The following is a 72,089-nucleotide window of genomic DNA, read 5'->3' on the forward strand; positions in this document are numbered from 1 at the left end:
GGTCAGTTAAGAAACAATTAATCTGAATCAGTTAATCATGAAAATACAGGTATAATATGAGACCCAGTGCACAGAAATGGCAGGGTAAGGAAATTGTTGCAAGGAACTGCACTTAGGTCCAAAATCACTGTATCAGACAGGAGGCAAGTGAGCCACAGCACTCACACTGAGATCAAGAATAACCACACAATACTTTTTTTCTGATAGAAAAAAAAAAACAAAACAAAAGTCAAACTGTAGAAAGGAAATTCTTGCCTGGATTCAGTCATCTTTCCAAGTATTGCCTTCCATAAAATTTCCACTGAGGGTAATTATTTGAGTCTTCAAAAAGTCTGTGTGTCTCTGCATACTCTAGTATAGCACACGCTCAGCTGACACGATATGAATGGCAGATCTGATACACAGCAATAAGTATGTGTCAGCTCAGATGTGACAGCAAGTTCAGAATTATCCAACAGCACTCACTAGAATAGTCTTTATAAAAGTAAGGTCACAACTTGCTATAGCAGACCTCTGTGCATTGGGGATATTAACAAAAGCTTATTGCTAAATTGCACTTTTGATACAGAGGCCTTGACATTTGTCTGTGGCTGTAAAACATGCATATCACCTTTAACAAGATGCTAATCTTAGATAAAACTTGCTGTAGACTAAGTGACAGAAAAGACATAGCAAACAATTTCACATCTGGGAATGCAGAGGTTATTTGTTTCACCTAAAAAAAAAACAAACCAAACCAAACCATATGATTTTATGCATGTAGTGAATGTCAGCTGTGATTATCAAGATTACTACTGTAGGCAGGTATCTGTAGGCAGGTATCCATAGGCTAATTTTAGAAAACAGATAAAACAGCATATTACCTGCATCTAGTATTGATTGCATGAGAAACTCTGGGCATATAAGAGGCTTTGAAGAAGGGATTCAAGAAGAATATGTTTACTTTTCTTAAATATTTCAAAAGGTATCAAATCAGCTTAGCTGTTTGTCAGAGGGCTCATTTTCATTTTATTGACCAAATCAAATTGAACTTCAGTCATCTTAGATATAGTGTTGGAGTAGTCATCTATCGGGAATCTGTCTGTGCTGTGCTTGCTGGCACAAATGTTAATATCTTTTGTGGAGAAACACAGACATAGAACTGAAGACTTGCAGGTGCAATTACAGTTTATGTGTAAGGAGAAAACACAGGGGAAATTTAATTCTCTTCAGAGGAAATATTCTCTTCAGAAGGGATTGCATTCTCTTTTATTTCTCAAGAACTTCTTTCCTCCTGCTGCTTTTATTTTGAATCTTTCCTGGCTCTCTGCTGCAGTTTATGCTTTATATATTGGCAGCAGGAGTACTGCATGCTTCCAAATTCTCACTACTGCAAATGTTGTCCTTGTTCATTCAAGAATTAATCTTGCATCTGGAATACAGTTATACTCCTTTTCCTAGCCCAGGTAACCACTGTGAACTGAACTATTCAGCTTTTTATTATTGGCATGTACAAAAGTAAGATTATGACCTGATCTGAATATTAGGACATGTACAGCTATATATAGTCCTTGTGTTCAAAGTCTCTCCTGGAAGAGCATGACATGACTGGAAGATGAGGGTTGGTCTCCAGAAATAATTGATTTGGGTGCTGTTAATGGGGTCTGTTCATACTGAAGCTAATTGCCCCATTGCTTTGTTCCAGTCCCTCTCTGGGACATCATCTCTGGGTTCACAGAAAATCTTTTCTACTGCAGGCTGAGATGAGTGGGGATTTTGTACATTTATACATGTCTGTACAAACTGCAGTACAAGAGTGAGGCAAACTGGAGGGGTTTTTTTGCTTTCTCAATTTTTTTTTAGCCTGTAGAATTACTTTAAAACTTTTTCAAGTATTAAATGGGTAAATCTGAAAAAAATTTATTTGTCGTTTTGATGCCACATTGCCAAAATATATGTTACCTATGGCTATAAAATCATGCTGGTTTAATGTTTTTTTGTTTCTTCTGGGCTTTTTTCTGTTTGAGCTGCCTAAGAAGATGATCTTATAATTTGTAATCTATACTACTTGCACATGTAGTCCTTCTGGTGCAACTTAGCAAGTGAAATTGGTCACTGCTGTCTGAGTTGGTGGAGGCATCACCAGGTATATTAGCCAGCAACTAGTTCTGTAGTATGTGTTGTTCACAGGATCTCATATTTAAGCTAAACTTGAATTTATTTTTTTTTTCCAGAATATTTAGGCAGTGAAAAATCTAGTGAAAAGCAAAAAACTGTAAGAAGAAAAGTAGTAAGAGAAAGTATTCAGAATGTGTCAAATGACTGGAGAATGTACATGAATATAGGAGTTAGCAAAAATTAAGTCTAGTTGACAAAAGTGTCAGTGTACGTAGATGAGGTTTAATTAGAATCAGGGAGTAATTAGATGTAAGAATAGAATAACTTAAGCATAAAGAATCTTATTCACTCCGAATGCAAAGGTGTCAAGCAGATCATGAGTATCATTGGTGTTGGCAGCCAGTTGTGGGGTGACAAGTCTGAGTCATCCAAGAATGAGGTGTCCTGCACCCCATCCTGTATCACACAATGCTCGGAGTCACTAGGGAAGAGACTGGTAGAAAGGTAGAAGAAAGGCCATGTCTGTAAGATTTAGGTCTGCAATTTTCATGTCTAGTCTTCTGAGATTTACTGTATAGGAAGCTCCAGAATCATTTTAATGGAAACAGATTGTTCTAAGCATGTATGTGTGAAATGAAGAAAAAAAATGATTATTTATTAGCAATAATCAGTTTGACAGTATGTAAAATGAGACAGAAAAAAAAGTAGTTTGAAAGAGTTTTTTCGGCTGTGGCATTTGTTCAGATTCAACAAAGTAAACAATCTTTTAAACAGCAAGATGGCACAAAGAACATGGAAGATAAATATCACATATTTAGAAATCAACAGGTTATCAGGGTATGAGGACAGGCAGAGGAAAACCCAATTGCTAGTTATGGTAATGATTTGATTTTACACAAATAGTCTCATAAAAAGCAGGAATGATTTCTTCGTCATAATTATAGCATGACATAAGTAACCTTAATCTTCATATGCCTCTCCAAGGGACTGCAGTCCATGAAGAGATGTACCAGCCAGTCAGCCTTGTCATTTCAGTGTTTGGGTACAAGGGAAGATGGAGCAAAGCGAAAGGGATATTTTTCCATTTTCTGTGATGAAAGAGGAAAATGCTACTTTATATTTATTAAATAAATGCTCAGCAGCTTGAGGAATATGAAGTTGATGCAGCTGAGGGAGGCAGAGGGAAACTGAGGGTGTTTGGAGGTTACCGCTACAAGAAATAGTTTCACATTCTCAGGGATGAGCAGAACAGGAACTATTTGTTCATGCAGGTGGGTAGGACAGGGAATTAATAAGTTAACTTTGGCTCTGCCCACACTCTCTACAGCTCAGGGATCTTAATTGTGCCTTTCATAAGGAAGGAGCTATCCTGGAAGTTCTTGCACATAATCTCTTCAGTAATCCACCCAAAAAATCCTTAGCTTTAGTTGCCATAATACTTCAGAAGTGATGGAAACTACAGACTTTTCATGAGTGTAAATGCAATGCTCCCAATTCCAATAGTCACAAATTCACAGGACTATTTAAAAATGTATGAGGTAGTGAATGTCAACATTTACATGTATCTGAATTTGTAGTCTTCCAGGTATGCTACAGCTGCACTTTCAAATTTATGGCACAATTATAATGGTAACATTTACTTTAATAAAGGCTTAAAACCTGGTACCTTCTTGTGGGGCCAAACACTGAAGTTTTGGGAAACAAAAAAATCCCAAACCCTCAGAACAAACACCATAGGATTCCTAAGAAAGCTGAGATGTCTGACAAATCCCTGTTCAAAAGGGCTGGGTCTGTATTTTCATTTCCTTGCATTTTCATGTTCCTTGTACAGACAAAAGCCCTATACCAAGGTTAAAACAAAGGCTGTGGTAATCTTGAAAGATAATAGTTAAATCTGCCTCTTTGAAAACCCTTTACAGATTGTATACAGCAGCCAGTGCACCAGTGCTCCTCAGAAACAAGAACTGAACAATGTTACCTTGACCTTACTCGTCATGGAGGGCAATGGGATTGTTACGGAAACAGGACTGTCAACTGCAATGAATCCACCTGTATATTCAGAAACTCTCCTTTGGATGCAGGGAGCAAGAGTGCCCTTTCTCCTGGGAAAAATACACCTTTGTATGCAGGGAGATGATATATCTCTCTGTATATCTCATTTGTTTCTCCGGAATGCGTAGATACATTTGAAGCAAAATGCTTGCAATTTAAACGTGTGTTCTAAAGTAAAATGCATTATTGGTGTATTAAATCTAAATCATACAAAGTGACACTGAACACTCAAAGTAATTTGTCTGACTGCTGTCATCAAACATTGCTTCTGAAGATAGATGATAAAACTCCTCAAGTTTTTCTGTTTCCTAGGTAAACAGATGAAGGAAATGTATCTGTGTTCCTCTATTCTTACCCTAGGGCATTTTGATTAATATTGACATCATCAAGGTCTGTGCCAGCAGACCAAAAGAAAAATAACATATTCTGGTGACTAATCCAATCCTGACAGCAGCAAGCAGCCTGAATTCAACATAGAAAAATATTTTTAGTGGATTTCTCATGAGTCTAGGACTGAAGCCAGCACTTGGCAAGTGTCATCACTCACCAGACAATCAGCTGGAACTTTGAAAGCTTTTGAAGATATGAAACAATATATTCTTACTCTTTAGCACCTCACCTTGCACAATCAGTTTAAAGATAGTTCTATTTTTAAATTCAACTTTCTTGGGCAAACCACTTATTTAGACATATTTGCCAGTCTGCACTGTTGAGAACACGAAGTTGTATAAACAAAACCAAGCAACACCAGCTGTGGTAACAGTTATAGAATCAAAATCACATGACTTTCACTAGATTTCAGTATGTTCCATTTCCTTCCCTTTTCCTTACTTTCCCTTTTTTTTTTTTCAACTCCTCATCAATCTAGTTAGGTTGGAAGTTTTTAACAAGAGCAGATAATGAAGTGCTAGGCAGATAGTCAGCCTTGCAACTGAAAATTATGTTGGTAAGAAATAACATGTGCTGGTGGGACTCCACTTTTGCTGGGAATAGAGAAGTCGAGTGCAGCTAGTTGCTTTAGGACTTTCTTACACAGTAGAGAAAGACAGGCCAGCACCCCACATTACCTTCTACAAGTGCTCTGTGTCATGGCTGCAGTCATTCAGAGGAGAGTGAGGTCAAGTTCTTCCTCTTCATACAGGTAGGGAACCAGAGAAGATAGGAAAAGGGCTAAGTTTGGCTTTTTCAAAGTATCATTTCAAATGGAAATGACCTGGATTGAGCAGATAATACCGTGTGCTTTCCTTCCTGAAGCAAAAAGAGAAGCCACAAAGACAGTGAAATGTCATTGAATACACTTCCCCAGGCTGATCCTGGATTTAGGAAGTTCTTCCTCTGGGTAGAGAAGCAAGGCTCAATCCAGTCACCTAAATATCAACCGTAAAGTGTGAAGGAAAGGAAACAACTGAGGAGTGCAGAAGGCTTTTAGGTGACATGACTGAAAGGGGACAATACAATAGTTCCCTTCAGTACAATCCCACAGCTTGCCATGGTAGGGTATCTAGATGGAACAAAACAGAAGTTTATATTCATTGGTAAATAGGATGTGAGTGCCCTGGCCTGGCCACATATACCACTCTTGAGGTAGGAGAAAAAAAAAATAGATGCTTTAAAAGACTTCAATTTTGTAATATGCTTACACAGTCATTCATACAGCACAGACATTTAAAACATTACTTGCAGATGTTCAATTAGTTTTCTGAAAGCTATGCTTGGTATCATTTTACTTGAGTATGCAGCCTGTATTTGTCTGCATAATAGACCTTAAATATCCAAATTCAATAAGAATTCAATGTAAATATTTAAATCTAATTATTACTAGCAGGCAAGCACACAGATAAATATTACCAGACAACAATGTCAGTCAAAATTACACATAATTCAGTGCACTTGGAAGATAATCAGAGTTCATATTAGCTTGTGAGTTCTTTATGCAATAAAATGGATACCAAAATTAGCTTGTATTACCATGGTGTAGGCAGGTTATCACCATCCCCTAGCTAAGATCCCATGTGTGACCATGGATGGGTAACATCCGACAGCTTTCCTTCTCTCATTTGAAAGAATTAGGAACCAAGCTCTACTGCTACTCAGATAAATGGTTCTATATGCTTGACTGGCATTTGCTTTTCTGCTAGAGATATTTATGTAAAGTCACTTTAAAATCAGGCCAAGAGAAGTAATGAGAGTCAGTTGAGAGCAACCAAACATTGTGTAGTTTGACAATACATTTTTGTTTTCTTTTTCTTATCTCTCCTGGATTTCTTCCTTCTGTCTCACCCCAAAGGTTGCTTCTCTGAAACATCATGAATAGTGGTTGAACTTATGGTTATGCTGATCTCATTAAGAGCCTTTGTGCCACAGCTAAAGCATGTGAGCCAGTTTCTGCTGCCAATGAAAATATTTGTGAGACAACGAGAATGATCCCCTGTGTTATTGCAGTGGATGGTCATTTTGAATATATAAGTAATTTCATGGAACTTGGGAAGAATATAAGGGAATTTTTTTTTGATGCTTGCCAATATTTTATGCTTGTGTGATGGGTTCAATTTCTAACCTTTAACCTCAGTGGATTGATTTCATAAAGCTTTGGGAATTAAGAACTGATCAACAGTTTAGGAACAAAATTTTATAAGTAAAAAACAGGCATACATTTCCAGAAACATATACTTTCAGTTTTTAGCCAACAGCTACAACTCCAAAACAAAGCTTTGCTCCAGCTCCCTCCTGCAAAACACTACTTCTGATTGTCTGCCCAGGAAAAAGTAACTGTGCCAGTGCACTGCCTGGAGGTGATGCTCTCCAGCCAGGAGAGCATGCCCACCTTAGCTGTTAGAAGACTTGACTTTGTCTAAATCACAGCACATTTAAGCCAGAAGCACAAGCTACAAAGGAAAATCAGCAAGGAATTGCTTGATGTTGTCCCTCTGGATACCTTCCAGGTTTGTGAGGTTGGCTGCTTGTGCTGGTCAGGGCTCTGGCCTTAAGGGCTTGGGTGCAGGTACTTTTTTGTTTGGTTGTTATTTGTTAATGATGAGGAAGATGGTGGGTGACTAAGATGGTTTCGGACTGACTTGGGATCACAGGGATTTTAGTAGGATGTTTTCTTAAAAAAAACTATTTAATGATCCTATATTTCAGGGATGTCCAAAACTAATAGTTATGGCTTGGTTTTAACCAGTTGGATTTAACAAATATTACCTAAAGAACAAGGCTAAAGGACAGGCAAACTTATTAGGCAGGTTTCTTTGTGGACTTAATGGACACAGACCTCAGAAATGAAGAGCTGAAATGCCAAGAATTCCCAAATGTAAATTCTAAGTTAAATTAAATCTGAGTATAAATGGGTCATACTTCTGTTTTGTTAGTTTCATCTATATTTAAGTACAAACCCATTATTTTGTATTTCAATACTTTACATCCCAATATTTTTAGGGATTTTTTTTTTGTACTACTGAAAAAAGTAATATTCAATGAGTGAAACACTATCAACTTTGGATAAAAGATGTCTACCCAATCCCACTATTGCAAAGACTTTTCAAATAACTATTTTTATATAACATCACATATGGTATTTAATACATAAAGTCTCAGATATTGACTTGATTCCTGAATCTCAGTGAGTACTTCATAGCAGTCAACCTAACAGAAAGTCTTCTTCAGTCATTCCAAAGAAAATTTTTAACCCGAAATGCTGCTCTGTGTTTGGGATTATATTAGAACTGGGACAGACAACAATCTCTTGTCAATCTCACTCACTCTTTGGAACAAAGCAATTGTCTTCAATATTTTCCTTGAGAAACAGTATTAGACAAAAGAGAATTCATATTGAAAAGCTATGAAAAAAATGAAAATGGGAAACTATGACTGGTCACCTTGACTGGAAAAACACTGTTCCATGGGATGTATGACACAGACACAAAGAGAATTGTTATTTTATGAAGATGTGTACTGTGAAGGCTGAGGGCATAAAATATATATGCTGGAGAAGACAAAAAAGCACATAAGTGTGAGCGAATATGCTCATCACTTCAGCAGAAGGGCTTAGGCTGTGATTGCTCCATTTTAAAATTCCAAAGGGGAGAGGAATAGAGCAATTTAGGCACAGTGGGCATGTTAAGAAAAATCAATACATTTGCAAATCAGAGCACTTGCACTGCTCCTAAAATGCCACCTTCAGAATGTGACAAATGATAAAGATTTTTGTCTTTATAATACCATAGACTTAAAGCTTTTAAAATTATCTGTTTTGTATTACCTTAACCAGCATTGTGATCGACTGAGCTCCATACAAGCAGCACAGAGAAGGGAGTTCATGCAGGACTTTTTGTTCTGAAAATACATATGTCTGTCATTTGACTTAAAAAACAGGTTCTGTTATCTACAGCAGTAGTGGCAGGAGGGCTTTTATTCAACTTTCAGAATGACAGAATAGACAATATTGTGAAAAAATCATATTTCTCTCTACTTATCTGAACCAATGTATTTTAGCAGGATAAGAGGTTACTATTTATATTTTTTTTTTTAAAATCATTTTCTGTCTCCTTCTGCATAACATCTTTTCCTTTGGGAGACTCTCGTGTACTCCATGCAAAGTACAGATCCATGTAGAGGAATGGTAGTTTTGAGGCCTAGAAGATGGGAGATCTGGCTTCTGTTCTGATCCCTGATCTTCTCTGCCTCACTTTTAATTTTGTGGTAATAGAGTACATTGACTGAACAACAGTGCACTGTGTGTGCAAGAATACTTAATAATTTGCTAAATTATATCATGTAAGTTTTTCACTGGGCTGAAGTGTAGAACAATTCACAGGAGCCATTATCCTCTCCTAAAGTCAATAGGATGTAACTCTTAGTGCATTTCTGAGCCAAGCTTGAAAAGGAGGCGACAGCTGCCAAAAGTTTCCCTAAACCGTAAGGTTGTCTGAAAACACACAGAGGTCTGAAAAGAACGTACCATGGTGCACCATGAGCCCTTGCACTTGCAGAAGCAGTTGGAGGAGAGGGGTAGGGGCAAAGCCTCCCACCAGACAGCACGACTTTGCACCCAGTGCTGAACTCGTGGCACTGCAGAAGGCAGGGACACACCTGCACCACCATCCTGACACCCTCCCCATGCAGCCTGTGTCAGGGAGCTGAGGAGAAGCCACCACAATGCCCTGGACAGCACCCATTTCTTGCTTCTTCTTAAGTGCAGAACTAACAGGAAGGCCAAATCTCTCAGAGCTCTGTTTGCCTTCCTTTCTTATCCTCTTTTCTGGACAAATCAGCTCCTGATTTCCCGTCTGGTTCTTGCACCATTTTAAGCTGCATGTTCTCTGGCTCCTCTGTGGGCTAGTAAATTTGATTAATGTAAGGAATGCAGATATATTCAGGAATGACTGAAGTAAAAGGATTAGGACTTCAAGTGGAAATCATATTTCACAGACTGCAATGAAATCTTAGTGGTATTGTTTTTATGCAAATTACAGATAAATTTCTGAAATAAATTCATTACCATCAGAACCCATCCTTCTAAAAATTAGCATTTTATATATGAAAGAGGGAATATTAAGATTAAAGACAATGGCAAACTGAAATGACCTTACCATTGCTAGAGAAAGACAAGCAGGTTTTCAAAGAAAACTGAATCTTTCAGTCACAGATGTGAACAACGTCCCTGAATTGAAGCAGAGAACTGAATTGCATTTAACACCTTAGCAAAAATTTGACTTAGGATAGATTAATGTTCAGCCACCAGAGATCAGAAACGGGATTGGAACCTCAATAATATATATCTAATTTCACTTCAGGAGAATTACAAAAGCCTGCCAAAGGGCAATTGCTTGTATGTTGAACTTGGATACTATTTTTATCCAGACAATAATCGCCAGTGCTGCAGATAGACTAGAGTAGTGTTTTTTTCCCAATGTTTATCATATGGAATTAAGCATCTGGTAGAAGGGAAAAAGATCCCATCCAGCTGAAACAACACTTGCAGCTTAGTTTTCATCTTTAAATAGTACTGTTCTTGTAAGTGTCAACAAAGATCTGACACACTTGAGCCTGTACACCCTGGATTATCATTGCTTCATAAGGTGTTGCCTATAACATCAATTCAGTTTAAACGTAAATTACATCCTATCCAAACTGGGCTATTTTTTATATTTAATGGTGATAAAGTTCTTGTCCCTTTGATCTATATGATTACGCAAATAAGAATAGGGAAGATGAAAATTAGGCTTGTGTCTCTTAAGTGAAATACTTCAATATTCTTAAATACTTTAATAATATTAAATTATAATCAATCCATTATTTAAATTATAATCTAATGACTTCGAAGATTACAGTAAACATGATCTCAGCAGGAAATGGAAGATAATGTGAAAGACATTACACAAAGTACTAGTTAATAGTGGAGCTGCTTGACTTAATTGTTTTCACTCAAAGGCATTCTGTCTTGAACCTTGCAAAGCTGGTGGCAAAAATGTCCTACACCTCTTCACGGTGTAGAATTTTAAAGTAACAGTTTCAGGAGAAGCAAACATCTTGTCATGGCACTTGGATAGAGTCAGGGTTGCTCAGCTTGGGGCCAAAAGGTTCAATAGGTGCCTCTTCCCACCCATGGAGAATGAAATGAATTGATTTTTTGTTTACAGTTGATCTTAAGGCAACAAGACAATGCAAATATGTTGCAGGTGCACAATTCCAGCATGGAAAAGGGAGAGAATAAACAGGAGAAATAATCTCTGCAATTATAATCCTCTGATCCTTATTTACTTTTGAACAGTTTGCTGTTGTAAGAAAGACAAAAAGAATAATTTTAATCACTTTATTTCTTGTTCAAAATACATATGAAACAATTAGAATAAAATTATTTCAAATGAGTTTTTTTATTTTTTCTTGTCTTTTTTTAATATAAAATTATCACAAACTGTACACTTCATAACATCTTTTGAGGTTTCATTGTTACATATTTTTTTTCAGAACTGACAAATAGATTCACACTTTCCAGAGAATACATTGTAAAAATACTGAAATGTGTTACAGCTCTCAAAGGCTAGTGCAAAAAAACCCATTTACTATTAGTAGTACAATTTATGTTGTCAAGTTTCACAAATGGCCATTTAGCGCATACAAAAAGCCAGTAACACAAGTTCAAAAAGTTTTGTTTTCTCGTCTCTATAATGCAGAAGCCAAGGATATTGACTTGAACAATGTCTAGGTATCAAATCACAGACTTCATTTAAAAAGTCACATCATGAACACTGAATAAAGGGTACTAAAACAGTCAGGAATTTAATATTAGATCTTGGTCAGCCAACACCACATAGCAAGAAGAGACAAAAGCTTAGAAGAACTCTGCAGTTCTTTGTAAGCTACATAGACTTGGCAATATTTCTGATCTAATCATAAAGATTATTTTAAAGGTAGGGAGTTCTATTAGAGTTTGGGCCACTTAGGGCCTGATGCAGAGCCTTTCATTGTCACAGCAAATACGCTTATTCTGACAGACATTATGTCGGATGCTTTCTCTTAATATTTCAAAGTATGAAGTGTTTAAATATTGAGTGGGAGTTTTTTTAGCTGTCAATATTTCCTATGGCCAGGAACTCCATTTTAACTTCCTACCTTTTGAAGCATACACTCTGGAGAATGCCTTCCCCACAAACAAGCATATACTAGAGAAACATAATGTTCTGTGACGAAGAAAAGATGTGGCTAATTTCTATTCTACTTTCCCTGCTTCAGTTTTCATGAGGAGCACACTGAAGTCAGTCAGCTTGAATGCAGCATGGACTGCAAGCTCATGAAAAGCAAGGAGAAGCTTTTTTGGACTCCTCTTGCAGTGGCTAGAGGAGCATCTGGAGGGCTCAGAGGAACCAGTGCTGCAGTCCTGTTGCCTAGGGTGGTGAGGACTGGGCAGAGCAGGACAATGAATAGATCCAATTTGGCTTTGTCCATCCCATCCTGGCTAGCAGGGCTAGTCTAGTGTGGAGGGTGCTGAGATGTGCTTTTAGCATAGTCTGGCTGTGAGACTTCCTGCATCATTCCAATCCCAGCCAGCAAAGCACCTGAGTGGCTGCTCTGCTCAGTGTGCACACCCAAGACACTGTGACTGCACAGGGACTTGATTAGCAGGTCATAGTTGAAAAATATTTCACATGGTTTGCTGAATAAAGGCCCTTTTGATTTCCACCAGAAAGTCAGAAGTGCATCTCCAGTTCAGGACACCAACAATGCCTATTCTAGGGTAGAAAACTAGCCATATCCCATCCTTAGACACGTGCATTTAAGTCCAGAATATCTTACTGAAACTAGTCACCTAAACACAGAAGAATAGAAAGAATGTAGACCCACACTTGGAAGAAAGAGAAACAAGGAAAATATTAAATATATATCTATATTTTTTCCTTCTCTGGAGAAATAGTTTTCTATTTATTTAACAAAAGTAAATTTTGTTCAATATTTTTCCATAGAAATATAGACTGAAAAGAAGTGCTTTATTTCTAATGTGCAACAGGACTATCTAAAAGTTACATAAGAACTAGTCTGTACAGACACCCTCTGAGCTTCAAAAAGAAGATGGCATTATGTGGAAACCTGTAGGCCACCATTAAAAAGGAAAAGTCCTGTAAATATTTGTTACCTCCATGCCTGACGACATAAACTAGACGTTTTTATTTTCCACATCAGGCAGCTGAGGCTCAAATTCCTTACCAGTATTAGTAAAATCAGCATTTGCAATAATAGTTCATACCTTAGAGATGCACTGAAGACTTCTAATATAGTCTGATTTGTCAGAAAGTGACAAAAATTCATGGTGGATGTAAGAGAAATCATTCTATTTGCCTTGAGACTCCTTATGGGGTTCATCTCATAAGATACTATGATACATCATCACATGCAACCTAATGCAAAGTGAACTGAAATCAACAGCAGTGATCCTGCTGGATTTCAGTGTTGGGCTGGACAAGTACATAATGCTGTGCTTTGAAATGAAATGACATACTAAAAAGACCTACAGAATGATTTTGATGGATATATTTAATGGTCTATTGTCATGATATTAAAAAAAAAATCATTTTAATTAACACAAGAACAATTTCCCTATAAAGTAGCAAGCGAAAGACCTAAAAGAAAGATCCTTTTGAAACCAGGCTATAAATTTTGTATGTTGGAAATAAGGTCATGAATAGATTTTGGTAGGCTTTTGTAGCAATGCAAAATATATAAATGTGTATTGTTAATACTACACCATAAGAGGTTGAATTGAATCCCTTTTATGTGCTATAGTAGTTTAATAAATACTAAAACTACATTAAATACATTTATCATTTTGTGTTTTTCTTGAGATAGCCCAAAATTGAAGGTGGAGTATTCTAATTCTATTAAGAAAAAGTCACATAAAAAGCAAAATATCTATGTGTCAGCATCTTTATGTTTTGCTGCCACAGATATTTTTGCTAAAAGGCTTTTAAATTTTTTTGCATCAATATTATGTTCAGTGCATGAGTAGATTGGTACTTTAGTACCACATTTTGCCCTGCTAGAGATTAAATTATAAAGTTCTGTCTTAAGAAAAAGTCCATTTTTAACAACAGTGCATAAAACAAGGCAAGAAAAATCTAGAAGATGTGTTGGTATAGTTTGAATGAAATCTCTTTTCTCAGCACAGATTGCTCATCATCAAGCCCTCTTCAACTTCATGGGCTGCCCTGTGTTTGGAGGGCATGCAGAATCAGACTCAGGATTTTAGGGGTTAATCCTCAGAACTTCTCTGAAACCTGGCTATGACCTACAATTGTTTGTCTGCTACTGGCAAGTAGCTAAAGTGCAATAGTGCCAGGCTCCCTTTCAGAGTAATACAGAAAAAGTCCAGCTGTGAAGATTCACTTGCTGGCTAAGATAAAGCTATATTTTTTTGTTAGGGGTTTTGATTTTCTAGACCAAAGTTACCTTTGTGGACTAAGAACTGAAAAGGTTGTAGGTTTAAATAAATGAATCAGGTTCTTGTGCTATAAGGATAATTAAGATCATTAAACACTTAGAGTACATAAAGGCTGAAAGGAATAAATGTAACAGTGTGAAGTGCTCTTTGGAGAGTCCACAAAATTTCCTATTTAATTTTCTGGGTAGCCAAATCTCCATTTACATAAAGAAGAAAGATACACACACACCCATTTGACAAAAATAATTACAGCTGGCAATTTTCTGTCTTGTTCAGCTATGCAGTCATTTCCCTCATAACTATTATTACACAATTAAGCCTCAGAAATCTGTGGTGAGGGAAGTAATGGTCCTCTATTGGTCACTGTGATTTTCAATAAGAGGCAGCCAGTCCCAGGACAAAACATTCACAGTACACCCAGTACTATATGACAATTTGGGACAAAGGAATAAGAATTCATTATTCAGCTGAACCTCCATGAATAGGAAGAACAGGAGGAGATGGGATTTGTCTGAGACATCAGTTCCAGGACTCTGTTCATACACAAAGGCCTGTGGGGTATTAGGTGGGAAATATACCATAATTATGACTCCAGTTTTTTGAGTCACCAGAGAATTAGCACCTGCAATGGCCCAATGACTCGTCCACCATTGTGTGGTATTAGTTTAGGCTTGACTTGAAAACAAAGCCAGTACCTTGTGTACAACAGCAGCATTTTCAGAGGTGTTTTCTATTGGTAATTCAAGTACTGATTGTCAGAAGCTTTGATAATGTGAAGAGGTGACATTATATAAAAATGATTTTTCATCTATTGGAGATTTTCCAACCTATGCCAGGTGCAAATAAAAAAGGAGGCCATTACAACATCTAGAGAGGATGTGTTTAGTGCATGCTAGCAACATCCCTTTTTTGCCTCAATTATGCTGAAAGAAAAAGATCAGGGAGGAAGGATGTGCCATGAGCAACTACTAGTGTTCTTTGCACAGTGATCATGATCTGTGGTGTAGGGGGCTGTTTTTATTTTAATAACTGACTCATGTTCTACAGCATGGCTCCCACTAGCCTTGTGAGGTTGCAAATGGCCATACAAGATACAAAGTAGGAGAATTACATTAAAAATCCCCCTTTTTTGAAATGTTTGCTACACATATATATTTGTCTTTGAAAAGACTCCCTATTCAACCCCTTTTTATATTTTCCACTTTTCAACAGGGTTTGGTTTTTTTTTTACCTAAAGGGCTCTTTACATACTCAATAGGCTTTTCCCCTTCTCTCTTCTCTGCTGTTCATGACTCAGTTGTCACAAAAGGTTTTAAACATCTTCCTGTTCAGTCCTCTTCACTTGTGAAGCTATTATCAGTCTCAACTCATAGCATATTGAAAAAAGCAACCCCACTGTTTATCTCTCTCCTCTGGCAGACTGTATTTATGGAAATGTATCTGCTTCACGAGAACAGGGAACAGCTTGCAATCTCTTGTCCCCTGAAATTAACCTAGAAACTGTCCCAAAAAACCAGATTCCTTTCTGGCAATGCTAATCTTAAGTGCCTAAAATGCCTGTCTGTTATGTTGACAAGCATTTGTCAGAACATTTCTGATATTCAAAATCACACAGGGGCAGGCAACTAGGAATTCTACACCTGCCAGAAAATATTGCTTTATAATTGGAAAACCAGCCTTTCCTTTTTAGCCTAAGAGGTCTCAAGATATCAGATCTTAAATCTATACCACTATTCTACACCAGAAAGCAACTTTAAGCATATTCTAGAGCTTTATTGATTTTACAGAAAGTTTTGATTTCCTGTTTTTTTTTTTTTTTTCATGAGTAGATGCACGGATAGATTTGCTTTACTTTGGGGGTTTGAATTTCTAAGGTGTGAAAAGATTCTGAACTACTTAAAAGGAATGTCTCAAAAACATGTCTCAAATATGCTTGTATTTTGCAAGAGAGAAAAACTGTATAAAGGCTATGTTGCTGCCATGAAAACATGCTTCTGGCACTCTTGTTATGCTCTGTGTAATAAATGACTATGTGAACCCTGAAGTTGTCATGAGATAGCTGTGGCCTTGTCCTTTCCTTGGTCTGTCTTCAGTTCTCTTTTTCTGCCAGTCTTCCTGACTTCACCTATCCAGGGGAGACGTAGGATTTCACAATTCTCCTTTCTTTTTGCTGTCTGTCTCATAACTGTGCCAGCCCAGGAGTCTGAATGGATTTGCAACTTTTCTTTCAGGGAGTCTGTGAATACTCCACTTCATTAAAAATAGAATGCTATTTAAATATTTAAGCTTAAATATGTAAACTTAAATATTTAAAATAAATGGATTTGAAAATGACAATCTATATGCATATCTGTCCTACCTCAAGCTTTCCTATCCATTAGAGGCAGAGTAACCAAGCTTATTTTCTCTGTAAACTACAGCAATAACTTGCAGTCTCAGTCTGCTCAGTCATAAATCATTCCTTTCTCAATCAGATCTCTTGGTCTTTCCTATGCTTTTTTCCCTATGCCTGCTTGGGATTTCAACATTTTAGCTGAGATACATTTTTCAGAGTGGCTCTATCATCAGTAGATTCTCCCAAAACACTAAAATGGACATTAACATTTTCTAAAGTTCACTTTCTTTTGAGAGGCTGTCCCCTTGTCAAAAATTTGCTGCCTGTTCTGTTTTTCTCTAAAGTCTACTTTGTGAACTCAATTCAAGACCAATAGCCAAGGCAACATATTGTATTCATAAATTATTACAGAGTAGCTCTACTTTCATCACAGCACTTATGTGACTTCCTGGGGATCCAACCTCCAGAGCACACTGTCTTATGTTTCATCATGCCTTTCCCACAGGAGAGAGCTTTGGTGTTCTGGTAACCTACATAACCTGTATTTATACGTATTAGTTATATTTTGACCATGTTGATACGGCAACACAGGCTTAGACATACAGAGTGCTGTGGGAAATGTCCTCCCTTGGAACAGTAAGGCACCAACACTTGTCCTTAGTATCAGCAAAGTGAATAGTCCTCATGATGACACAGTGCCAAACTTTAATTGATTTTTCCTGTTCTGCAAATTTAACATGCTTTCTGCCCTTCCAGAGGACTGAGTCACACGTGACATAAGAGTTACAGTCTATACTTGTGAGGAAAAAATTTACATAGCAATACCAGAGGCATTCTCCTCTCTGCACCAGTAAAGAGGTTTCCCAGCAACAGCAGCACTGTAGAGGTACTATCAGATAAAACATAAAATCACAGCCCTGAGCACCTGCTATCATCAAGCATCCCCTAGCACTCAGCACAAGATTGAAGGTGTTAGTTCCATTTCCCTGACCAGATTCCCCTGTGATATTTTAAATCCCACCTGCAACTTCACTTTCTCTTAGGTTTCTAGCTCTTGGTTTCCTGCATGCTGTTAAAATTTGCCAGTTTCCAGCTGGGGTTAAGGAAAAGGGGAATTGTGCAGGAGATGTTTATTCATCTGGATGAGTAAACAAAAGATACTTTTTGGAATGACGTTATTATTTGCCTTGGAAATGGCAAATGGCTGTGATCAGCACCTCAATTATCTCCTATGCCTAATGCCGATGCTTTTTCAGTGACACACTTCTTTTGCCCTGTTTTACAGTACAGAAAGAAAGGACAAATGATATGACTATTGTAATTATTATGTTTCGAAAGGAAGGTTTCCATTTCAGAGCATTGGCAGTTGCATCAAATAGCTTTGTGCCTACTGCCACATTTTCCTTTGTCTTTCTTAGCTCTGGGGTCTGCTCTGTGCCATGATTTAGCTGTTTTCTGACACCAGGGAGCTCAGTTTAGACTGGCAAGATCAGAAGCTAGATGAAAGTGAATCTCAAGCAAAGGGTTAAACTAAATCTCTATTGGTGTGAATATGAGAGAAAATTTCCCATCAAAATATGCATTAATACTCCTGTCATATATACTACATTTTACACATATTTTGGATAGTCTAACACATACTACATGAGCTTAGTCCAGAAGTCACCTCACTGTCTGAGTAACACATAAGTCATATTTTAACACCTACAGAACTTTCAAGCATATTGATTTGTAGAAATGATGTCATATGAACTTTTCAGGTCAAAGAACTATCACTCAGTACAGATTTGTCAAGTATTTATTATGAAATTGAAATTGAAACGTATTTCTGATTAGGTGTGGGTGTTCTGTTGTAAGAGAAGTGCTAAATAATAGTGATTGTACATTTAGCAAGTGCAAATACTTGTAAGTGCAAACCTAGGTTTTTGCATGCTCCAATAAGGTGATTTTCAAATTTTGCAGGCACGTTTATGGATCTCTGAAAAACTTTACATTTTCAGCAGGAGAAGAACTCTATTGCTGAGTTCTAAAATACACTCCTTTTAAATGTTTATTCACTTAAAAAATACAGTCAAATGATTTCAGATGTATAAAGCTTGTTAAATTAATGGAGTATAATAAAAAGTTAGTACATATAAAAGTTTATAAAAAGACATAGCAAAATAATCTTAGAACTAGACTATCATGTGTATGTTGTGCATCATCATGTTAAATATTTTTAAAAGGAGATTACATTGAAGCCAATTAAAAAAAACAAAGAAGGAGGAGAAAAGGATGGATCAAATGCCTTTGTTTTTGAAACCCAAAGTTTTCTTAATATTGCTCCAAAAATGCATCTATAGAAAGAAATTAGGTAAGTAATTGCTTATCCCCTTGGAAAAAATCAACTTAATGGAAACATTCCCTGTTTGCTCAACATTTCCTTCAAAAATATTGAATGCGGTTGTGATTCTTCAAGAAAAATGTATAGTTTTGTCACTTAAACACAAGAAGTCCGAAGTATTCCATATACTGAAGAAGAAATTTTGCGGCGGAACTTTCTGACCACTTTATCTGTCTCTGACCAATATACATATCCCTGAGATATGTATATTGCTCTTTAAGGGCTTGCTCAAAGCAAAACATCAGGCAAGGTTGCTGATGTATGAATGTCTGATGCTCACAAAGGACTGTGCAGAAAGGAGGTTATTTCCTTGACAGCTCTTTGAAAATGAGTGATGCAGATATCCTTCACCTCTTGGTCAAGACCCCAGACGTTTCATATCGCGAATTTTTTAAGGCCAGGGCTCAGTTTTAAGCACTGCAGATAAAAGGGTCAGTTTTCTACTCCTTGAACAGAAGCTCAGTATAGACAAAAGATGGTGGGGATAGGGGCAGTTGCTTGCTGGGAGGGTGAGGAGAAGGGCCATATCAGCAGAAGTGTGCAATGCTGTCACCTAAAGCTGAGGTCATGGAGTGCAATAAGTGACATCTTATTGAGCATAAAAAAGCTATACCGTGCAAAATACAATTCTTATTAAGTATTCTTGCTGTTTCCAGTAAACTGCTTCAATAAAAATAATTCAGGCTTTTAGGAAAGTAAGCTTTTCAAACTGTTGTAAAATTACTACAATATATTTTACACCAAACATTTGCCAGATTTGATTTTTCTCCATTTAGGCTAATGTATGAGATACGGCAGAAATGTGGATAAGCAACAACAAAACCAAAAAAGAATTCAGGGTGGGAGCAGGAAATTTACAACTTCTCCAAATTAAAATATTTTAAATTTCTTAATAAAGATATACATAAAGCAATACATTTCTTGACTTAAACTGTGCTAAGCTTTTCCTCAAGGCTTCTGTGATTACACTCAGACTAACTTGTGAACCAGGGTCAAAAGCCAATAGATGGGTTATACTGAGTGTATACTCTGTCTTTTGAGATAGCTAAGAAAGCAGTTGGGAAAAAATATCTTTTGCATGAATTCTATTAATCACTGTTAAGGGACTAAATATAATTAATTAGGGCATCATCTTTGAAGTTAGGTGTGCCAATAATTTTGCAGCCTGATTTTTCCTAGATGCAGAGCACCCATCAGTCAAGTTTAGACACAGAAGTCATTCACTATTGTTATTAACAATATCAAAAATAACACAACAAGAGGGCACAAACTGAGCCTTTGGTATTTGACAACGATTAAAATTTAAGAAAAAGAATTTTGAAATACCTTACTACCTATGATGAAACATACAGAACACTCAGAGAGAACAATGAAATAGTTAAAAATATGTTGCTCATTGCTGAACACTTATGCTACATTTGATCGTGAAATTGTTAGCTTTTTGGATATTAGGTGCAAAAAAGTGCAAAGAATATTTAGTTAACTGTTACAGTACCACATTACAAAAAGTATTTTCTAGGCCACAAAGGCCACTGCTAATATAATTTATATTAAGATAAATGTATACACAAAATAGTTTTTCAATCTCCACATATATGTATATATATATCTGTTTCTATATCAACCTTGCAGAATCATGTTGAAAATGAACTAGGCCACAGAATTTCATTATGATAACAATGATAGGAGGAAAAAACCTCACAGAGGAGAGCTTGTTCTCCTATTAAAAAAATTACTCACCCAGAGCAAATGAAGGAATGAAATTCTGCAAGGCCACTCTGTATTTATGGTGATGAAAATACAATCTTAAGCAGGGAGAATTAGTGTTCAGAATTACCAACCCTCTCTGGGAGAAACCATTTCTGCCTAGAAGCCATGAAAAGCAACCTGAAACAAACATTCTTAAACTTGGGCTGGAGCCTTTTCTTTTCTTCTGCTTTTTTTTTTTTTTTTTTTTTTTTTTTGTAATTAATTTGTAAAGTCTGTCTGAAAGATTGATTTTTATATTTATTTGCTCTTTTGCTGTGTTCGGAGTCACAGAAGGCAAGGTGTAAAACCTGCCTCCTTTTTTGACTTAGAAACATTTGCAATGTTAGGACCAGCCTTCCTAACTTTCCTGGAGCAGTTAAGACACTTCAAGGTGCGACTGACTGCCTAAGGACTGGATCTTCATAAACATATTCTGTGTCAGCCAGGCTAAACCAAACCAAAATGGTTCTTCAGAATTTTGCCCAAACTACCTTTTCCCTTCATATCTAGATTAATTCTCATAATTTCTTTCATTATCTTAAACCAATCCTCTGTATGATACCTTTTTTCTGTAAAAATGCTCTTTTGGGAAACACTGTCTCCTCAGTTTTCTTTATATATTGCGAAGATACAAAAAGTACCAATACCTCAACTTATTTTTTCTAGTTACAGTTCAGCTTTCAAAATCTAAGACCCAATTATGCAGTCTTTGCCATGCTCTTCACAGAAAGACGAAAAAAAGAAGAAAGAAAAAAGGAAATAACTATCTGATTTATCCAATTGAGGTAAACTGCAGTGTTTAAAAGAGATAAATTTACAAAATAATGTGTAGCTCTCTTCTAGTTTTTAAAGCATCCGACTACAGCCAACAGTTTCTTGCATTTGCTGTCACTGTGTATTCTAATAAATGAGTTTACTAGTTTATAAAATAGCTACATTTCAATTTCTCTCTCCATATACTGACAGAAAAAATATCTCAAATTCATATTTAGTATATAATTCCAGAGGCATCCAGCGGGCGAACAGAAACTATTCCACGTGCACTATGCACACAGTCAAAATAACTTCAAAGTAATCTAAATCTGTCACATTAAACCATAGAATCTGAAAAGTGTTCTGGGTAACTGCAGTATTTGTTCAATTTTCTGAACAGACAAAACACATTAAATCAATTCCTTTACTTCAGAGCATTCTCTCCTAGTTTACACTAGTTTGACTTGTGTAAACATCAAGCAAGGACTGCGCTAAGCCAGCAACAATTGGGCTGTTTTGAGGGGCTGGATGCGCCTCATCAGGAGACACCTACATCCTTGTGGAGCTGCATCCACCTCCACACACCTCACTGCAGAGACATTAGCTTTCCACAGCGATACCCGTACACGGACTGTCGGTGCCACGCAGAGACACCCCAGACAGCTCTTCGGCAGCCACTGGGCAGCTGAAGCAAACCATCTTCTGAGGGCAGCCACCTGCCTGGGGGCACCTGCCTGGCTGCTTTGCTGGACAGGATAACAGAGGCAGCTGGCATTGTGATTGCTGGAAGATTATAACTGCATAGATCCAGTTCTGGTACCTGTTCCATAAGGGTTGAACTAAAACCCAGCAAAGCCAGTAGGTCCTTGTCATTGGCTTTGGTGGACTTTTGATCAGCCCTTTCTCCCTGCCCGAGGAATGAGCTGATTTTTCACTCAGAACATGACAACAGTTGTTTTTTCATGCAACATTCAGTTTGGAATGCTATCTTGCAAAGTCCCTCAGGATTTAGTGCAATTTAGAAGAAATTTACTACATGATATATATATATATATATATATATATATATACTATTCGGTCTCCCTCAAAAGAATTAGGTGTTACAAACTGCAGTAGTTTTGAATTGCTTAAGGGATTTTTTTTTCCTCTGATTTCTTTGTCTATGTAAAGATACAGGTCATATCAAAACACTGCTTGGCTATGACACTGGATACATGCCAGCGATAAAATAGGTGAATGAATTTGCACAAGGAGGGGTTATATTTTACTCGAGTCAGCTTCATTCATACATTAAGAAATTATTATAAACTGTATAATAAGACTTAGAATAGGAAAAATGTATCTTAATAAAAAAATATGGATACAGTTCATCTGTGGAAGCCGAACCTTCTGTTTATGTAGATGAGAGGGAGCTTTGGACACTGAACATGATGAATCCACTCTTGTTCCTTAGGGTGTAAGTGGAGGTTTTGGTGATGAACAGGATCCCTGGCTATCAAAACTGGTTGCTCGGCCAGGTAGCTGCAAGAAAAATGTTATTTTTACAAATGTCATCAGATCTGGCTGTGCACCACACTCATTTCAGAGGATAAGAGACTCTCTCAAAAAAGAACTCAAATCCCACCCAGACCCTTTCTAGCCTCTGGGTCAAAGTCTGTGGCATCAAAGTCTCCAGCAGAACTAATAATGGAAAGAAAATTTCTGAAGTGACCTTCTAAAAATGCCTCTGACTTGTTTCACACAAGTGGGTTTATTTCACCAGTCAGGGGTGGTACCTCTGTCTCCAAACCTAAACAGAGAGAGCTATAAACCTCTAAAACCTTCTCTGCTGCCTTGACTGAGTTTCCTTGCCCCCACACTCTTCTTTAGGTGTTTTACTGAAGCCTTCATTTTATGCTTTTGCTACCTGTCACCAGACACGTTGTGCAGCCATGTGCTACAGAGTGGGGAAAACAAATGGCCTGTGATGCCTCAGACAGCTACTCATTTTTCAACAAAGATTGCTTTTGGGATGAGCTAAACAGTGTGTCCTTTGTGTCCCAAAACAAGGCCTGCTGCTTCTTAAGACTTCCACATGTGTCTTTCTGAATCCAAAGCTATGAGCATTTTGTATACAGAACACCAGCAATATGTGGCCTGAAGGCTGAAGCAGGAGTCCAAGTCCAGGGACATAGAGATATAATGACCCATGCATTTGAACAAGCTTCCAATAAGTGTCTTTTGAACAGCTGTGGAGAGAGCTGCTGGTATGTTGCTTGAATTTAGCCTAATTCGCTGGCCAATTTCAGATTAGCGTTTTAGCAACAACTGTTCATGCCAAAGGTTTTTTCATAGGATATGATAACTTCTGAAATTCTTGCAAATGATGTGTAAGTAGATGTAAGTTCCTTATCATAAACTCTATAAATTTTAAATGTCTTAATGTAATTTTGCAGTGCTGCTAGAGTATTATGGAAACTTTTGTAGTGTCCCTTTAAGTAATCAATAAACCCATGCAACTAGATTTAGACTGTGTTAAGGATCTTGTAGCTGATATTAAGATGCTGCACTGATTTTGTTATTCTCAGAAGCACATAAGTGTGAGAGGCAAAACCATTCAATATCCTGAGAATGAGAAAATCTTCTACTTCTTACCTCCACTAGTGGATGCCAGTGAGTTATTGGTTTACGTGGGTAAGCCAACATTTCATTCCAATGATCTCTTCCAAGCCCTTCAGCATCAATGCCTGTCCGACATACCCCAATGACCTCATTGTGCCCTACTCTGAGAATTGTAGAGAGACAGAATTTGTTTTTAATAAAAATAGTTTTAATAACATCTGATGTACAATTCTGTTTACTGGTTTAGTGTGGCACAGAGTACATGACCAAAGTTTTCACATAATTTATTACAGATATTAGTTTTAATGGTAGTATAGTAATATTAAGTTCTGTATTGGTAACATCAAAAACCTCCTGCCACTATCAGAGTGCTTCTAGCAGCTATAAAAATAGCAATGAAGACATAACCTTTGCCATTAAAAGGTTACAACCCAAAGGACACAAGGACAGAAAAAGATCGTAATACACAAAATTATCTAGAAAGAAAACATGATTGAATTTTGTGGGAGAGGAAGGTAAAAATGATGGGGTATACATTTCATGCTGCAAATCCTTCGGACATCATTTCATAAACTATTTTGCAGTTCTAGCTGTTGTGATCTTTGGAAGTTTGGTCAAAAATGTGAAAGGTAAGCATCAAAGCTGTAACAGGCTATACCTTAATACTTCATACTCCTAGCAGTGCCATAGACTTGCTAAGGGACTCCAGAAAGTAATTTTCTGTACCTTGACTGTATGTACCTTACAATAATGTTTTCTAATTTCCTCTTAGCAAATGCTGAGAAAGGAGCAGCTGAGGAGGACTGAAAGTGTGCAAGTTGCTGTGCAACTAACGGCACCACAGTGCCTCTTTCCCATCTGACAGAGAAAGTCTTACTGACAGAAATTGGAGGACAACCAGAAATCTGATGGCAAGGAAAAACAGTCTGAAGGGTGATGTTACTAAATTGGACTTTCAGCATTTATTTGCCCTGCAATCTCAAGAGCTCATTACTAATAGCACTTGAATGAAGCAGACTTGGCTCAGGCAGGATTCTGTCAGTCACTGTCTAGTTCAACCTGCAGTCCTTGACTCACTCTAAGCAGGAATCTCTTCCTGTCAAGTCTTGGGGGAGGACACAGATAATTGAGGCTTAGATATGTTGTCAGCGAGGGCTGAACCCAAAGGTTACATATTCAAAGGTTACTTTATTGAATCAACCAAAGAATTAATTATTACTTAATTCAATGCGGCAATTAGCATCTAATTCTTTTTTAGTCATTCAAATTTTCTTTGGTTTCAAATACCTGCCATTTAAATAGAAATAAGAGGTGTGAGGGATTTTTTTAAACTGGAAGATGTACCTGATTTATAAAGCTTTTACATAGTCCAGCCACCAGATGTGTACAGGAATGTTTGCCAAGGCTAGTGGTCCACAGGAAGATTGAGCCATATTTCTCCCTCATCACAGTTATTTATGGCACAGATAAAAGGCTAAAAGGTGTGAGAGCTTTAAACCTCTCCAGGAAAAAAAGCCCAAAGCTTTATCTTTTGTGCCACTGAAGCTGCTTACAAGTTCAAGGGGGCAGAAAGTAGTGACTTGTAATGATCAGGTATCATCTCGCTGATGATTAACAGTCAGAAGGCAAACTGTGCTTACCGATCATAATCCATCACTGCAATGGAGAGGCTGACCTGGTCCACATTCTCTGGAGGGATATCAAAGATGATGGCCTCGTTATAAACAGGATTGAGGGTGTTCTTCTTTGTGGTGGTTTTCCGTTTTTTCAGTCTTCGTCCCTCACACATCAGCGACACTTTGACATAGGGATCTGAGTAACAGATAATCAGTTGCATGCATTTGGACTCAAAGTCATTCAAACGTGCAGCATAAGGACAATATTTGTTTTAGGAATGTAATATTGATAAGATAGAAAATTTCAAAGGTTTTAGTGACCCTGGGAAGCATTGCTTTCAACATGCTGTAAATGCAAAGGAAAGGTATGGGCATTCTGAACAGACAGAGTGACTGCCAGACCAAGATAGCCAGTGGATCTAAACAGGGTCTATATCCATTCTCCTGATATTTCCATTCCACAGTCATGTTAAACACAGAAAACTGAAGGAGTTCTTATTCATCCCCTTCTTGAAGAAACTCTGCCTTGTTATTTAAAAAAAGAAGTAGATTCACCTGATGCTCCGGTTATATCCATTGCTTTGAGATTCCTACATTTGATGACTGTCAATGTCATTCTCCCAGCAGTAGGCAAATAACAAAGGGAAAACATGATCTCACCCAAATCTATGCTTTCCTGAAAAAGAAAAGCAATGATTAAAAACCTGATCATACTGCCAGCAATTCAGTACAGATCATGCAAAACTTTAGAATTTCTTTTTTAACATGGAGGTAGGTTTCTTTTGCAATATACAATGTGATTTTCAAAAATTATTTCTATAAAGTACAGAAAGAGTAACAACAGGGTAATATTTTAGGGACAGGATCTACAATTAATAAACTGAGAAATTAAAACAAAAGCAGAACCAAAACTTTCTGCTTTTCTGAAAAGGTGCTGATGTAGAATGTCAAGTTCTGCTCTTGAAAAAACTCATACTCCATCAACAACACTGGAATTTATGTAGGAGATTTATTTCTGGACACCTGTATGTGAATGAAAAGCTAATCCTGTCAAAGAAGAACTTACTTGTAAAAGTTACTCTCTTTACTGCTTTTAATGTGCTTTGGGGGGTTGCTCTGTTTTAGAAGAAAAGCAAAATAAAGGAATAGCATCTACAGCTTTCCTGGCTCAACAACAATTTCTTGGAGGATAATATACTCAGAAAGACGGATAAGGCCCACAGTGATCTTAATAATCCTCACAAAGAGACAGTTGCTATATTGAGACAATGTGCTCTGAATTTATGCCATATGATATTGCTATACAGTCCTACAATACTTGAGAAATGTAACCTAAGGAAGAGAGTTTCCATCAGTTCTTATTTTTTTCTTTTCTCAGAGTTATATAATTATCCTAATACTGTAAAAGTTTATGCTCTGAAATGTTAGTTATGTTCTAAATTGTTCCTGTTCTAAATTTTAACATCCCCTTCCAACCCCTCCACCCCAAAAAAAACAAAAACAAGAAAGAAAATTGCATATTAAGAACTCATGATATGAGTTTGTAAGGAGCATGTAAGGAAGCTGCTTCTGTAAGGCAGCCACTCTCAAGCATGCTCATGTGATCTCAAAGGACCTTTTTTTGACTACTACTAAAAAGCTTATTTTTAACAGCTCAGCTTCAATATTTTATCTGTCAAAGCTACAGTTACCTTGAGAGTACAGATTCTCTTGAGAGCTGCTGGATTTATCCTACAGCTGTTCTGGCTTCAGAAGGCAGGTATGATATATTTTTAAATGGAACATATTAAAATAATGATTGCTGTATAGATGGCAAATACATTGTTTATAGTTATGAGGCAAGACTGGGGCTTCTTGTTCACATTCTTCAGCTGCTTATGTGAAGAGTTTTATTGACTTCCTTTGGGTTAATACTCTGTCTAAATTGAAATAGGCCCTTCACTTGCTTCATCTTTCTTGAGTAAAGACAGACTTAATCACATGCTTCAGGGTTTGGGGTTTTTTTTGTATTTTGTTTTGTTTTGTTTTGTTTTTTTTTTCCCCTGCATTGCAGACTTTAGATTGAAGAATGCAGTTTTGGAATAGCTTTAAATTCTCTGCTGCGCTGGTAATAAAATATTGACTTTTGTGTAGGTTGGTCAATTCACATGTTCAGTCGTTTTGCTGAGATTCTTTTCTGAAGATTAACAGATTGATAAGCATGTGAACATGCACTATGGGCAAATTTCATGCTTGTCAGCATTTCAGATTTCTCATCATTTCAAAATGATTTAACTATTTCAGTCCACGTAGGACAAATACAGCTATCTGACATCTCCTCGGGCCAACCCCTTTCTTTGACATGAAGAGCATAGAATTTTGTGGCACAGGGTAAATTACCAAATTCACTTTTCTGTTTCAGAAAATAAAAAACGAACAAATTAAGTGTAATTATTTTCACTCATTTGTTAAAGTGGCAAGTGCTCTCTTATATTTTACAGTTTTCGTCATATCTGAAAAGTGCTTAAAGCACAGTTTCTATTACTAACATTAATTTCTGCATTCAGAGTCTGATTGTTGTTCTTCATATCCATATGTCAAACAGATCTCACATCTTTTGTCTGAAAAGAAAAGTTCCCCCACTTTCAGTGCTTTGAAGTTTAAGGTCTATGTTGAGAGAGGAGATGAAGATAGTTTGGATATGAAACAACATGGGCAGCTCATAAAAAAGTCCAGTTTTTCCCTCTTCAGAGAGATGAACAGAGAAAAATTCACTTTTGAAGACAGGAACATGAACTTGAGTATTCTATTATTTATATAAGAGAAATTGGATAGACACTTGAAGGTTTGGGTGAACTCAACTGATAAAGAAGAATACTGACAGGGCTATGTGGTATGACTTAAATACTTTAAAAGAGGCATTGCTCAAAATGCTTGCAAAACTCCATGTGGTGGTTACTCTACAGTACTTTTTGAAGAGCAGAGAAAACCATCAGTGCTTAATAAAATGGCAACCATATGAGTCTCACACCCAGTCCTTTTCCTTTCCTTTCTGAACAGCATGCACTGAAGGTATATTGAAAAAGAGCTTGTAAAATGCCCTGCAATCACACACAGTGCTTTTAACAATTCAATGGATAAGGAAGCCGCCTTAATGCAAAAATAAATGCTCAGAAAACCAGTGAAGGGGATCTTTGCACTCCACACAGTAGACTGTCCGAAAGGCAGATTTACTGAAGTTTCCAGAGCTCTGTAACTTGTGCACTGACTACTCAGTTTGAAGTGGTAAGGGATGGTTTTAGGATTGGGAAAAGGCTCCCTATCACTCCACTGTTTACGCAGGAATTTTCTGACATCTATGCTCTATACCTGGAAAAAATGTGGCTTGTGCTTCCCTGGAAGGTCTGCCTTTCTTATCAAGGAACAACACTCATGTTTCTATAGATAAATTCTACAGCAGACTAGAACAGATAATATTTCACACTAATACTTGTCAATATCAAAGACATTTATGAGTCAGACATTGTAAAATCAAAGGGCTAGAAACAAAATGAGTAGTTACTCTGCACTAGTCCACAAACTACACCTAATTCTCCTCCTTGTGGGGAGAACTGGCTGTCATAGATTGCTACTACAGTCTAGGAGTTCCCATGGTCCCCAGATTGAGTTAAAATACAACTTCTTTCAAAATCTTTTAAACAACTCAGATGATTTTATCTTTTTAATTTAATTTCATACTATTTGTGGCATCTGTTGTTTGCTGACAGTTTTGTAGACTGTGTCTTTTTGATTAGTAAGGAATAGAAAGTCCCAGGACTTTTACTCAGTTTCTACTCTGAGTATCTTCCAAGAATAGTGGTCTTTCTTCATACATGAGTGTGAAGCTGACTGTATTTTGTTAGGACCTCTATAAACCAACTGGAGATTAAGAAATTTTTTTTAAAAAGAATCATTAAAATAAATATGCTTTGAAAATCAATCAGAGTGTGAAGCATAAGACTTATGAACTTTTAAATGCTCTTTTGAAGATTTAAGATGAAAATTATCTCTCTCTATATATATATGATAGCATCTGAAACTGGGTATTTGATAAAATGTCTGGGATATCACCATTTCCCCCCACATTTTATTAACTTGAGCACTAGAGGTTCATGAATTAGGAGCAGAAAACACAGATTCAGATCTAGACAACAAACAACATAAGGTTTTGAGTTTCTTTAAACTTCTCATGACAGCCTTTGTCTATCACATTGATTATCATGAGTAATATTTTTAAATTTCCAGGATCCTTAAGCATTATTGATTTTAGTTGAGATTTAAAAATAGAATGCGAATTGCTTTGGAATATCAATGGTCTAGAAAATCCATATTTTTCTCACTTTGTAATACACTAGCTAACCAAGTTCACACAAGTAATCTGACAGGAACCCTTCAGCACAAGCAAATCTGAGGAAGCTAAGGCACAGACTGCCCTCAACAATCATGTCTGCATTAAAGTTCACCTCAAACAAAACACAACTCAGAAGGCACAATCCTGAACCCCGTGGTTGCCATTCATGCAAATTTTTAGCTATGCCTCAGATTGTCTTACACGTATCTTATATTTACTGAGAATTGCACATTACTTACATTACTCCCGTGAAATTTTAGCTCTTTCCTATACCTATTTTGAGCATTTCTTTTTTTCTTTCCTTGGACTAAACTTAGATTTCAATTAATAACTAGCTTTACAGATGCTTGTAATGAATGCTCCCCACTGACTTCCAGTAACAGGTACAGAGAAACCACCATTACGCACAGTTGCACTAATGCAAATGGAAGCATTTCTTGGTACTTTATATCTCTTCATTTATTTCCCTTTTGTGTTCACAAGTCATCACACAGTACTAAGGAACTGGAACAGTGGCAAACACTACACCATCTTCAGTTATTTTTATAGCTATGATTTTATTCTATCCAATACATTTTCTAGTATGGTGATGGTAGAACAAAAATAAAACGAAGAAAACAATGATCTCATGTGTGCATGTCAGTTATTCAGATGAACTTCATTTTTTTTAATCTACAGAATATGGATTTTTTTAAATAGCATAATTCTCACCTTGCACAAACAACCATGTGAATGGATGTGCTAATAACTTTTCCCATTAATTCCATTAGGAGAGATCCATTAGGATATGTCTGCATTCCCTGCTTTATGGGCTCTTGGGAAATCAGTCCAGAAGTTGGCAAAGTCAGATGAAAAAAGTTCCTTATTCTATTATATGTGTTATCATACCCAATGGACACCAGTGCCCTCATTTTCACACTTATTCTTGTAGAATTAGCAAGATTTCTCCTGAGGCTCATGAGTGGTCCCCACTCATAACACAGAAAAACAGTGGAAAGGTCTGAGGAGAAGTTTGGAGAACTTGTAGGGGAGCATCAACTAAACTGATCGAGTTCTTAGAGCTGTTGTTCCTGGAAAAAGCTTTGCTGTCACTTACTCCAATTACTTTTCCCAGTTGTTTCCACTAAATTCAATAGGAGAGACAACTTTTAATCAGTAACCTCCACAAATTCAGTGGGGAAGTTAGGTATAGGTCCTTCCATGTTCAGGGTAGTTTCTACTCACGGATCAACATCCATAATCCTGAACTGAACAGGAGAAAGTATTTACTGACTACACTGTCAGAGTAAGAACTTCTGTAGTCTCTCTTCTATATGCCAACAGCTTAATTGGTTTCCTATACCAGCAAGTGCAAAAAGCATATGGGGAGCTGATATGTGAAATAAGGTGTCATTTTTGAATCACAAATGAACCCCGGGCCACTTTTTTCACTGATGTTTGTTTCTTCTTCCTTCCCCCTAGCTTTTCAAGTTTTGAAATTCAAACAAAGTCTTAAAAGAGCAACTCGCTATGGATTCTTACAGAGAACTATGTAAATGCTACTGGAACTAAAAAATTTATATGCTGTTATTTTTACTGGTCTGTCATTAACTTCCATGGTTAAAATAACAAGCATTTGCATAATTAATAGTGCATTACAAATTAAATTCCCTCAGAAACTTGGTTATTGTTACCTTCATTATCATTCAGATTATCATAACCCACAGTAGTAATTTCAATTCTTAATCTCAATTTTAATATCCAAAACTACTTTCTTATTAACTGTAATTTAAATAATGTTTTAAAAATTGCATGTAATAGTAGACTAGCAAAAATACAAAGAGTAGTATGAATTCCCTTTGCACTTAATTCCTAAACAAGTGATTTGCAAATTTTTTTCTCTTCTTTTTCTGTTGCATTTTGAGTAAGCATCTGTAATAAATAATAATAATAGCAACTTTCTATCTATCTAAGAAGTTATTCAGGCATTTATGTTACTAGACTTTTGTCTGCTTCTTTTAGTCACACTGAAAATTGTTTTTTATTATGTTACGCAAAATTAAAGAAAAAATACATTGGCAGAACAGAACTTTTGGATTACTTGAATACTGCAGGAAGATAACTTCCCCAAAGGAATTCTCTCTTTCTTGTTCTATTTAGAAGCATGTTATATATATTTTTCTGCTTTCCAGTAAAAACTACTGACATCAAGCTTCAAGAATCAGGGATAAAATAAAACAAAATGATTAATGTTGGGGGTTGAATGGAAAAAAAGAGGAAGGATGCCTTACCCCTCAGATGAGCCAAGAACATATTCAGATATTTCTGGTTTTGAGGTATAGATCAAGAGTTTAAAGAGTGATAGCAAAGAGCAGAACAAAAATCTACCAGTCTGTTTTCTCATTTACACATTCAGAATCTGATGGTAACCATGCTATGACAGAAACTGTTGAAAGTTAGATGAAACTCGAACTGGAGACCTAATTCTACCACCTCTCAAGGGGATTTTACTTTGGAAACCTTGTCCCCACCCCTAATATTTATTTTTGTCTCTAGTTATTCTTTGCATATTGAATTCAGCTTATTTTTTCCCCTCTCAGCAGCAGTTACTGATTGAGTTGTTGTCCTGGGAAATGAATCAATTAAGTCTGTGTTTGTTCTTGCCTCTGTGGAAGACCGCATGGAAGCAGTGGGGCCTGTTGCTCTATGATGACTGTGACTTCTGCTTGTGGAGGCTTAATGCTTGTTTTAGCCTGACACCCTGATTGCTCTGGGTAAGCACTGCTGCTGATTGCAGTGCTGATTACAGGGAGAGGACTCCCTGAGATTGTGCGCAGGGTCCAGCAGGCTGAATGTTCTCAATAGCACCCTGCCAAGACTCCTGGGTGCTTCTTGTGTCACCCCCTCTGTACGTAACCATCTGCCTTGTGCACCCGGGGGGTAGTTGCACCTTGCCACGCAGCAAGGAAACCCATTCCTGCTTCAGAACAGAGGTACTTCTGTGAACTAACTGTGGCATCTACCGACACTCGAAGGAATCGAGTTTTATATGGTTTCCCATATAAAGATGCTTTTCTGAAGCCACAATGCATTGCCTGCAAAGAGATTATCTGCAGTGAGAAACTCAGAGAGCACTTAGGGCACAGCAGGTGAGACAAGCCATGCACCCTAACATAGCTGCCATAGTACTGTCTGGATGCAGAGATATTAAAGTCCTTTGAGGAAACCATGTTCTTCATTCGTCTAATATTTACTACTTTTAAGATAGACTGAAAGTACTAGTTTGCCTCTAGCAAATCAGAATATTCAAATAATTTATAATTTCAAATTAAAAGAAACATTGAATAATAATAGAAACCTTCCTTGCCTTCAGTAACCGGATGGAACCCCTCCCTTTCTGCATTGCTTTTTCTAGTTATCACCCACACTTGAAGCAGTCCCAAACCTAAACTAAAAATCTCAAACTGTTTCCTCTCAAGACTCATTCAGAGTATTTTCTCACCCGCTCAGCAGCAGCAGTGACCATGTGTATCCTTTATATCACTGGCCCTGAGTAGAAATGACAAGTGTCAGCAATTCTTGGCTTAGAAGGGGCTGTTCCCCTTGTAAAGATGATAAATGTTTCTACACTGACAACCCTTTACTCTTTCAGACCTGTTTAACATTCTGTTAAAGCTTTTAGGTGCATTTCCAGAAACACTAATAGTATATCTTTGTCAGTTTTCTACCACTAGTTCCACTTTTCTGTCCACTTACAAAGCAGCAGACTATGGAGAAAACTAAGATAAGATAATGACTGCAATTGCTCTGGGTGAACTTCAGAGATGGGCTTCATTCTCAGTTCATCAGGAAGTCAGAAGAATCTCTTTCCATAACAGAAGCCAACAGCCAGCAGAATTGACTTTGTGATATACTATAGCCAGTGTTCAATATAAATGAACTGAGACAAATGTTAAAAAAGTATATTTAAGCACTTCTCTCTTTCCCAGTGACACTATTCACTTACATTTCAATTGCTTTAGAAACAGCAATCATACACCATGGACATCACATGAAGACTATGACCTTACAAAACCTTTTATATTCCACTTCACAAATGAGAAAACTGCAGCTCTGAAATGCCTGGTGTTGGAGAACTAAATAATAATAGAGTTCCATCTGTCTACATGAGATAATTCAAGAGGCTACAAGTATATGACAGTTTGATGGCTAAGGTCCCCAAGAGACTACCACTGTGCTGGAAATGGTTTTTATCTGAATTCTGAGCTCTATTTTTTTTCCCAACTGCATAGTTTCCTATAATTGGTTACTCTAACAGACTTCACAGAACACCTTCAGAAAAAAAGTGTTTCTGACAGTCACTTGCCAATTTTTTTAGACAATGCCATTAGAGGCAGAGATTTCCAAAGCAATCAATAATTTTAAAAAGTATTATAGGAAGTTAATAAACTTTTACATTCAGAAATTTTTGGATCACAGGAGGTGGACTTTTTGCCTAGACAATTTTAAGACACTGAGTATTAGGAGTTAAGTACTTGTTAGCAATTCCAGTAAATGAGTCTTCTTTTTTTTTTAAAGTATGCAGTATATTTTTGATAGTAACAAAACCTCAGAAATGTATGGAAAATTTACAAGCACTTCACAAAAAATATGTTGATTAAACAATCCATTTGATATTATTTGTTTGCCTCTGATGTTATGAATTAATGTTCTAAAGTGTATTAAGAATTACAGTATTCCAATATACTGAACAACTTTCACAGGTGGTCCCAAGCTGTCTCTTGATTTTTTCTTTTTTTTAAATCAATCAAGTGAACAGAAGCAAATGGTGGAACACTTATTAAAAATTCAATCATCCATGTATCAGCAAAATTTGGGGATATTAATATCGTCAGATATCTAAGATATATCTCTTCCACAACTGATTATACACCAAATTTACCTTGATAATCTGACCTGAAGAAATGAAAATACTTTAACACTTACAACAGGTACATGCTATACATTATGCAATGTTATAGGTTTTCAACACAACACATTTATTTGAATACATATCAGCAGTTGAAAACCATAAGAATAAAAATGGGTGTGTATGCCCATCCTGCACTTCTATAGAATAGTTTCAAATTGTTATTATGAGCAAAAAAAATGTATTAAAACTGTAGATTCCCACAGAGCCATTGGTTTTACCACCAAAAGGACTCAGTGCAACCATCTAGCCTGATCTTTCCCAGACTCTATTTCCTGCACAAAATAAAAATTTTTTATGGATGTGCAAGCAAATATTTTAAAAATGATGTTAGCTAATGAAAAGGAGTCTTTGCATAACAGAGAATCTCCCGATTTCCTGCATTAATTTCCTTCACTGGTAAAATGTTGCAACTCATTTTCTTCATAAATCTCTCTAGTAGTGTTCAAGACTGCAGTTTTGTGTCATAAAAGTAGGTTCTTTTCAAGCAGGTAATAGGAATTGTTTTATAGGAACTGTTTTCACCCTCATTTTCCCTTCTGAATATAAAATTCTTGACTATGGAAGAGTTGTAAAAGACTCGTAGCTCAGGAGATGCTACTTCTGCTGTGTCCTTTAAGTTTTGAACTAATACTTTGATCTATCACTTCTATAATTTTGCACCATCTATCATTTAGCAACAGCATGAGCAGACCAGTGAATGTAGGAAACAAGCTTAAGCAAAGGGATGAAAAACTTCACAGAACATACAACAAAATGGAGCAAAGGTGAAGAAGAAAAAAGCATGAGAGAAATGTATTTGCAGAATGGCATCTTGGTTCCTGGGCTTTACTGTGTAAGTATGGTCTTTTCCACTGAGACAGCCTCTTTGATTTTCAAAGGTTCTTTATGAACATCAAAGCATGTGTGCTTGCAGTAGAGTTATTTTTCACCAATTGTAGAACTAGCTGCATCTTTCTTTTTCAAGGCTTAATCAAAGTTCAGTTGACTCTGTCAAGCATTAATTAGTTGACTCTGTCAAGCATTAATTAGTTATTTAATTGCTAGTTAATGACTTTGATAAACTTTAGATCTGGTGCCTAAGACTATAAGTCCCCAATGATTAACATCTCATGCAGTGTTTACTCCTGTGCAGGTTTGGATGTCTCAGCTTGCAGTTTCTGAAACGCCAGAACTAAAAACCTGTATTATTAGCCAATTTTAATCTACATGAAACTGCTCAAGTAAAACACAGGGCAGCACATTGCAAATATAATAACAGCACATCTTGTAGGAGGGTTTAATTTTTCCAGGAAAAAATCAATTCAGTTAATTTCTTACATCATTTTCTGAGAATAGAGTAGGGCTTGTGGAAACCAATGAGGTCACCCACTACTAGAAGATATCTCAATTTTATACGCTTATTGTTAATGGTTTAAGTGGAGGCAACTGTTCCATTCATGTGCAGTATTATAAACTATACTGGCTGAAAGGCTGAAATCCAAGAACTTCATGCTTTCTCTTAAGCTTCATACAAATCAAAACACCAGTAGAATGAGTTAGGCACTATAACTGCATGCATTAACCCTTAGCAAGGAAGAAACTTGAATTACTATTCAGTGCCAAGTTTAGCAACCATTTTCATCCAGATGTATATTAGTATCTATCCCAACTGCATAATTTGGTATGGCAATTCAATCTACTCAAAACCAGTGATAAAGAGTCCAGAGATCCTAATTTTCTGAAACCATTCTAGTTATCAGCAAAAAAACCTCACACACATGCCTGCTGTAAAGGACCAGTGAGCATCTAAGTCATTACTAAAGTATGAAAGATAATATCAAAGCTGGAAGAAATTTTTAAAAATGGTTACTGGACTGGTTCCAAGACCTTAAACACAGATTCAATTTTAAGCTTGAAAACACAATTCTTAAATTTACCTGAAATCTGAGCTAGATCAAACTAAGCATACATAGATTCAGTTTTCTGGAGGTGTGCCGAAGGCTGTTCAGACCAGTTTGATAGACCCAGCAGTTAAAATAAATAGCTGTTGCTGTGAATTCACATTCAAAAACTGTCTCCACTATGCTACACTGCCTGGTATTTCTCATTTCTTGAGAAACACAGGGCTAATGCTCAGTCTGGTGAGGACATACAAGTCCTCTTTGTCTTTCTAATCATGCAGACCTATACTTCACTGTCTAGCAGGTACTAACATCACAAAAATGTTTGGTAAAAAAGGCATGGGGAGTATCCAGCTCCAATGAAGGGATGGTGTGAAGCTCCTGTCACTGGAGCAATGTCTAGTATTGCTCTGCCCTCTGTTCATCCCCATATGGAAGACTAGCCTGTGCTCAAACAGTCACGAGTCAGACTGTTTTGGATATACCTACAGAGCAAGGGATGGGAAAACGTTTATATAAATAGCATAGTTAAAAAGAAACCAAGACCAAAACAAACATCCTACAACTCAACATTTTAAATGCTTTTTTTTCCTTTCAAAGTCCGGCTGGGGAGGATGAGCTTGGATTTCAAGGTTAATAAAGACAATATTTGGAGACTGTTGCTTTTCTCTCTGGTAGCATGCCATCTGTCCAGTCATCCATGCACAGGCCTCCTTTTCTTACTTGCAACAGTAAACAAATTAATTTCTATTTCCTAATTCTACTTGCTTGTGTCTCTTGAGTTCTGCTAATAACCAGCAGCAACACAGATACATCTACTGGGGACCCTAAGCACAGGGCAGTCAGCAAAGAACATTTTAGACTTCAAGCACTTTTAGCCTTTTTTCCTTTGCAAGACTCCTAACCTATGAAAATCTACTAACAAGAGCAGGATGGGATGGGCCCTTTTCCTTAATAGATGGTCATTTTGCAGGACCAGGTGTTTTGCTAACAGGAAAATGTTAATAGTTCTTGCTAGGCAGTGACTTTCACGATGTTGTATTTAATTAATAAACATAATTTATATATACACAGTGAGACATAAAGATGACAGTATGTTCCCAGAAGATTTTTTAGTAATTAAATTTTATAGCTTCCCAAGCATCTTATTTTCTGTGCTCAGAGTAAAATATTGACAACTTTTTTTATTTATTTTTTTTTATTCTAGACTCTGCTGATAAACAGGATACACTGCCACAAACTACAAAAGAGAAATGAAAATATCATATCAATGTTTTTGGAACACACTACTTACTGTGGTGGCACAGTGGATGTCTTTCCATACATTGGCTTCCCTGGAGAGATCTGAGACTTCAAAAAGGTTATCAAGAATAACTTCCCCAATCATGTCATGTCTAGAAAATCTGTCAAAATCATAAACACTGAAATGCAATTTCCTGTTGCTGAGTTGATCATAGGCTACAGGAAACTGAAAGGTTTCATCAAAGACAGGATTTAATGTCTTTCTGTGAACTCGTGTCTGAAACTTCTTTTTCCTATCTGGAAGCAGATAAATCTTAACGTAGGGGTCGGATGTTCCTGTGAAGTCTTTAGCAGGCAGATCTAAGGCTTTGACAATTGTGACAGCCAGAAGTTCATTTTCATAATCATACCGGAGAGTGAAGTTAAGTTTTCCACATGTTTTCACATCTTCTTGTTGCCCATCAGAATCCACAGACTTCTGTTTGTAGAGTTCTGGTTTTATTCTCCCAATGCTGGTTGTTGTCTCTCCCCTTTGCAAAATCGGATCTGTCCCCATGTTAAAATCAACACTGGACACTTGCATCTGCCTTGGCAAGTGCCTCCTGAAAGAATTGTGCCTGCACACACACATACACACACACACACAAAACAATCCGTGGTTATCTCTGAGAAAAGACCATTGCTAAACAGAAAATACAAGAAGACCAAATTAATAAGGGTTCCTATCTTAAATATTATTTTAAAGTAATCCCCCCTCAATTATTTGCAAGTGTTTAAACATCTTTGAGAGAAATAATCGTTCAGAATTAATTTCTTGACCTGAGAGACACCCAGTATCTTGGAGATACATATATTTATAACCTTGCTTTCAGACTATGCAGCTGAAACTGAATTCATGTTCTTTCACAGAACAAGTTGACAGTTCCAGCATTGCTTGATCCCACTGTGCTAGGGCCTGAGTAAAGTACAGTAAGGTAGAAAAAAAAAAAAGTCACTTGCAGAATTGTCATTAGCACTCCCTGGTTTTTAGAGGCATTCCATGGTGGTTTTCCAATTAAATATTTACCAAGCTTCACAATGATGACCGTGAAAGGCGCCTGAAAGGGACAGCTGTGTCTGGAGGTTTTCGCCAGAGTGTTTTGCCATCCTACAACTTTTTATATACACCTGCTTGGTATTTGCTACACTGAGGTACAGGCTGCCTTCTCCAATCTGACTGGGAACATTTTGTTCTGGCTGCAATACATTTCAAAGTTTTGGTCAGCATTTTTCTGTGACAGCTTTTTTTCCTTCTGTTCTCACTGTCTGCTGTGCAGTGTATTGAAAGCTGATCCCTGTACTAACATAAAATATGTTAAAATCCTTGTAATTCTGAATACAGTGTTGCATAAGCATATGTATTTATGGGCTTAACTTGGCTCATGAACATAAATGGAAAGCTGTGCCATTCCTACTGTGACTGAAATCAAAACCCTGGCATACCATACAGCCTTACAGTAATATAAAAACACTGGTCAAAAAGCTTCATAGCATTTATCAACAGCAGATTCCATTATGACTACACTCTCCAGTTTATGTTCTGGACATTTTCACATTTTCTCGCTACTTCACTACCCCAGCAATCAGTACTGCAAAAGCTCAGTACATCCTCCTGTTAGCACTCTTAGTTGCCATTACAGAGCAATCCGACTGTCAGAATTTCCTCTGCTTTTTGCAATCAATTGCTTATTAATGCCAAATGTAGCCTTGCCTTATTGCTTGGTTTCCCTGTGGTGTTGTGTTCTGAAAACAAGAGGTGTCACAGCTGTGTGTTTCTTTCTTTAAATCAGAAATGCAAATTGTCCATTTGAAAGCAACCAGGACTCATTTCATAGATATTATTTGTATTTTTGCTGTAAGTGAAGAGGTTGCACAAGGCATGAGGCACAAAACTACCGCAGTTCTGCTGAGCAGAGATACAAGAGGGTAATCTGCAGCTATTAAATAATAGACAAGAACATTTCCCCTTTCAGCTGTTTCAGTACTGCTAGGTGCAGGGAGCAGTCCTAGCACTACACAAGAACAGGGGAGGGAGAATTTCATAGTCTAGATTTGAAGTAGCTCCAAAAAATCCAGGTGTGATCTCAAATTTAGATGAACTATACAACCCTCATGTAACACATTCTGCCTTTCTTTCTTCACAGACAGACAAGTTGAAAGATTTCCATTTTTCTTAAATGTTAGAACTCCCTGAATTCATAGTAGATGATGTCCACATTGGAATGGAGTGAGGAATGAAAAGGCCCCAACAGAAGGTCAGAAAAGTACAGTATTGTCCCCAGGGAGTTTCATAGCATTTTTCCTCTGAGAAGTCCAACCTCATAGGTGTGCTAAACACAGGGGAGGAACTGAACTCCGCCCAAAATGTAGTGCAACAAACGTTTGGGCAGGCAGCAATTCAGGCACCATCTCTCTAGTATCTTTGACTCATAATGAGGTCCAGGAAGACCTGTGTTACTCCTGCTTCTACCACTGCTGAGGAAACTTGTGCAGGTAGGCCTTCTTGAGTCCTCCTCAGACCTGCAGCTGTGGTACTGAGATGCCCAGATAATCATGGAATCACAGAATGGTTTGAGTGGGAAGGGACCCTAAAGATCCCAATCCCTCCGCCATGGGGGTATTACGTTTAAACCCCATTGTACATAAGCGCTGGATAAAACTGCCTGTGCAAGGGAAATAGTGAAGCTCGTTGTATGACATCTCCTGTTTGGGTGAAAACAGGTAGATGACAAATTCTCTTTTCTTCAACTTCTCTTTCGTTTATGAAGATCTGTCTTAAAACATGTAAAAGTAATACATAAAACACCAAATCTATTTTTAAACTTTATGCGTACAAGATCCACTAGTGAATGTAGTCATTGTTGCAAGATGTCACTAAGTGAAACAGTGCAGCTGTATGGCTGTCCCCTGTGGGAACCAGCAGCACTTTTGCTCTAGGAAGCCATAGTCCTAATTACATAGTGTCAAGTATCTGCTCTGAGTCATAGCATTTCACCAAGACAGCTAATTGGTCTGTTAATTATTAAGATGTTTCCTTGTTACCATGGCAACATATTTATCTTCCTTTGTTCTGCAATAACAAAGGGATTAATGACTGTGATAATGAAGTACAAGGATGTCAGACAACCAGGTTGTGAAAATGTGGCATAGCTACTAACATGCAAATCTAGATACCTCAACCTCTACTGACTCCTATAATAGACTTGCCTTCCATAGGATAGAACAGATGTATTTTGAGTGACAGTAAATCTCTAACTGAGTATGTAAATCTCTAACATAAAACTTTGCTGCACAGGAATAGTGACAGTGTGAAGCTCATTTCCAACTCAGTAAGATGGTATATGTATGAAAGAAGAGAGGGATAGGATGCTGATTTATGACATGACTTCAGATTTATGAGGGCTGACTCTGGTCTAGCTTTTCTACATGGCACTAGAGCAATCTCTTGGACCAAATCCAGGAAAAAGCATGTTCTTGTGCTATTTAGATGGAACGGAGACTGCTGTCTCTTCCTTGCAAACACTGAAGTCAACACATATGCTCATTTTTCTTTAACATTTACAGGCACCTCCCTTTTGTCCTTGTGCCTCTTGAGGACTAACTCAACATGCTATGCTAATGCTAGAGAACCGAAAGTATGTTCTTCGAAAATACAGGTGAACATTTGAAGAAACAATAAACTATATTACAGAATTCTTCCACAAAATAGTGGAAAGAGTGTTTTGCAATAACACAGGGCAGAAATATTTGTAAATGAACACTACTGCAGTTCTTCTGTCATGGTGTACTGGTTAATTGGGATCAAGTACTAAAGAGTTTTAAGAAGGTCTTTTCATATTATCGGGAAGTATAAAAATGACAGAGTTCTATTCTAGCAGAAATGTATCATTTCACTACACTAACATGTCTCTACGTTAAATGTATGGTCTAAAAACTGTGATCAGGTGCATTTTATCGTTGCTCTCAGTGGCTTATTAAAATCTTTGTGCTCAATTACAATGACTTAATATGATTTTATTTATTTTATTAAGAAGATGATGGCTGTATAAACCTATCATAGAACTGGTTACAACACTTTTTGCCCCAGCTCAGGTGAGACCAGTGTAGAGAAGACAATCCAGGCAGCAAACAATTTCCTTTGATCCTTTGTCAATGGAATGTATTTGAATCCCTCAGGACTCCTGAGGACAAGGAAGCAGTGCTGCATTGAAGACAATGCAAGAGAAGTTGTGCTGCCTCTGCTAATGGCTCTCCTATATTTACAGACCCCCAATGAAGAACACCAGAGTCAGGTTTTAGACATTTTGCTGGTACATAGTTGCCAGCTGGGACTAAATCACAATCAGGAATAATGCAGAAAGCTGGTCTAAATGTCCAGCCTTCTTCTCATACATGATGTTCTCGGCAGCAATAATTAATATGGGCTGTCAGTGAGCTAAGACTCCCTTAAGGCAAGCAGGGGTATTGATAAAATGGATTTACAAACAGAGAGATTACTATTACTGGGTAATTTTTAAGACACATCTAATTCTTAACATGTTTTGTGGCAAGAATGCAGAGTTTTTCAGCAAACTGTAAAAGAAGGTGATATCTCCAAACACCCTGCTATTGACTGGCTATGGTGCAACAATCAGGGTTTACTCAAAGCACAGAAACTGTCCCTTTCAGGAAAGATTTAACCCTGATAATCCAGATAGAATAAAAAGAAAACTCCCTTACAAGGTTACCAACATATGCAGAAAGAGTAGGTTTGATAGCAGGTTTTAATTTTGTGAAACTGTCCTTGGTGTCACAGATATTTCACAGGCATTTAGATACCAGTCCAAATCACTCTAGAGGTCTGTGAGAATATTTTCACAGCATGAAGCAGCTCTAGATCATGTTTCTGGAACTTCTTTTTTCCCCTATAGTACCACAGGGACTACTTAAGTCCTTTGCCAGCCAGCTATTCCTTTTTTCTGTTCAGGAAGTCAGACAGTCTGATTACCTGGATTTACCTGTCAGTAAATGATGGATAAAACTCCACCAATTAATACCCAGTTAGGTAATCCTGAGTTGGGTAACAGCCTTCTCATGCTAAACTGTACCAGTTTTGGTCCCTCTGGGTTCAGTATAACAGTTACAATTTCAAAATTATCAACCCAGTATTGTGGTAAATGTTCCTCAGAATGGCTTGGTTGCTGTGCTCCCTCTCTGAGGAGACAGATACAGTAGCTGGAGCCAGGCATAGCCAGGGTAACGTGGCTTAAAGCCATCTGTACAGTCTCATAATTCAGGAGATAGTTCAGCTGCTAAAGTCAGTCAGACTTCCCCTGGCTGGAGTGCTCTCATTTTTGGGAGCCTCCTGTGGCTGCTTGTTGGCTGTTTCATGATGTTGGAATAGCTGGGAAAAAGCACTTGGTCACTCACCACCAAAATGAGCACACTCAACTGGCAAAACGCTAACTTAGGGTCTCACAGAAGGCCAACAAAGTATGTGCCACTGAAAGTAAAGCATGTGTCTTCTCCAGTCTCATGCCTCTAACGATTACTGCGAGCGTAGGCCTTTTTTTGTTTGTTTTTTTGTTTTGTTTTGGTAACAATGTGTTTCCTTAGCAAATGGATTACTGAGAGAAATCTACTTCCTACACAGTATTCTAACTTATGGCATTACACAATACTTCAAATGCCTCCTCCAGCCTTAGTTTCTCCACTCTTTGTTTATAAAACATTTCCTTTTTCAATGTAGAAAGTGATCTTTGCAGCTCATTGTTTGTTTTCCATGCATTAAATGTGCTGACAGTATTTGAAGAAAATCCCATTTGAAATTATAGGTCCCTGCATGTCTTCACTACTTTTCAATATAAAGTGGTACCTAATACAAATGTTTCCTCCACTTTAATACCAAAGAAATCATTTTAGGAATGCTGCATGCATGTCATTTATTTAAAGGTCTATATAGAATCTCTATTGCTTTAAGATCTGTCAATAAGGACCTATGTACTTAGACTGGGGTTTTAATTCCTTCATAATACACGCCATAATTGGCAAACCATGTCTTAAATGTGCCATCAACAGTGAATCTATAATTTATTTATAGGAGAGGGAAAGTTTCTTCTGCGAAAGCAATAGGTATATCTATCTACCTCTGTCAAAAGATGTTGCAGTACTTTAAAAAATAACACTGAAGTCAGTCTTATAATCAAAACCTAAAAGGGAAATGATTAAAGTAGCAACGTATGTATTTACAAAGTAGTAGGTTTTGTTTTCATATGTTAAAATAACTGTGTAAGTGAAGGTACACTGTATGCTTCAGAATGTTCTGTTCAAAAAACAGTGAGGCTTTGCCTTCACGTGACTACTGTTTCACCCATAACTGTGAAGAAACCTGTGAATCAGGATTTCAAGGATCCTGGAAATTTCCAGCAGAGCATTCCTGGCCTACCTGTTCCTAGGAAAGGTGCCACAAACTCGAGAGCCTCTGACTTACCTTGATGACGACGTGGGCTCAGTGATCTGCCTCTGCATGCGAGCATGTCTGATCAGATGCTCTTTCAGTGCGTTCTGGACCTCTGCTGGTATATCTGGTGAAGTGTGGCTAATTTTCAGTGCAGCTTCAAGTACCTTTGTTGTAGGTTTCCCATTTTCTTTCACTTCCTTTTTCTCACTGGTCTCCATAACCTCTGTAGGAGCACTGGAGTTGCTCTGAGGGACATTACTGGCATTGGAAGTGAGAGGTTTGCTCTTCCAGCAGGGCCAACACAGCTTCCAAAAGACAAAAAGCGAGACTACCAGCAGGGCGAGCCCACAGAAGCTGACAACTACTGCTAACAGACTGACTGAGACGTCTGCAAACAATTAGAAACAAAAATCATCATGACAGACAAACATGAAGAGAAAAATATAATTAAAAATTACACAGGCAAGGGCATAGAAGCATTTTTGTCATTATTTTTGCATAGAGTTTTAAGGTCCTATTTAAGGTTGTGTTATTTTTGTGTGTGGGTTTTTTTGTTTGCTTTTTGGTTTTTTTGCTATCTCAGCCTGTACTCTAAAATGTTATTATTTTCTAATATCTACTTCACAAACACTCCATTAATTGTTGTTCAGACCAAGGGCCAGTATCTAGCCTCGCACTCAGACATACTTCTAAGGAAGTAAGAATCTACTGAAGCAAAAGAGTCCCCAAAACTCTTAGCTGTTGTCAAAGGATTTAGAAATCTGTAGGTAAAAGTAATATTGCCCAGGGCTAAAGCAAAGTTATTATACTCAAACAACAAGTGTCCTCACTAAGATTTAAAGCAAATACATGAGATTCTGTTCCCAGAGTTAGATTTCCAAATTTAATAATAAGCACCTATATGGATAACCTTCTCCTTTTAAGTAATGTACACATGCCTTTGCACACTGACTTTGGGTGGAGGACAGACAGCTCCCGAAAACATCAGCAACTTTGATTTCAGTGAGAAGTTATGGATGTTTAATTCTTTAGAACATATATTTAGAACATCAAGGACACATCTTGATGAAAAAGTTAAATCACCTTCAACATTTTATATCAGTGCACATGAAGATAGACCAGATCTAAACTGCCAGGCTGATAACACAGATTTCTTCAGGACTCGCCAAACTTTTGATTCTCTATGCCAACTGCTTCAGTAACATTTGAAAACCTAATATTTAAGTGGTGTAAATAGGGACAGGATAAAGTCTGTCATAAATAAGAAATTTCTAGGGTTAAATCTTCAGCTATAGACCAAGGCTGCATGAAACCAAGATAGCACATATACATCAATATCTAAAATTTTGCTATGAAAAAGCAGCTGGCTTCACAGAATGCTATCCAGATGCCCTGAGTTGTACAGAGATCATACTGTACATTTAGCTACCCCTTCTGCCATGTATTTGACTTTTGCTTGACACAATTGCTTATGATATCCAATAGCCTGGCCAAAAATGGAACAGATTTCGTACCAACAAAATTCTGTGAACACACTTGTATTTTAGGGGATGGTGGATCACCAGCACTGCCAGTTGAGCCCTAATTAGGAGTTTTATTCTATGTGACATGTTTCAGTTTGATTTTTCCAGTTCCATGCAATACTATAACTAAAAAATCCCTTTCCTTTTCAAAAGAGCCATTTGTGAGCTTTAAAAGTATTCACTAAACCGTGCTTAAACATCCCTCAAGTAATGGCTGCTGCTTCTGCTTACAACAAGTTTTGACATTTTAACAACTAATACTCTGTATCCATAACTCCGGGCTATAGGCTACTAAACTGAATGAGTGGAAAAGTGCAAAGAGGGTTTGAGTGCATTTTTTCTAGATTTTCACAGAAAGAAAAACAGTATGTATTTGGGTCCACGGGACAGTATACACCTCACCAGTCCCTTTGAGAGCAAAGATAGAGAGATGAAGTATAGAAAGATGAAGATAGAAAGATGAAGGTTAGAAAGATGAAGTAGGAAATTTGGGAATGTTTTCTTTATTAATATATAATATCCAGGTATATCTCAGTAACAAATACTGAACTTAAGGCCTATTCATCACGAAAATGCATGAGGAAAGCAAAAGCACATAGAAAATGTCGTAGTCTGGAGATTTGAAAGCTACAATTCTGTTCAAACTTACTTTACCTTTCGTTCTGGCCAGTGTCATGGAATAAGTGCAGATGTGCTCCTGGATTTAAGGAGTTTGGCACAAGCTGCTGCCCTGCCCTGAACACAGGTATGTCTCCCTGACCATTTCCTGCCAGAACCGAGAAAGGTGCCCCCCTTTTCCACCTGCAGGTAAATGTCAAAACATAACCCTTGGAATAAGCATGTCAGCTGAGTGAGAAATTCATATCACAAATTTTGGAAGATGCTTCCGTAAAATGAATGGATACATAATTATATCTAATAATAATGTAACACAAGAAGCAAATGATACTTTTACATATGATTTTTCTACATAATTTATCCCCAGTAGGGATTAATAGGCTATTTGGTTTAACCCAATGTTTACCCTGATATTTTTCCTGAGCTCACTAATTTTTACTTGGCTCGTGCATGTTCTGCAGGAGACTGTCTTGTCAAGGGAAGACATTAAGAGATACTGAGTTTACAGCTTCTTTCAAAGGTTAATTTGTTGCAAATTCGCATTTCTGATTTCTGTTTTTGTAGTTCTAATTTACAGCCATTGCTTCTTTCATGTTTTTGCATGAGAGATTAAAAGATATGCTATGCTTCATGAGGCATGCCTATACAAAATGCAAATAAAATAAACTGTGCCAGGAAACAAACCCAGGAATCAAAACTCACTTCCCTATTATCACTCCCCAGAATGGTTTTAAACTGGGCTAATTTATACCCTCCCAACCAATTCTTAGCCATGGATCAGGTGTTAGAATAAGACAATGATCATTCTTAGAAGGTGATCTGGATGTGGTCCTTCTGTTCCAGTAGATGATAGACAGTAATAGCATGGAGAGAGGCTCTTGCATGTGAATTGACCTCAGTGCCAGGGAACAGTCTGTAGTGGGTTGACTGATGGGTGCCAGGCAACTGTCAAAGCTGCTCTATCACTCCCCTCCTCAGATGGACAGGGGAAAAAATATAATAAAAACCTTGTGGGTTGAGATACGGACAGGGAGCGATCACTCAGCAATTACTCTTATGGGCAAAAAAGACTCAGCTTGGGGAAATTAATTTATTACCAATCAAATCAGTGTAAAATAATGACAAATAAAACCAAATCGTAGAACACCTTTCCCCCACTCCTCTCTTCTTCCTGGGCTCAGCTTCACTCCTGATTTCTCTGCCTCCTCCTGCCAGCAGGACGGGGGACAGGGAATGGGGTTGCAGTCAGTTCATCATACATTGTCTCTGCTGTTCCTTCCCCTTCAAGGGCAGGACTCATCACACTCTTCCCCTGCTCCTCCTCTCTGTCCCTCCCACATGAAACACTCCTCCACAAACTCCAGCATGAGTCTTTCTCACACACTGCTCCAGAGTGGGTCCCTTCCACTGGGTGTAGAACTTTGGGAGCAGACTGACAACGGGTTCACAAGTCCTACCAGCAAACCTGCTCCAGCATGGGTTCCTCTCTCTCTCTCTGTGGGTTCATAGGCCCTGCCAGGAGTCTGCTCCAGCATGGACTTCCCACAGGGTCACAGCCTCATTCATGAGTTCACCTGCTCTGCCATGGGGTCCTGCAGGAGCTGCAGGTGGATATCTGCTCCATGGGCTGCCTCACCATGGTCTTCACCACAGGCTGCAGGGGGATCTCTGGTGTCTGGAGCACCTCCTCCTCTCCTTCTTCACTGACCTCTGTGTCTGCAGAGTTGTTCTGCTCACACATTTTCACTCTTCCAGCTGATGATGCACAGATAACCTTAAAAACATTATCCCAGAAGTGCTGGTGGGCCTTGAGCAGCAGTGGGTCTGTCTTGGAGCTGGTTGGTGTTGGCTCTATCAGACATGGGGCAAACGTCTAGCAGCTTCTCACAGAAGCTGCCCTGTAGACCCCCACTACCAAAACCTGGCCACACAAATCCATTACATGGTCAAAAGTGAATTTAATCTATTGACACAGAAGTACGCCCCACTGAAGGAACTTTTTTGATAAATTGAACCAGCTGAATTTTCAGGCAGGCTGGCCAATTATTTTTCCATTCTCAAAGTGACAAAAAGGAGAACTCTTGAAAGTGTTGATGATCTACCAGAAATGAATAAAAAAAATAAAAAATAAAAAAACACCCCCAAAATGAAAAACAAACAAAAAAACCAAACCAAACCAACCAACCAACCAAACAAACAAAACCCCAAAAATTGAAGAAGCCATTCAATTTTGGGTAATTTGCAATATTTCCAGCTCAGTTTAGAAATGGTTGGCATAATTAGATTACATTTTGTGAGGAAGGCTTTTAGAAATGAAAATTGTAGGGTTTTTTTTTCATTTAGAAAATATTGAAAAAGGATGTTTTAAGAACTTTAAAACTACTGGAAACATTTCAAAACCAGATATAAGAAAATTGATCCTTTCCAGCAGAGTTTCAATTTGATGAATAGATACTATCAGCTGGAAAACATTCCATCAAAGCATTTCTAGCCAATTCTAATTTAAGTTTTTCACTGCAAGACATTTTTCAAGCCTTCAAATAACTTGGTGTCTCCTTTCAACACCTACTGCTGTACTTCAGCTTTCTCTAAGCTGTTTTACTGTATTTCTACTAAACTGTTTAAAATTTGAAGTTGCTCCTAAAATCTTTACAGAAAATGTATGTTTTATAACCCTAAAATAATCACATGAAATATCTGAAGTCTGAAGAGCAGAGATAAGGAGCTAGTTCTACAAACAGTTGTAGTCTCCATTTTTGCTAGTTTATTAATAAATTAAAAACCCTCACATATTGTATTTCTTAATGCAACAGATACTTAAAGAGAAACAAAATATTTTAATTGCAAAAAAATTGAGCAAAAACAGTTCACTACGAGAAAATATTTATTACATTTATATCCACAATTGCTAAAAAGCAATCAGTATGCCATATAAATTGACATAAAAAGCATATTACTTAATGTCCTTGCTTCTGTCAGTCACTCTATTGAGCAATTGCCAGAGATTTGTTGTTGCATGATGACTGAAATCATTTGAAGAACAATCAAATGGAGCTTCCCAAAGCCTTTGTGTGTTAGACTGGATATGTGTCTTACATTACCTTTTTATAGGAAGTTTGGTTAAGGAATATAAAACACTAATAGAGTTCTGCAGACTAGGAGCTTCTTCATATCCCTTCCACAGATACCTGGTTAGGAACTAAAATGGGTACTGAAGAATGGATATTTCATCAGACAAAGGTTGTGTTTCACATACAAAATATTATTTAGAGGAGTAGAACCGGTGACAAATTCAAAGACTGTCCAAGTTTTTATGGGCAGAAGGAGACATACTGATTCTGACAACATTAATTGTCAACATTGTGAACAATGTTCTCACTGGTCACCAGGAAGAAAGAAAAGAAAAACTGTCTCAGACTAGAAGTAGTTGTTTGACAACTCTTTTTCTGAGCTGATATTGCAGCTTTTCTTCAATGGTAAAGATTTGCACAGAACAGGTTATTTTTCTGAGCATTCATCTCCAAATAAAAAGTATTATGCTTTTCCCATTCTTGTTCTCATGGTGGGTATACTCAGCAATGTGAAAAAAATCTTTTTTTCTCACAACACCCCCTTCTGATCAGTGGAAGATCTTCCAATGATTTCAGTGGAGTTATCATTTCGGTCCTGGTAAACTTGCTTTATTAATCTCTGTCCTTAATGTCATCTTCATGGTCTTGATAAAATTTCATAACAGAAAGTACCCTGTTTCCCCATGGTTTTATATATCAAACTACTCTTTCAAGATATGGAATTTTGGACAATTTTATATTTCTCATTTGAGACAGGCATGTCTATTTGAGAAGCTTCAAAATCTCTGCATTAAAAGAAATATCCTAGATATATTTCAACCATAAAAGGCTCCTTGATAGCCAGTCTTTTGGCTTTTACACAAGTACTTCAGAAACATCCCCTGTTTTGGTTTGTTGGTTGGTTGGTTTTTCCCCTGGATGCTAGATAGTGTTTTGAGTAATGGTTTCTGTACCATGGCTTCTAAAAATTTCTTGTCTGGAACTTGACTCAGAAAAGTTCTGCCCATGAATCCATTTGCAAACATGCACACTGGCAGACTTCCATTTCCAAACCAATTAAGGTCACTTATGTTTTAGACAGTGCCCAGACAACATATGCCTCTTGAGGCTTAACTTTGGAAAAACATACTCCACAAACCCATGATTCTGAAGAGAGAGAGACCACATAGTGCTGTGATGTAGCTGCCCATGTGTATGAGAGTCAGGCACATGTCTGATGCAAACCATACTAAAAAGAACATATTCTTGTCAGCAAATGAATAGGTGGAAAAGGAACACATGGGAAAAAAGTGGGGGGGTTATGTTCTCTTTTGACCCACTTTTTTGTCTATATCCGATCCTGGTTCTTTTACATATTTAAAGTACAATGTCTGTAACCTTTTTTCAAATATATTTTTCTTTAAACTTGTTCTCTTGTTCATTATCCATAAGGAACTTCGCCCTTTCCAAAATAAGGGAACTCTTGTGTCTGTAATGCCACAAGTCAGCTCAATCAGATAAATTAATGTCTCTGATTTTCTAGGATTTGAAGGGAAGCAAGATTCTTATAAATTATAAAAGGTCTGGGGCCAATAAATCTCCCTTATTTCCACGTATATGAACTAGTTGGTCCAGCCCATCATTTCTGTGGTTCAGTTTTCCTTGGGGAAATTTTAAGCATGCAAAAGTTTGCTAGTGTTAATTCTTACTCTGCATTAGCAGATCTTCCACAATTACCTCTGTGTCATCCAAATCCCTTCAGATGGGGATATGAAGCTTTAGCATGCCTCAGAAAGTGGCAGGGTTCAGAGTCTCGTATTTTTTTGCATAACCTGAACCTGTCAAAACATCCAACTTATATTTCAAGCGGCAAAAAATAGCCTTTCACTTAAAAGTGTAGGTATGACCTCCTCTCCTGTTCTCATGGAGAAGCATGCTTTGAAGATCTTCCTCAAACCTTTTTACTCTGGCCCTATTGTTCCCTCCTAGGCTGTTAATTCATTCAACACAGCCATCACCATCTACCTGCTGGTGTGTCACTTCTTAATGCTAACTATGGTGGCATATTTCCTGACAGTAAGGGAACTAAATGAAGTCAGGTATCACTGTGATTTACTACATGATTACAGCACATAGAATTATTAATCTCTTGTCAACATCAATTTATCTAAGTTATTTTAGAGAGGATGGTTCTCACTTTTGCCTGACTGGGTGGGGGTTTTTTGCCTGCAGTGTAGGAAGAAAAAGACATTGCACATTGCCCTCTCATCTGTAACACACTGCATGTAAACTATTGGTCTTCACTCCCAAGGTTTTTCTGGCCTACCCGCTTTTCTACTTGTTGACTCTCACTTAATCTCAATAGGAAGGAACTCTCTGCTTGACCCAGATCTGCCCATGTAGCTTTCCATTAAACACAAAAAAAACCAGCTTTGGGCTTGCTCCCATGATGCTCTCGCACTTGTGAGGATGTCTCTGTGTCTGCAAGGAACCCTCATTATCCTCTTTCAGATGAGAAAGAGAAATGAAAACACATCATAAGCTCACTGGACTGCCATTCATCATAAGCATATCCCAGCTGTAAGGAGGTTCGTGCAGCTCAAGTGTCATTTTTGAATTGTCATGGTTATGTTTATTCTCACCCAGCATTATATAACAAACTTCTCAGACATAGAACAGGACATGAGAAAACACTACGTCTCTTCATTATTACAGATTTGTCTTCCAGATGCTATAAATGTTTCTGCATTTTTCATCTGTATTTCTTTACAAAATGAGTATAGAGGAAGATTCTGTTGTAAAGCTCTTGTTTTTACTGTGTATTGTTGCTGTCTGCATATTAAGCACTTTTGCATTGTTGTGACTGCCTTCACATTTGCCATAAATAAATCTGGCCTCAGTGGTGTATTTACCCCTCTGTTTTGCCTTTACACTGCTGAATTAGATGCATTTATGATTTTCACAGCTTGTTAACACTGATTTTGTAAGTTATATATTTCAGTAACCCTGCATTTTTTTCCCACCAAGTTATATATTTCTCTGGTAGTAACATTGTTCTAACCAGGTGCTGAACTCTGTGGTAAATAATTTGGTTGGTCTGCTAACTTAAAATGTTTATTACTTAATTTTACCACATTTCCCTGTAGCAGAGATGCTCAGTTTCCCTTCTCTGTAACAGAATGCTCAATTGTGTCACACAACTGCTACTTTCTCTTGAAGAAAAATGTTCCTTTCCTGTATGACGTTGTTCTATATTCCTTTCCTGTCCTACATTGATAGCAGTAGACTTCACATTTGTTCAATCTATTTCTTGTCCCCTTCATGCTAACCTTGGGCCAACTGAGAAGAACTTAGAAGCACTCTACAGGGCAAATCTGTTCTTCCTCCTCCCCTAAATATATCCAGGTGGTGTAGACATACCTACAGCTTAAACTCTTTGTGTATGCCTGTGCATTGTGTGGATGAGCACATGCATGTTTAAAGGAACCAGAACTAAATGTAAACCATCAGATCCCATCTAGGAGGTTGAGGGTTGTCAGGGAAGCATCTGACAGCCAACGGGAAACTCATGCCAGTTACAGCAGGAGGACACAAGACATTGATCTTCATGCAAGAATGAGACTGTGTTACAGAATGGCCATGTGCAGGAGGCTCCAGTGTTTTCTCTACTCCCTCTATACTTCTATAGTAAACTGTGAATCAGGGGTAGGGTTAAAAATTTGGTAGGTTAAACTTTTATGTTAATAAAATAACTGTGAGTAGAATATTAAGATGCATAACAAATGATCCTGTAGAAGCCAATGCTCTTTGTATTGTCCACTTTAAAAAAACGATTGTCTGACAAGCAAAAGAGCAAGAGTGAATATCACTCTCTAGGTACTCTCTACCCACTCCAGTGGGTTAAAGTATGCCATTCCTGGCAGGAAAGCAGCTGGATTCCCAGCTTTGTAATAAACATTGGTCACCCATGAGAACTGATAATGAGATAGTAAAGTTTTGCATGACCAGCAAGCCTAAAAAAAAGCAAAGACAGCAGAAAGTAACCACCATTTGCAGAGGACATAAAATGAATTTTAAACATGTGTCCCTAGAGCAGAATGCCCGAACTCCTCTCATTATGCTGTATGTAATTTGCTTAATCTTCAGAAATGTTCACTGGAACTTTCGATATGCTGGGTTCCATTGAAAATGAGGAGGTATGCCTAACCGGAAAAAATGAATTAGAGTCCTTTATTAGTCAGATATCCTGAGCTAAAATACAGGCATAACCACATTGCATATATGAATTTTGGAGACTTATAGAAATAAATAATTTACTAGGCTCAGATATAAATTATGTGGGGTGCAACCCTGCACATCCACCTCCCATTTATTTTCCACCTAAACTCTTACTACTGACATCTTAACCATTTTACCCAAATGTTCTGGAGGTGTAAAATAAAAACAAAACAGCTGCACATGTAATTGAGCATTTTGCCAAAAATTGTATTAAGTTGAGAAGAAAGCTCACATAGTAATCTAATCATATAAAGATACCATAAACATAAACAGTTTCCTAATCTTTTCACTTGAGCATTCCCCTGAGATGAGAATGAATAGTTATTGTAATTACCAGGGTAGACAATGTAACAACAGATGTCTATCTTCACTAATTGTCTAAAGTTCCTAGAAATTTACAAAATTATTTATCTCACTAAGATTCTTTGCTATGAGTTTTGTAGATTAATTATCCATCACACTAAATACGATTATCCCTTCCTGACCCAAGCAGTGAGCAGTAATTTGAGTGTCCTAACGTGGTGATGCTGTCACTGAGAGCAAAAAACGTATTGAATAATCAGTCTTTTCTTCATGTAATCCTGTTTACTCACAAAGAAAGTACAAACTCTTATTTCTCTAGTTCACAGCAAACATGTATATCTCTCCTTTCTGCTTTGTTGCTTCATTTTGTTGTACTCTGCCTTCCTAGAGACGTACTCATCATTTTTTACTCTGTGTCACTGGCTTCCTCTTCTTTGTGTTTGATTCTGTTATCTTTGTCATGCTTTTTTCTCCTATCTAGACACCTACACTATCAAAAAAATCAGTGCTCAGCCTCTCTGCTTCCCTGTGAAACTTCTTGGGTCATGAGGTCAATACTGTCTCATATTTTGCTTTGATCCTGTGACTGGGTGGTGCATCTTCTGCCTCAAGCAGCTGATTCCTTTGAGAAATCTAGGCTGCTTTTCATGGTCTAGCTGAACAGAAAGCAATCACCACACTCACTAACACAGCTATATCAATGTAGTTCTTGCTGCATTTTCAAATATTTTCAACTTCCAGAACATGTTTTATTCTTGTATTAAATAGAAATAGTCTGCTTTCCTTTTCACTATCTACTCTTTTATTTTCTGAAAGGTTCTTTGCACTATTCTTTCCTTTCCAAATGTGAGTCTCATCCTCATTTACAGAATCACAGAATATTCTGAGCTGGAAGGGACCCATAAGGATCATCAAGTCCAACTTGTGTCCCAATAATTCCGGAACATTCCCAATAATCACACCATGTTCCTGAGAGCATCGTCCAAACACTTCTAGAATTCTGTCAGGCTTAGTGAAGTTTAGAGTTCTTTCTTTCAATGAAACCTTAGTAGTGACTTTTACCTTTGTGACACTTTTAGGTATCTTTTTGAGATGAGGGAAACAGAATGAATCCATCATTTAAAGACAGAACATGCTATCCCAATATAGTCATTGGTTATTTTTTATTTTCTCTCCTCCTTACACTGTCTCTGTGGCTATTTGCTTTTTGGATTTCCATTGAAGGTTGAAAGTTTAGCTGTGATTCTATAACATAACAATAAGCCATTATTCTGTAATAACCATCTCAGAGTCTTTTATCTTCCTCACATATTCCAAAAGTCACAGAATCACAGAATATGCTGAGTTGGAAGGGACCCACCAGAATCATCGAGTCTAACTCTTAGCCCTGCACAAGTCCTCCTTACAACTCAATTATCTTCTTACTACAGTGCTTTTTTCTCCACACACTTCAGTCCTTGTTGCAGGAGCTAATTCCCAACACACTGCTATTGCTGGAGCCCCAGAGAGCAGACAACTGAACAGATTCTGTGATGCATGTCACCCAGTGTGGGCATACACTGGGAAAGTGCTTTCCACAGCATCATTTGGGACATACAGCAAAACTGATAGGGCTAAATTAGCCATTCCTCGAGGCTCTCTACCATACAGTTACAGCTGCACGACAACAGACCTGTGGAGAATTTACTCAGGCAAGAAGGATATGGCTACATGATATAGATTCTCACACCAAATGCTTCCACCCTTTGTATGAGGCACAGATTCAGACAAACACAAATATTTATGACTTATGTTCCCAGAACAATTATGAAGAACACTTGACATTTCTACCTTTAATGGACAGGAACTATGGATGCTCAACACTCTGGACAACATTAGCTTTATCCATAGAGATGATAAGGAACTCTATGTGCATCTGAAGAGCAGAAGAGATACAGCATGGCTCACCTTTCAATGACAACACTTCTCTCAGCCTAAACTGTATTTAGAATTTCTCTGTTCATAAAATTGATGCAAGTGATATTTATATCTTGTCTATCCAAGTGTTTGCATATTAAAATATTGTCAATTATCAACAATGACAGTGTGTCTGTTCCTCCTCTGGAGACAGAAAGTATTAATATACATTCATTAGCAGTGCTATTAATGAGACAATGCTCAATATAATGTGCATGTCAATAAACCTGACACCCATCATCTAATGGTGGTTTCCTTTTAAGGAGAAAAAAGTGAGATTCAGGAATTCACCTGAGATATGGGACCCAGTTGTTCAAGCCCCTGGTCTGCTAATTATAATTTCTTTTCTTAATTCAACAATTGCAAGGTAGTTAGGGTTTACAAATGAAAGACCAACAAGATCGTTGACTTTCAAGAAATGTTTAAAAAGAAGCTCCTGTTACTGTACACAATGCAATATCAAACCAAGTGTTGAAGACTTATATTTTCTAAATAGCAGATCTTGGTCTACCTCATGGGAAGTTTTGTATTCTTCATATCCCACCTGTTCATAAAACAACTTTGTTTTTATATGTCATCTAATATATGACACCGACTCTCTGTGCAGTACTCTCTAAAAATCAGATCAACTCTTCAGAGCCCAAGTTTCAAGGCTCCATGGGGGACTGTCATCTTCATTCAACCTTTTACTATTTGGACGATGACGACTAACACAGTGCATGATCGGTCAGAACATGTTCAGTACTTAGCATTTATAAAGCACAATAAACTAATGATCCATGCTGGAGGAAACAGGCTGCGACCCCCGCGCCCCCGGCGCCTGCCTGCCCTGCCCCGGCGGCGGGGTCGGAGGGGGAAGGGGCACCCGAGGCGAACCGAGACCCACTGGGTCGGGCCGGGTTGGGTCAGGCAGGATCAGAAACAGGTTTTTTGATCTGAGATATTACAAACAACCCGGGGTTTTGCGGTAAAAGCTGTGGGTATTAGAAGAGAAGAAAATAAAAAAATAAAAATATCAGCTGCGGCGGCAGCGAGAGCGCAGCTGGGGCACACGCTGAGAGCCTGCTGCTTTACATGACCTGGTGTTAATTTATTTAATTTGCACTGTACACTTGGCATTTGCTGGCCATAATGCAAGCTGTACATTTGCATTTATGGGCAGGCAGAAGAGATTATCAACCCCTCCCGGCAGAAATCAAGCAAAGAACTTCGACTAATTTTCAAGCCCCCTCCTAAAAAAAAGTGCCAAGGAAAGCAAGGTGTCCAGGGAGTACTGCACAGGATAATGTAAAAGCACAGTGCCAGTTCTGAAAGATGCAGGAAATCCAGAAATCAGGGACCAAAGACACCACTTTTAGGGTTCAAAATCTTGGTTTCGATACCGACAATTTTCCTGGCTTCGGAATGCTTGAATTAATCCGAATTCCCTCCTTCCGCCCTCCCCAAATTTTTCTGGATGAGTCCTGGACCAGAGTGCTGCCCTGACTTCACAGGTTCCCACCGACCGCCAGACAGCTCTCCCGCCGCCCTCGGCGATTAGCGGAGAGGGTGTAAAATACCTCAAACCCGCTCGGAATGGGGATACTGCGAGCCGCGGACTGGCGAGCTGCGCCCCGAGCCCGGGCTGAGCCCTAAACCCAGGCTGAGCCCCGAGCCGTGTCTGCTGCCCGTCCTCCCTCCGCCGCCCCGTCGCGCAACCTGTTGCCGGGGCCGCCAGCGCGACCCGCCAAACGCAGAAGGACGGTCGGGGAGAAGAGAGAGGGTGAGCGGGCTCAGCCCACGCGTGGCGCGCCCGTCGCACGGAACCACTGCCCACCCGTGGCAAGAACATCAGAGGCAGCCCCTCTGCTCCGCTCCCCGCGCGCACGGCCCCGCAAATACACGCAGCAGCCCGGGTCCGAGCTTTGTCTAAGGAGAAACTCCCGCCGCGGGGAAAACCTTGCCGGAGCGGAGCTGCGAGGGGGCAAACGAGGGAGCTGCGGGGGTATGGGACCGTCTCCGGCGGCGGGGCTCCAACCGGCGGCGAGGCTCGCACGCCGGCGGCGATTTCTCTCCCCTCGGCATCTCTCGGTGCTCCCTGTGCCCACGCCCGCATCCTCGCCCGCTGCCCCGAGTTTCCCCCCGGAGCGCTGTCCCCCACCCCGGCGGTCCTGGCGCTTCCCTCGCTGCTTCTCGGGAGCCTCCGCGGGCTGCGAGAGGGAGAGGATTTAAAAGCTGGCTGTGTGCCTGCCCCCCTTCCGCCCCCTCCGCACGCAGGGAAAGCAAAGGAAAAAGTTGCGCTCTCCGGCCGCCCACGCCGTCCCTGTCCGCGCCGCGGCGGCGGCAGGACGAGCCCGGCGGCGGGTCCGGTGTATCGGTACCTGTGCCACCGATGCCCTGTCGGGCCGTCTCCAGGGGGAAGATGCCAGCGCACTTCTCCCGCTCCACCTGCCCGCCCAGGCACAGCTCCGAGATGATCTGCAGCGCCTTGTGGCAGAGGCTGCCCACGCCGTCCTCCGCCTGGAAACTCATCTTCTGCCCCGGCCGCCCTCCCGCTTAGGCCATGGCCGGAGCGGGACGGCTCCGCGCCCGACCCGCGCTGCCTCCCGCGGGGAGCGGAGCGGGGCGGAGCGGCGGCGGCGGCGGGAGCGGCGCGAGTGAACCGAAGAAGTAGTGAAGGAGGGGGGGGGGACACAAAAAAAAAAAGGGGGGGGGAGGGAAAAAAATAAAAAGAGGGGTGAAAAAAATAAACATCCACTTAGCAACGCCTTTTGTGGCTGCGGGCTCTGGCAGGCGGCTCGGCCAATGGCAGCCCGGCGCAGGGGGCGGGGGGTCCTCGCATCCCCCGGGAAACTTTTCCTTCCCCCGCCCCACGGCTTCGGTCGGGGCGCGGCGCGATGCAGTGGGCGGTGGCCTCGGTCAGGGGCTGTGCCGGGACGGATGGTGCGGGGCGGTGCGGGGGCTGCGGTGGGGCCGGCGGGCGGGGCCCCGTCCCCTTCCCCGCGACAGGACCCCCCGGCCCCGCGGGGCAGCGGTGGCAGCGGGGCGCTCCAGGAGGAGCTCCTCGGCCGCTCATCGCGCCGGGAGGACGAGGCAGAGTTGATTCCCCACAGCTCCGATCGTCGTTCCCCTAACGCTGTTTTTGAGGTGACCTGGGCAGTGGGATCTTCGGCACGGTCTGTCGAGCCACGTCAGATAACCAAATCGCCATCTCCACTCCTCTTCCCCAGCAGCAGAATTACCGAACAGTTGACTTCGGCTTTTCTTTATCTTATAAAGAGTTAGAGGAACCTTGCGGTTGTCTGGTCTATTTCCTCAACAAGTTCTGTAAAGTTGGGTTATTTTATAGATAAAAAGTTCCAGTGTGTGTCTGAACACACTTTTGAAAATCAGCACAGCATATACCGCTAGTGGCTGTTTCAGTTATTGTCTGTGGAGCTGAACAAGACTTTAGCTGTCAATTTGTTCATATACTTGCTGAAATTCTGATACATTTTTATATATGTGAAGGAAATTTCTTCTAGTTCGATGGCATACATATGCCTTACAATACTTAATTCTAATTAGGCATAGTTGAAGGACGTCTGCTAGCAGTTTACTTAGCAGCTAAGTAAACTTTATTACTGCCTGTAGTCTGCTCCTTGAGTGTCTTGGTTTCATAAAAATGAGAAGTTGTGTGCTGCTGTGCTTTTTTTTCCCCCTCTGGATTTTGAATTTTTTATCTGTTACCAGTAAATTAACAAATTTAGCAAGCTGTAAAGTTGAACAGTCAAAAGCTTTATAACCCTCATTAAATAACTGTAAATTATTAAATTATACAATAAATGATCATTCCAGTTTTAATTCTGGAATTCTGTACTTAATATAGTATAGACACTTGTTAAAAACACAAGATGATACTTCTCAAAAACAGGCTTTTGGCATTTTGAAGGTTCATGCATTTATGCATATGAATTCACACACAGGCGTTTTTCAAAATCTTAGGAAAGTAATAGACTGTGTTGTATACAAACTGTAACATCTGTTCCATAGAGCTTTTTCACAGATACAGAATGTATTTCAGAAATATCAGATGCTACTAAAGAAATCATTCCCTGAGACTGGCATTGTCAAAACCCTGTGTTAAAGCTACAGAATGTTCTGACAAATCTTAGAATGTTTAGACTGTAACTAGTAAGGGCAGAAAACTGTGTAGGTTTATTTGAAGACTTCTTTAACCCTCATAGGGACTTAGATCTGTATAATTATCTCATTAAAGTAAGCTTGCTAGCAATAAAAAGATATGTACATATTTTCATTACAGTGAAGGCAAGTGATGCCTACTTCCAAACTTCAAAATATGAACATATTTACTGTCTGTGTGACATTTACAGTCCTCTCCTCAAAATTCTGTCATGCATCACCAACTAATAATTAAGCAGTCTGTTTATCTTTGAGACATACCCAGAACTCTAGCAAAAGCTGACAGGAGATGCATGTACAGACTGATGAAGAAAGGGTCCTAAACAGAAATTGGTTTTAAGGAGACTAAGGACTGCATCCAAAGGGTGGGAGCTAAGCTCTTCCATTTCTGAACTTTTCTACAGACCAGCTGTGCCCATGGATGTATCACACAGTCCACAAATGAAATTTTCTGTCTCTGAAGTTACTGGCAGTTTTGCCACTGATTATAGTAGAGTCAAAGTTTTGCACGTGGATCAGTTTGCTACCCCACTTGTTTATTTAAGCAATGAGACTTTAGTGCTTTCTTATATTGCTCATCCTTGCACACAAGAACTTCATTTCAGTGAAGATCATGCCACCTTACTACTATTGATAGTATTGATAAGTACACAGATACAGAAAAGTACAAGCAGGTATATTCTATATAAGTAAAATAAATTAAAAAACCCAAACAACCCCCCAAAAAACCCAAAACCAAAACCCCAAAAACCTAAACCACCATTTAAAGACTGAGATTTTCAGATAGATATCTGGAGACAGGTACCCAACTCTTATCTCTCTTAGCTGTTCTAAATATTTTAAAAAATGCCTTTAGATATACAGAAAAATACCAGCTACACTAAGTAGTCTCACTGTATCTTTATCAAATGCATCACTGTCTAAACCTCATTCTTCAGCAAGTAGCACAGATATAAACTTAAATTCATCAACAAAATAGTTTTTCTCAGTCTAAGTACTATGACATTATTTTCTATAGGAGATTAATGATTCTGTTTGGGAGATGTGCTCACAAACTTGTCCTAAACCAGTTCCAGACACAATTTTTGTTGTTGGAGTCAAGTTATGGATGAAGGAAATGCTTCACTTTTCTATTGAGGAGGTTAGTCTGAAATGTGAATTCAGATTAGGAATCATGGAATGTTTTCCAATGTGTTATTTCAGTGGAAATTTTCAATGGAAAACTACTTTTTCTGCATATGAAAGGATATAACAGCTTGTTTTCCAGCTTCAACTCCCACTGCTTTGATTTTCAACAGCATTGCAGTTTTTAAATGAATATGCAGTTGCATTGTGTTCCCTTGTATCCACAAAGACCATAAATTTCCCCCTCAGAAGTGGTCTCAGTCTGTGTCACCAGATATGATGTTTTAGGACACGGGAAACTCATGCCTCACAGGTTCTGGTCAGTGGGATCAGACCAGACCTTATCAACTCTTGCTATACTGGTTGATGGTCATTACCAAGTTCAAACTGGTATGACTGCTTTTTGTTGATTGATGTTGATTAAGGAAGAAAATTTCCCTTCTTTCAAATTAGTTGCATGTGTTTATATCTTCACACTGTCCATGCAATATTCAACCAGTGATTAGGGTACTATGCTTTGGACGGGAAGACCATGGCACAAATACCCAGTTTTGTAAGATGTATCCTTGAACAAACACTGTGTTGGGAGTTTTGAAGTTTAGTCAATATAGGTAGCCTAAAGGCAAATAAGGTTCAGAAGTCTTTCATGGTTAAGCTGCACTACTAAACGTAAGGCTACAAATTACCTGGTGTAAATGAGTGGAGACCAAGTAATTTCCAAAGGAAGAATAGGCTGGTCTAGTGAGTACTGAATCAAAAGTACTTCTTCTTCTGCAGGTGATGATAAGCAGGTGTAAGAGTAACCATAGTAGTGGTACACTCTGCAGTTCATAGCTCTTGACCACTTTCTGAAGTGAATTTCTATGACATTCAGCTAGAGTGCCAGTGTACCATGCCAAAAATGTCAGCAACAGACGGTAGTCTCTGCATTCATAGCCATGTTTGCAAGCAGAGGCTGGCTCTGAGGGCACTGCTGGGCTTGGCAAATGGAAGTTTTGTAGAATTACCTAGGGAGAACCATGATTTGCTCTTCAATCTTCAACAGCTCCCTGCTATGCTTCTCATACATCATGCTTGTTCATTTTTGCATAAGAACTTACTCTGTAGTTCTAACAAGGTAACAGCCTGGTCTTACTTGGAACCTTCAAGTGTTTCTTTTTGCCTCAGATTAGATTTTGGCCTTGGTCTCTTAATTTGGAATTTAATAAGGGTATCAAAAAAGCATCAGGGCCCAGGGAAAAGAGGCATTTCAACAATCAGTTTTTAAGAAGCTATGAGTATAAGGAAAAATTGGAAACATTGGTTACAAACACAGTTTATCTTGTAACATTTACAAATATATTTTTTTTTATTCTGTGATAGTATCTCCATAATTTTACATCCCTTAAAAACAGTAAAATAAACCCTGAAACCTTAAAGATTGCTTTACTCTATCCACATATTTTTAACCGTCTAATTTTGAGTAAGAAGTGAAAAAGAAAAGAGCTGTCTGATCGACATTATTACAGTTATACAGCAATCCAGGAGACAGTCAAAGTGGAATGTTCCTGACCTGCAAATTAGAGAGGAAGGGTGCTGTGACCCTTTCAGCAAAGGTGTTAATAATAACAGACTGAAACATCATGTCAGCTGGATATGGGAATGCTGCTATTCTTTGTGTCCTATCTGAATGAAGATGAGATCATTTTGGTCAGAATGGGTGTCTGCTCATAAGATGAAAGGCCAGCACAGGAATCCAACACATGAAATCATGGCCTTCCTTCTGGTGGCATAGAAAGGTAACTGCTTGGCATCATTTTGTCAGCAGAGCAAATATTGAATAGGTTGAGAGAGAACTTCTAGATTTTTGAATATTCAGAACTGCCTTCTTGGAAGAGGACTGAGGCTTGTGGCTATAGCAGTGAAGGGCCAGTCTGAGTTCTGTTTTTCCAACAGTCTTCAGGCTGTCCCTGTGACTTTGAGGGAGATACTTAATTTCCCAGACTTAGAAGCTATAGGATGATAGCAGTAATTCTTTCTGGCATCCTTTATTTTTCTTTTCCACGTAGGGTTTGAATATGGATGAACCAGAAATCTACCTTAGTTTTAGAATACCAAAAAAAGATTAATTTTTTTTTTCTACCATTTAATTTGCTCTTCTTGCTTCCACACTTTTATAATATCTGGAGTCCTCATCCAGGTTGCTTTTTCCAACTTCCAATTCACTGTGAAAAAAACCCATAATCATAAAGAGAGCTCTCAATATTTTGTCCTAACAGATGCCTCCTCGATTTTCAGAAATGTGGAATAACCATTACTTTTTTTTCCATTTTACTTTTTTTTGAGCAACCATTATTTTTTTCCACTTGATTTGGTGCAGTTGATACTTAAGACTACAAATCTGAGCAAAGAGAGTCCTTCAGGACCTACACAGACAGCTGAAACTACTCCTGATAGCCAGCAGCAAACAATGCTTTCAGTTTTGCAGAAACACTTTGTAAAAGATGCATAGCATGGAATAATTTATGGAGATTTAAGATGTTTTAATTTCTGAAAATAATTTATTAGGGACAGAGGACAAAACAATTACTATTCTATTTTATTTCAAACCGTGCTTTTTAAATGATACATAAAATGGACAAGTTTTTGGTCTCTTGGAGCTCTGCATCCACTGTGAATTGTTGCTTGCTTTTTAGCTACCAATGGGTAACTACATAAAATTCCTTTTTTTCACTGCAAATTGATAAGGATGTGGTGTGGTGTTTTCTGTGGCAGTTCGAGCAGGAGGAACAGCAGAGCAATTAACTGGGAAGCCAGCAGATCCCTAGAGCTTCTCCTGGCCTGGGGAGAACAGCCACAGGTGGTCCCAGCTTGGTGCAGCCAGGGGCCAGGGAGAGCAGGGCTTTGGGGAGCTGGAGCTGGGCCCTGCTGAGGTGTTGCTGGGGCAGGGGCTGATGGCCACGGGGGCTGACATTGAGTCCTGGGCCATAGGCAGGGTGAGAGGAGCTCCAGAGAATGGGCAGGGATGGTCTGGACTGGCAGCACCTTTGGGGCCCTGAAAGTTGCTACATAAAAGGTCACAATTATTATTAGATGGAATTAAAGAGTGCTTAGAAAACCTCATTTGGTGAACCTTCAGTCCTAAGTGGAGTGAGACAGTGATTGAAGCTGTGGTGCTCTGTGAGGAGTCGGTTCCAGGCTGGTGTCAGACAGCGAAGGTAACAGTGACTCCCGATGTGTGATGGTTAACTACATGTTGGAAGAGGTGGGAATGGTGGTCTGGAGACAATTTCCTTCTCTGATAGTTTTTTGTTTGGTTGGTTTTTTTTTTGTGGTTTTTTTGTTTGTTTGTTTGTTTGTTTGTTTGTTTGTTTGTTTGTTTTCTGGTTTGTTTTTATTTTTTTTTACCAGGTAAAATATTTTTGGGGCTAATAAGCCTTTTATATCTGTCATTTCTCAGTTGAAGAAGTTCTTCCTTGCCTGTGGCACTTGGCTGTATCACCTGCATCACTCAGCCTCTCATTTTTGTCACTTTTCACCTCCTTTTCGAAACAGAAGACAAGGTCACAGAGAATCAATGTGTTTGAAGCACATGTTTGTGACATAGCATCTTAAAAGGACATATTCTGTAGAATCATAGCATATTAACAATCTCTATTGCCTTTTTCTTCCTATTACCTTCCTTGCTTTCTTTTGGAAGGAGGAATGAGGTTGTAACTGGCATTAGTGAGATTTCTTCAGCTGTGGACAAGGAGTCATGCTGAAATAATCTCACAATTTGCAAAGTAGGTGGGTTTGAAAAACTCACAGAATAAGAGAAAAACTATTTTTTTTCTCTTTCTCAGCATACTTTTCAAAGTTTTCCTCAAAGCCAACTGTCTTAAAATATCCTCTCTCTTGTAATACAAGCCAACCACAAGCTTTGGTGAAATGAGGTATTTTTTGCTACTAGAAGTGTTCAATGCAGCCAGGTTTTACTGATTAATTTGGGCTATGCCTCTGCATCTAATGAATTTATGTCTCTTTGTGCCTTCTAGTGAGATGGCTATGAGCACGCTCCTTATTGATTTCCCAGACCCATTATCAACCTGTGCCCAGACACAAGTAGTTTGTTTGGTGATTATAATTTTTGTTCTGGTTTTGTTCCTCTGTACTTGATATTTCATGGTAGAGTGCCTTCAAATTTATTTTGCTTCAAAAATATTTAATTAAAAAGCCTGATAAATTAAGGATATTGTGGCCCATTTTGTTGTATCCTGCTCTCACAGCAACAGCAGCACTATTTGGTGAATGTATGATTAGGTCCTAATGGAGCAGTACAAAACCCACTGATATAACTTGTGATAGTGCAAATACAGCAAAACCATTTGTTTTGAACGACAACACTATTTTGCTACAATATATTAAGACATATCCTAAGTGAATTAGAATAAAATAGATCAACTGTTATGAAATAAATACCTGTTCATCTACATCATCGATTGTCACTGCATAGATGTACATGTAGATAATAAAAATATTACATCTATACAAATAATTTAGTTCCACATAATAGAAAAAATAATTACTACTCAGCATTGTCAAAAGCTTCATGCTTTTAAAAGATAGCAGCTCTGCCTCGACACTCATTCATGATAAATGAACCTCATTTCAGCATTTGTTGAGAGCAGGAGACCTTTATCCTGTGACATTGTTCCATTCCACTGTCATTATTTCTTAATTATCTCTGTCATCACTAGTTTGGAGCTTGGTATATGTTGCTGGCGAAATTCAGCTTTGACTTAAGTGGGTACAATGTCATTTACTCACAATAGAAATTACGTTCATTTGTGTCAGAACTTCATTTAATTCTCAGCTCTTAACCAGTGGCTCATGATTCACTTTTCTTGTTCACAACAGATGCTGGAAAATAAACTCAGAAAACTAATTTCTAGAATGAGAAGATGCCGTTCATATGTCACACATCTGTGGATGAATCTCATCCTGCTGTCTTCTTCCTGTCCCTGCCACCTGTCCTACATTCTGCTGGGGGAAAAGCAGAGCTACCTAACTGGGTGTCTGTCCTGCAAGCCAGGTTTGCTATTTGCACAGTGAGATATGTTCTTTGAAGGTCTGATGGTGGCAGCAGGAACGCAGTACTCCTTGAACATCCTCAACCAAAGCAGTCCTCTTAGGTAATTGAGATCTAATCAGATTCTCCCTCCTGTGCTTAAGTCTTTTGTACTTTAACAGCTGCTGCATAATTTTTTGGCTGGACCATGGGACCACAATAATGTGCCCAGTCATAAAGTGATACCTCATGTGCTGGTTCTGAGCCTCTTTCCTACCTAGGCCATGGTAAATAAATTTTGTTAGGTTTAGAATGATGTTTTCTATTCTCTAATAATTTGTAATTTATTTTTTTTTTCCAGTGAGAGAAAGGAACTAAACTCTGGTAATTCTAATTGACACAGTTTCAATTCTGCATAATCAGTCATTTCAAGGATTTATTTCTAGCCATGAGTCATTGCTTTCCCTTTTGTTTACAGTCAGGGAATAAGTCAGAAAATATTCAAAGATAATGTCTTAGCACCATGCAAAGAACTGGGGGTCTTTCATCAGCAAAGTGTGGTTGCTACTGGCTGAAGTTTTTGGAAGGGATAGGGGCTGGCAGTGCACATAGTTTCCCAGAAGGGATTGGAAGGGTGACCATAGGCCCATGGCACCAGTTTTTCTTCCAGCCCTGACTGACAAAATGGGTAAGTCTGGTGCACTGGAAGAAGTGTGCTGCAAATTTTTGCACTCAGCCTGAGGGGGCTGAGATTTCCTGATGGAAAACCACAATAATTGTGGTTTTGCAAAGAGCATAACTAAATACTAGGAATGTTGGTTCCTTCCACCCCACCCCAAAGTCTTGTTACCCATCTTGAATTCATTATCTTATCACGAAATACAATATTTACAAATTTCTCGATCTAGTGTGTGACCATTGAGGAAATTCACAGCACCAGAACCTGCCTAAAGGTCACAGCTATTGATAATTGTGAAGGCTGTATGAAGGCTATTTTATTATAAGTAATTTTTTTTTGGTGTTTAAGGAAAGAAAATATTTTTTCAGTCTGTTTGAATATGCTGTCATATTGGCCCACCACATCAATAGGAGTCCTGTGATGTATATGCAGATGTCAGAATGGATAAGGATATAGGACAGTATAACCATAATAACAACTCAAGCATGTAAAGAAATCGTATTTCAAGCGTGGCTAAATCATGAATAGTCTTATCGAGATTTCATATCAGGGTTTCTAACTTGTCATTCAATCATTGTGCATATATATGAACAGTATTTAAAGAAATAAACTATGGTGAGGCACAAAGTTAAAGGGCTGGAAGTGGTGTCAGACATTCTTATTAGTACATCTGAGTCTCTAAAACATGTGGTTCATTAACTTTCATGGGATGCTTCTATTGATGTGTGATTTCTGTGATCTTACAGGGAGATATTGTATTTACTTCATTCAAAAAACACCTGTTTGAGAAGGAACATGACAGAATTGTAGAAAATTCTTTACCAATTTCAAAGTTCCTTAAGAAAATCTATACCTGCAAAATGGCACTCCTACATTTATTTTTTTTTTCAGATTTAGTTGTCACAAGTACTTTTTCTCTTAAAAACATGAGTTTTTCCCGAATGGTTTATAATGCACATAGTCAAAGGCAACAAGTATAATGATAAAATAATATAATGATAACTTTAATCAACTGGCTGAGAGCAAACTTCTGGAGTACTGTAATACAGCATCTCTCATTCACTGTAAAAATTCAGAAATCCAGCCACAGTTTTAGGGTAGAATCACTGCCAAATAACCGTGAATATGGAACATTTCATATTGCTTTCATAACAGTGAATGGTGCACATAGGGAGAAACCTCTGAGAAGAGGAACTTTAAAAATGCAGGGTTTAAAGCAAAAGTAAAAAAAAAAAAAGAATTAAAGCAAGCTTTTTTGTAAACTCCAAAGCTTTTGCATAAATTCTCAGTCAGGCAATAGACAGTAATTTCCTCTGCCCAAAAGAGATAAAAATGTCACCACACTCTTCTCCATATCGAGTTGTCATTTGATTTAATAGAGAGAAGCTCACAAAGGTCTAGATCTAGTTGTGAGGCTGGTACTATATTCAGGTTTTGATGAAGTTTTGATGTTTTGCTCTATTTGAGAGCAGCCTAAAAGCTTTTTTAAGATAAGTTAATAGATTGTGACTCCACTGTGCCTGTCCATCAGCTGAAAATCAGCTAGAAATCACAGCTCTTGAGTGCTGTAGACCTTAGCCTGTAAAAAAAGATTGCAGAAGAACTTAGGAGTAGGATTTGTCTTACCTACATTTAACTATTTACAGTGTAGATGCATGTATCTCATCTGTCATCTGTAGAAGTGGGTACTGTGCTGTGAATTATCTGAACCCTCTTACTTGCCTGCCTTAAGATGTCATTTAGCATAACTAGTCTTCTCCATTGACTGTGAAGGGATGACCAACTCAAACAGGCACATGAACCCCAGTGTAGGACAATAAGTCCAATTCTGAGATTTAGAATTTCACTCCTCTAAGGTAATGATGCTCATAGAAAGCATCAACATGTTGCAATATGTCATGAAACTATAGAAACAAGAGGTTCTGGGGAAAGTGATTCCCCTTCCAATGGCTTTCCAGCTCCTCATACAATCTGATCTCATGGGAGTCCTTGGATTTTTTTTCCCTGATGAACATGGTAGAAGCCACGGGCCAAGACAGTCCTGGAATCTCCTTCTACAACCTTCTCCTTCAGCTACTCATCTGCCAGGAAGCCAGAACCCTTCCACTGACCGCCCGCATACAGTGGCTGCTTTGGCAGCCTGCTGCAGAGAGGTAGGACAGCTGCTGGGTGGGCAGGAAATGGGGTGGGGACTGATTTGGGAGGGAGAACTGAAAACATTTGTGTTTTCCCCACCTAACTTCCCTTCCCCTGGAGCAACCATGTCTCAGTTCCGGGGAGTGTGACTGGCACTTGAAAGAACATGCAGAGGCTCCATTGTGGGTCATAAGATGCTTATAGCAACGAGATTCTTGAGTACTGATATGGTATTTGCATACTGCCCATCCTCATCAGGAAAGGGACACTTTCCTTTCTAAATTGCTTGAGTTATCTAATGTGAGAGAAAGCACACTCTGATAGATCTGTCTTACAGGAGCGGGGTTTGGTCTCAAAACATGACTGACATCACATACTTTCTGAAGCTCCCTGGCAAAGACTAGCTGTCCACGTGATGAACAGTTGATTCATGCTGGTCTTGTGAGCCTAAGGCTAAAAAAGTAATAGATTTCCTGAATATGTACAGGCCAACGTGGGCAGCACATGTTAAAATTGGCAGTTCCGAGATCTGTAGAGAGGCCACTGTTGATATAATGGCTTTGCAATCACTAAGAGGAACTACCTTCTTTGGGATTCTGCTCCTTTCCCTGAACCCCACATATTTTAGGTGTGTCAGAGCAATTAGGACGAATCAGAAATTCCTTAGTTTGCTAAACTGCCTGAATGACAGCAGAGTTTAGACTGAGGATGAGAATCTGACTGACAAAACATATGGATCCATGGATACAACTGGTATTGCTATGTGGCTATGTGGAATTATTTATAATGAATATATGTGTGCCCTCTGTGAAGTGGTAAATCTGTTTACAGAATGACTTGGAATAGGCTGGACTGGAACAGCCCTAATACAAGAATAGAGTAAATGGGTGTGTCTGCACACTTGCAAATGTACTGGTATGTGTGTTATACACATTGTGTATGAGGAACAAACCTAAATAATAATTATATTTGTAGCAATTTTAGCACATCATAAACAATATAACATTCTATAATTTCTAAATATGAAGGAAATTTGAGCTCATCAGAGAGGACAGTGAGACTGGGAGCTATCGAACTAATCCTTTTCTATCAGTACTTTTTATGGAAGTGATGGTGAAACTCATGAGCTGAAAATGGTTTTCATGGAAAAATCAGAATGCAGACATAATGAAGATGGACACTTAAGCGATTTATTATAACACATTTAGAAAATCTTGCAATACACAACATTTATGTGATATTTGGTGAACAAACAATAAAAACACAGTGTAAATTAGAAGAAAGACTGACTTAATATGAGTTGTAGTCAGCTACTTGAGTGGTGAGAATTAGCAAGAAGTTCTTCAGAGGAACTAAGGAAAAACATTGGAAAAGGTAGAATCAAAGGAAAATGTAATAAACTGGGGGAATAAAAAATAAATGAATGTATAAAGTTATGCCTGTTCTGACTAGAAAAATAACCCCAAAGAAGCAACAAACTTTGCTTAAAAGATAAGAAAAGAAATAAAATAGAAAAGCAGGCTAGAGCAGGGGGCTGAGATTGACACCAATATATTAGTGAACAGTGTATTATGTAGAGAGAGAATTAGTGAAAATGGCCAATAAAGTTCTGAGCAGGTGACACATCATATTTATTATAGCATGATGGAGAGAGTTTGGGGTCACATTCTGTTAGCAAGGGATCTCTAGCTTCTACATTTTGCTTGGCAGTACCAGACAGCAATCACTCTTACCCACACTTAGTAAACAGTAGGCTGAAGAAGCATCATAGTTTGCTGGTTTTATTAGCCAGCAAATTATGCAAACATTTTTTTTTCTATCTCAACCAAAAATCTGTATGTCCTTTGGCTGGGAGTAAAGTTAGATCTCATCAGAGACCTCTTTGTTCCTTTGAAATACAGACTGAGAATGCACATTGATAGCATTGCAGTAAAACAGTTTATGAGCAATTTTTTTTAAGCACTGATTAAAATACTATTCTCAAACATGCTTTAAAAATATATTCTTTTTAATATGTGTTTTAAAAAATATATGAAATGGTGCTTTAAAAATCTTTAAAATATTATAATACAGCCCTTTAAAGTATAAATTTTGTTTGATCTCTATTGAGTAAGAGCATGGTGGTTCCTAGTTGATGAGAAGCTTGTTGAACAGTAAGAATTCAACTAGTATGGAGGATGAACATTTCATTTTGACTTTTGTAGAAAAATATATATGCATATTTTTATGTATATATGCATCTATAACTGATTGCTAAATTTCCAAATTTCAACCACCTGCTGCTTTTGCTTTCTCTAATTTATATTGCCCTACAGAAGCAGAACAGTTGTTCTGTGTAACTGATTAATATTATACAATACCTACTTAGGACCAACTCAAAGGCACTTGAACTAATGAGCAGATTCTTAGTGAGTTCCAGGGGTTTTTGGAGCAAGCTCTCAAGAGATGTCTGTTATTCAACAATTGTACTGGATTTCTGTTGTTATATAATCTTAGATAAAAATAAAAAAATATTTTCAGAGAATTGGAAGCAGAAGGAACAAATGCACCATATTTGAATATATATATAAACACATACACATAACACTAATCTTTGAAGCAGTAAATTTTCTCTAAAGCCTTTCACATATCATTACGTATGGCTTTTAAGAATGTACAACTCTCTAATGTTTTTGAAAGCATTATATCTTTGGGTACTAAATAATTAATCACTTCATCTTACTTTTCAGTAGAGGGCACTCAGAACAAATCATAGATCAAAATAACGTATAAAAGATACTAAACATAATGCAAG

The 72,089-nt window shown here is 38.3% G+C and overlaps 1 protein-coding gene across 2 annotated transcripts; it reads right to left on the bottom strand.

Annotated features, from left to right (window-relative positions):
- Positions 1-11,002: 11,002 nt before the first annotated feature.
- Positions 11,003-58,790, bottom strand: SYT10 (synaptotagmin 10). 2 transcript variants are annotated; one of them, XM_027711586.2, is made up of 7 exons: positions 58,526-58,790; positions 44,468-44,825; positions 38,012-38,576; positions 26,073-26,193; positions 25,542-25,713; positions 23,935-24,064; positions 11,003-22,821 (listed from the first exon to the last, which is right to left on the bottom strand). In XM_027711586.2, exons 1-7 carry the CDS (start codon positions 58,674-58,676, stop codon positions 22,750-22,752), a joined length of 1,569 nt encoding a protein of 522 aa, XP_027567387.1. In that variant the 5' UTR covers positions 58,677-58,790; the 3' UTR covers positions 11,003-22,749. The 2 variants fall into 2 exon arrangements, with proteins under 2 accessions (XP_027567387.1, XP_039239167.1); XM_039383233.1 differs by lacking the exon at positions 58,526-58,790 and adding an exon at positions 58,104-58,514.
- Positions 58,791-72,089: the final 13,299 nt, after the last annotated feature.

This window comes from Pipra filicauda, unplaced genomic scaffold, assembly GCF_003945595.2.
Source record: "Pipra filicauda isolate LSUMZ 115617 unplaced genomic scaffold, ASM394559v2 scaffold2_size9829703_pilon, whole genome shotgun sequence".
Lineage (NCBI taxonomy): Eukaryota > Metazoa > Chordata > Aves > Passeriformes > Pipridae > Pipra > Pipra filicauda.

Excerpts from the sequence above, each read along its gene's own strand:
- SYT10 (XM_039383233.1), bottom strand. The coding sequence starts at position 58,260 with ATGCGGGCGTGGGCACAGGGAGCACCGAGAGATGCCGAGGGGAGAGAA. Across the intron at positions 26,194-38,011 it reads ACATCCACTGTGCCACCACA|GAAAGCATAGATTTGGGTGA; the intron begins GTAAGTAGTGTG and ends TTTCTTTTTCAG. Across the intron at positions 22,822-23,934 it reads ACTGGCATCCACTAGTGGAG|CTACCTGGCCGAGCAACCAG; the intron begins GTAAGAAGTAGA and ends TTTTTCTTGCAG.